Source organism: Humulus lupulus, chromosome 6 (assembly GCF_963169125.1).
Source record: "Humulus lupulus chromosome 6, drHumLupu1.1, whole genome shotgun sequence".
Classification (NCBI taxonomy): Eukaryota; Viridiplantae; Streptophyta; class Magnoliopsida; order Rosales; family Cannabaceae; genus Humulus; species Humulus lupulus.
This window is the reverse complement of record NC_084798.1, coordinates 165,861,673-165,933,761: the sequence shown is the minus strand read 5'-3', so window position 1 is coordinate 165,933,761 and position 72,089 is coordinate 165,861,673. Positions and strand designations below refer to the sequence as shown.

Genomic DNA, 72,089 nt, shown 5'->3' with positions numbered 1-72,089 from the left:
GCAAACAAAAACACATCCATACATATCTCATAACTAGAGCTCATTCAGAAACAAAATAGAAAATCTAGCTAACTTCCTTACCTGAGGTCCAAGCACAAAACCCAAACAGCACAGGACCACTTCCTCAAAAGCCAAAACATAACAATCACAATTCATACCCACACAAGCATATCACAAAGTTTGCATGAAGTTGTGTACTTTCTAAATGCCTATGCCAAAACCAAAGAATTTCGATAACCTCATAATACATGGAACACCACTTATCATGCTACCATTTGTACATAAAATCATAGATTTGACCACATAAGAGTTTTTAAACAAATCCAAACTTGAAATTCTAAACTTGGTTGAATACTACTAATATCAAATGACCAATTTTCTTTCTCATTTTAGCTTTCTAAAATCATGTTACATGTTTCACAAAAATCATGGAGAACAATTACACTTTTCAAAAATAGATTTTGGATATGAAACTCCCTAGCTATGTTGAAACCATAGTTTATTTCAAAAGAAATGTGACACTTTTATTTCCATAAAATATCAACAAAATTTCATGTCATATGTAACACCTATTGTTATCAATCATGCTTGAAAAGTTACCAAAATATTTCCTTGTTAAAATTTCTTATGCTAGGCTGAAATGTACAAAATGTGATACTTTGTTTTACAAAATATTGGCCAAAACTCATAGTAACAAACCATGATAATCATTTGGTAAATGACTCAAGAAAAATCAAATTTTATTTTCATAAATATGGGCCGAAAACTCTATAAAGAATGGGACATTTAATTCTCCATTTAAATCTTATCATAAAATCATGACTTTTCATAGCATAGCATAAACTCATCAATATTTTTAACAAATTACAAAATCCTAATCATGCTTCTATCCAAATCATCTAAACAAGAATCATAGTAAAACATGCTCATAAAAATCAATAACAATACACAAAACCTAACATGCTTTTCTATTAGTTTTAGTACATAAATATTCACCATGCCTTGAATCAATTTAAAATAGAACCCTATGCCTAAAACAATGTCATGGCCGAAACCTCAATGATAACAAACACAAGAGTTGCCTACATTTCCTTCATGAATACTTATCAAAATCACAATATTAGGCATCACAAATATATACTTAGCATGTTGCTACACAGCCACCAAAGCAAGGCAACAATTATCATCATATTATTAACAAACTTAGCATGCACCAACATGTCTCAAAACAAAAACTATGAAATATTTAACAGCCTATGTAGTAATCATTTACTCTCATAATTCATCATACAGAACATAATCACATAAAAGAGAGATACCAAAACCCATATACAATCTTCCTAACCTGGTCAGTCAGAATCAAGGTGCTTTTGTAAAAGGGAGGTCTCTAGTTCATAATATTCTCATATTTCAAGATTTGATCAAGAATTACAATAGGAAGAATACTTCTCCGAGGTGTGCTTTGAAGATAGACTTAAGCAAAGCCTATGATACAGTTGATTGGTGCTTTCTGGAGAGCCTGCTGGTCTGTCTGAGATTTCCTACCAGGTTCATTCATTGGGTCATGGTGTGTCTCCGTGGCACTTCTTATGTTCTCATGATGAATGGAAGATTGCAGGGGGTTTTCAGGGTGTTAAGGGTCTTCGCCAAGGAGACCCTATCTCCCCATTACTGTTTGTACTGGTTATGGAATACCTCACTCGATTGCTTCAGCTAGGGGCTCAACAACATGATTTCAGGTTTCATCCTTTGTGTAAAAGCCTCAAGATCATCAACCTCTGCTTTGCAGATGATCTAATTATTTTCTGTAAAGCTAACATAGGCTTTGTTCAGTGTGTTAAAAAGATATTCGATGACTTCTGCAGCAGTACAGGGTTGAAGGCTAACCTAAGCAAATCGCAAGTGTACTTTGGAGGTGTTTCGAATGCTGACAAGGTCAATTTGCTTCAGATATTGCAGTTTGAAGAGGGAACATTTCCTCTTAAATACCTTGGGGTTCCTACGAGGCCAACAAAATGGAAAGCGGCAGATTGTGGAGTGATTCTAAAAAAGATTAAGCTAAGGCTTCACACTTGGGCAAGTAGGCATCTCTCTTATGCAGGGCGGTCCCAACTCATAACTTCTGTCCTGTTGGGTTTGCAGAACTACTGGATGAATATATTCTTGCTCCCTCAAAGTATTGTCAAAGAGGTTGACAAATTATGCATGTGGTTCCTGTGGAGTAACAACGATACCAGAAGTAACTTCCATCTTACCTCCTGGTCCAAAGTTTGCTTGCCAAAAGCTTTTGGGGGTTTGGGTTTTGGTGAAGGAGCTAAGTGGAACAAGGCAATGCTTGCTAAATATGTTTGGGCCATTAGTCACCAACAGGAGACTTTGTGGCTGAAGTGGATAAATAATGTCTACTTAAAAGGCCAATGTTTTTGGCAATACCAACTTAAGTTAGATTCAAGTTGGTATTGGCGCAAACTTTGTCACATTCGAGATGTCTTTACTCAAAGGGAAATAGATGATGCTAGCAGCCATGGGAGGTTCAAAATTGGTATGCTCTATAAGTGTTTTATCCACCAAGATAAAGTCAAATACTAGCACTTTGTGTGGAATAGGATGAGTGTGCCAAAGCATCATTCTATAATTTGGCTAGCTGTGAATGACAATTTGTTAACCCGGGATCACTTGCAAAGGGTGCTTATGCATCTAGACTGCTACCTTTGCCCGGTTTGTGGAAAGACTGAAGAGAATCATGATCATTTATTTTTTAATTGTGATTTCTCTCAGCAGGTTGTGCACCAGATCCAAGCTTGGATTGGCTGCAATTGGTCTTTACGGTTCAGAGATTGGACCCGTTGGATTGAAGATATGAGCAATGGTGTTAAGGCAGCGATTGTGGCAGCAGTTTTTTCAGCAATAATTTATTACATTTGGCAAAATAGGAATACTTGTTTTTTTAATAGTTACTCTCATAGAGTGAATGTAATTGTAGATATGATAAAAAAAGATATAGTTTATAGAGTTAGTAGCTTTACTCAGAAGAAAATGAAAGAAAATGAGAGGATCTTTGTGAGGAAAGTGTGCTCCTTGTAGTGTTGTTGTTGTCCTCTCCTTGAGGGCGGTTGTTTGTTTGTATTTGTGTTTGTGATTAATGAAGTCATTCTTTCTTGATCAAAAAAAAAAAAAACCCCATATACAACCCATGACGGAAACTTATACCCCAAAATGTACTCTTTTTTCCAAATTTTAAATAAAACCTAACATGTTCCTAATCAAGATATCATAACCATACAAATTTTCATCATGGCAATAGTGCATAAACCAACACTAGAACATATAATTATCAAGACTAAAATTATCAAAACATCATCATACATTATAAACACATTTTCTCAAAACAACATGTCAAAAATCCTAAACAAAATATAACAACATCAAATCAACAAAAAGGTCAATTCAATTACCACCGACCGATCCAATTACAATCGACCACCGAAAAATTGGATATCCAATTACTATTGATTCGGATCAGATGTAATTTTTAAAAATCCAAATTGGATCGGTTGGTTGTTGGATGGGGGTCCAACATCCAATAAAAACCAACCGAACCGATCCAATAATCATCGAATTACATATATGCTTATAATTTCGATGAATTTGTGTTGTATGCTTCTAAATTATTATAACTAAATAGTATTTTCATTTGGATGAGTAATTTGTGTGTTTTATAATTGAAATATACATGAAAATTAGATTTAAAAAGACTCTAAATGAATGGATGGATCCGATCTGATCCAATAAATAACGAGGGGATACATCCAATGGATGGAACCGATCCAATCCAATTATCCATTTGATTAGATCAGATCGGATCGGTTGACTTGATTCAATTGGATTTGATCGGTTGTAAAAATCCAATATCCAATGGATAATTGGATTGGATCAGATGGACTTAAATCCATTGGATGTGATCCAATGAACACCCCTATAGTAATCATTTATCCTCATAATTTGTCATACATAACATAATCACATAAAAGAGAAATACCAAAACCCATATACAACCTATGGCCGAAACCTACACCCCAAAATGTACTCTTGTTTCCAAATTTAAATAAAACCTAACATGTTTCTAATCAAGATATCATAACCATACATATTTTCATCATGGCAATAGTGCATAAACCAACACTAGAACATATACTCATCAAGACTAAAATTATCAAAACATCATCATACATTATAAGCACATTTTCTCAAGACAACATGTTAAAAATCCTAAACAAAATATAACAACATCAAATCAACAAAAAGTTTATAAATTCCCATTACCTTTCTTGATAGTGTTCAAGAACACAAAGCAAATCAATCCTTAGGCACCTAGGGATTTTGATATACCCCACCAAAGAAAAAGACACAAACCTCTTAGAATTGAGAAAGAGATATCTAATCTTAGAGGAACAAGAAGCATAAACCAAAATCAAAATAAGAACACATACCTAGAGATCCTTGAAGCCCTTTTCTCTTATCCTCATCCTTTCTCTCTTTTCTTTCTCTTTTTCGTGCTCCCCTTTCTCTCATTCTCTCCGAGTTTCGACAGCCACACAACAAGAATTCTCAAGGCTCACATGTCTTCTATTTGTAATACTCTAGCGACTTAATCCTAAGGAAAAACCCAAGTGTGAAAAGCTCAAATCCTATCCCACAAAATAAGTTAAATCCCACTATTTCCTCTCCTTACACCTTAGCTAAACCTTATCTACATGTAAACACAACCCAAAAAATATGCCTTGTCATCTTATCCCAAAAGATGACAACCCATTTTTCTTTCCTTTTTATCTTCTTAATTTAAAAGAAATAAAAATAAAACAAATCCACACACGCACATTTAATAAAAAAATATAACTAATTCTAATCACATAATTTTTGTCACACTTAAAAAATTGTAACACTAATAATTAAACAAACCTTACACAATTATTCCAAATAATCAATTAAATCCTAATTCACACAAAGCAAACATTTCAATTATTTTCTAAAAATCAACAATGAAAATAATAAAAGAATAAAAAAAATTCGAACCACTATAGTTATTAAAATTATTGGTGAGATGTAAATTAGTTAAGTGTTTAATGTATTTTTTCGTGCTTTAATAGTAAAAATTTGATTATGATTAGGTTTAATTAATCTATTTTTTTTACTAAATTAGTGTGAAATATTATAGTGAAAGAAATTGTTTTATCAATTAGATTTAATATGTTTTATCAATTCAATAGTTTAAGAATTAATTAGTTATTTTTATACATTTTTGTTATCCTTAAAAAATCAGTTTGATGACTTGGTACTTTTATATGACAAGTGGCAAAAGGAAATTCTATACACAGTAAAGGCTGGTTGAGATTGGCGACCAGGATGAGTGAAGAATCAACTACAAAAGTATGACAAAGAATATCGTCGGTTGTTGAATATATTAATGATTATACATAGCTAGTCGAATACAAAGTTCAAAACGCATGGTTCAAGCAACTAATTACAAAAATATCTATTTTGAATATATATTTTTAATCGTTTATATGTAAAATATCGAGATAAGACTATCTAAGGCCCAAAGACCATTATGTAAGGTCAGAAAGTCTATAAATACAAAACTCATTTATTTTTCATGCACACTTTACATACAAAAATTCAAGTATTTTGTATTCTCTCTCGGGCTTAAGAAACCGAGTTGAATATTGTTCTTCTGATCTTGAATTTGAGATTTTATTCAGTAAAAGTGTTGAGTGAACATAGGTCATTACCTATTCTTGGGGTTGAACCACTAGAAATTATTGTTGTCTTTATTTTACTATTCAGCTCTTTAATTATTTGTCGTTTAATTGATTCAGTGTCATTGGTCAAATCTATGGCCAACATTTTGGTGTTTTTATTGCGAGAACGAACTCAAGAACACATCTTCATCTTTATTCATCTCAATCTACAATGGCTTGGGGAAAGAATTCCAACCAATCCACTACAAATCAATCTACACAACCAATACCCCCACAGGGTCTGATATACCCCAATACTAAGCAAATGGTGGATTTAGGAGAAGGTGCCACCCAAGAGGTTGAACAAATTTGTGAGGCTATGGGCCTTATAACATATGTTATTAACAAGCTTTCCTAATTCTTGCATCGCCCAGTATTTGAACATTGGAATGCTGCAAAGTGGCTGCTCCGATATCTATGTGGTACATTAACTCATGGATTATTTCTTCATAATGACAATTTTGATTCTCTTCATGCCTTCTCAAATGCAGATTTGGATGGCAACAAAGAAGACTATACCTCTATGAGTGCTTATATTTTCTATCTTGGTTGACATTTTATTTCTTGGTCCTCTAAGACACAACGTACAGTTGCTCGACCATCCACAGAAATTGAGTATCGATCAACTGCCGCCACTACTTCAGAAATAAATTGGATTTGCTCTCTCCTCACAGAGCTTGGTGCCACTCCTACTACACCACATGTTATCTATTGTGACAATGTTGGTGCCACCTACCTCTGCTCTAATCTAGTTTTTCATTCTTGCATGAAACATGTGGCCATTACTATCAATTTATTCGAGATCAAGTCCAATTAGGTGCTATTCTTGTTACTCATGTTTCCTCAATAGATCAACTAGCAGACACCCTTACCAAACCACTTCCACAAAATTGCTTCCAAGACTTACAGGTCAAGATTAGTATCTCATTCGAAGCTCCATCTTGAGGGAGCATATTAGTGAATTAATCACAAATTTACGTTTTGTAACTAATCTGTTAGTCATAAATTTTAAATCACTACATTTAAATTACCTACATTCTTATGATCACTCATATAGTATATTTAGCCCCTAATTAAAGATGCAATTTGTGTAAAGTGCAATAAACAATATATTTTATTATCCTAAATATCAATTTTAGAAAGTTAAAAAATTAGAAACTAATTGATAATAGTAATTAAATTTTAATTTTAAACTAAAAGTTTCTTTTTAAATAAATACCATGTTGACAATAGCTAATAATATAAGTTACATGTGAATATTATACATAAAATCATTAACTGAGCAATTTCTTGGAAGAAAATCCCTGAATACTTATACTGGGTAAGCTAGACCAAATGTTCCTTAGCAGTTAGCTCCCCAAAAAAAAAAAAACCTAACCAAATGTTCAAGGGTTTCCTAATATAGTGTTTGGATTTCTAAATCATTTTTGTTTTAATATATATGGTCCTGTTTTACTAAGTCAATCAAATTAGATAGAATTAATGGCACAAATAGTTGCTTAATTTAGCAATACACTAAGCCCCTAAACTTATTGATTAGTGGCAATTCAGTCCAAATTGAAATCCAACAATAGTTACATACTTAGTATACGTATTTCACATGAGATAAGCTAAGATTAAAAAAAAACTAAACAAATTGCCAAGTTGACTCTCCATGCAATCTTGGTTCAAAATTTAATAACCACCTTAGGCAAACTTAAACATAAAGGATACCCCAACAAAAACAAAATAAAAAATAAAGGATATAGAAATAAATAAATATATATTCCAAAGTCTTATATAACAAACTAGCTAAAGGAAACCCAAAGGCCATAATTTTATTTCAAGCATGACATAGCATAATAAAAAAAGAAAAAAAAAATAACTAAGGCAAAATTTCAACAAGCAAACAACAAAGATGCTTTTTACTTTTCGAGATCAAGAACTACTACAGTGAAAAGCACAAGCTTTGAAAAATCTTCAACAATCAAAATATGAATAGATGGTCAGCCATGTAAAAAATTTATTTGGCTAACTTAGACAATATTTTACAACTCATAAATTTATTTTTTGATGTATTAATATTTGAATATTTGGCTAACAAAAGTCAAGTATATACATATTAAATTATTAAGAGATTATTTTTTAAATTTATTATGTTTTATATGACAAATATTTGTTTGGATATTATCAAAATAGTACATTCAGTTTTGATGATTATTTTCTAGTTGTTAAGAGTAAATTTATTTTTAGAAATAATATCTTTAAATAAAATTGTATCTTTTTTTGTTTAGAAAATAAGATTTGTTTTGACTTTCTTGTGATACATTTTTATTTTATGCCTAGGACGGAAATATTCTAGGATATGAACTATTTGGGTAAGTTTTAAACCATGAATAAATTTGGTCTGTTTGACCAGATACATAATGTCTGTTAAAACAGTTAATCAATCTGTAAAAAAAAAAAAATCCTATGCTGAATCAGAAACAAACAGACGGGCAGAAAATTCCAATTAAAGAATATTTGTGAATATTTTTTTTAATTGACTTCAGATTTTTGAAGAGTTGTCCTGAACAACCATCCAGATATATATTGTTATCCAAGCTCTCAAGAAAATCAACTCTTTCATTTTTTAAAGTTTGAAAACCATTTTTTTGAGGAGCGTATTTTTATTTGCAAAGATCAAGCGTGGATTACTGTTATTATTGATTAACTACATAGTGAAATTGATTATGCACGAAGAGGTGCAAAAACCATAACGATTTCACTAAAGTCAACATGAGACAGTTGACTTTTGGTATAGACATTTATAAGGTCAAAAGTGTTTCTTTGGAATATATAAGAGTACCCAAAAAATTTGGAGGCATTTGAAGTTGTTTTAGGGCAAGTTTAGGGGTGCCAAGTCAGTTGTACCAGCGTTGTGTCGCCTGTAGGAGGCCGACACATCGCTCGGGAGTGAAACCCCCAGACAAGTGATGCATCACCTGCTTGGTGGCTATGCATCGCCTAGGCGGTCCGTATGGGACTGTAAAATTACGTATTTTTTGCTCTAAAACTTAGTTTAAAATACTCTAATTTCATTGGATGAGACTAATGAGAGTTCCTATACTATTTAAAAGGTTCATTTGAGTTTTTGATGAATTGATCACTCACCATTCTCTCTCTCTCTCTAGTTCACAAGATTACTAGTTTTCTCCAATATTTTCATCAAGAAAGCTTGATTTGCATGAAGACCCAAGGCTTGTAAATCTCAATCTCATTCCAACTTGTAGTAGCTTCAAGCAATCTCTAAGGAGAGGATAGGAATATAAATTTTTGGACAATAAATTCAATTTGTGTCAAGCATTTGTCACCTCCATTGATTCACATAAAATCATGGTCGTTTATGATTTTATGTAACTAAGGGTCTCTATCTCCACATGTCTATTCTATCACTTGTTCTTATATGTGTTGTTTTCATTGAGTTATTCCTCTATTGTAAACTTGGTTATCTTGGGTTTGTTTATTTGAATGGTAACATTCAAATTTTTGTATATAACCATATCCACAACAATAAAAAATCTCTAACCCAAACCCTAGTTCTATCTTTCAAGATTGTTTATTTCTAAGGTTTTATACTAACCAAAACTATGGAGGAAAGTTCATCAATATCAACCCTCAAGTTCATGTCCCAAGATCTAGTGAGACTAGATAGATTCGATGACTCCAACTTTGTGCGATGGCAAGACAAGATCAAGTTTCTTCTCACAATCTTGAAGGTTCATTACATACTTGACAAAGATTTTAAGACTTTGGATGCTCCAAAGGATGATGATTCTTAAAAAGTGATCAAAGAAAGAAAGAAGTGGGAAAAAGATGAGCTCATATGTTGATGCCACATTCTCAACGCTCTTTCAGATCGCCTTTATGATCTTTACACAAACACTACATCAGCAAATGGGATTTTGGGATGCACTTGAGAAGAAGTACAAAACCGAAGAAAAATGTACCAATAAATTCATCATAACTCAATATATGGAATTTAAATTATTTGATTGAAATCCCTTACTCCCCCAAGTACATGAATTGTAAGTTATTGTGAATAAGTTATCTACTCTTAAGATTTGTCGGAATCCTTCATTGTGGGTGGGATAATAGCCAAGTTGCCTCCATCTTGGAGGGGTTATAGAAAGAAGATTCTCCATAAGAATGATGAGATATATTTGGAGAAGATCCTTAAACACTTAAGGATTGAAGATGAGTCTAGTTCTAGAGACAAGTTTATGGAAGAGTCCAATGGTGGGACATCCAAGGCTAACGCCATAGAAAAAAATATCTCAATCCAAAGGAAAGTCCCATAAGAAACCCCAATAAAAAAAGGACAATTACGTAGCCCCAAGGAAGAATGAAGGGCAATTCAAGGGTGTGAAAGACCATGTGTTTTGTTTGTGGTAAGAATTGTCACTTGACTTAGGGAATGCTAGTTCTGAATGTTATAATTGGTTAAATACAAAGGATAAGTGTTGTTATACAAGCTAGGTATAAAACACTTAGTGAATTTCACATAGTGTAGATGTGAAGTTTGATTTTCAATTGTAGGCACTTAAAAATTGTGTTTTTGGGTCCACAATGATACATGGCGATATCTAAGGATTCCCAAAAAGTTTGGTAGCATTTGGAGAAATTGTAGGTACGTTGGAGGGGTCACAAGTCAGAGAAGGTGGTGATGTATTGCCTCTTAGGAGGCATTGCATCGCTTGGATGCAAAGGGCTCAAAAATCCCTAGCAAGCAACACATCACTTGGCCTGACCTGTCCGTATGGACACGTGTTTTAAGCTCCAAATGATGAGGTCTTTAGCTCTAATCCTATTGGTTAGACCTAATAACGGTGCCTACACTATAAAAGGGTCCTCATAGAGTTTCGAAAGACTTGATCACTCTCTAAAATTTGTCTATCTCTCTCTCTCTCTCTACCTTTCAAGAATCTCATATTTTATTCGAGAAACTCATAAAGAAAGTTCTTGACTTTGTGAGTTTAAGGCTTGTTGTTTAATGCCCAAACGTGACTTCCACTTAACGGTAGTCGTAGTATAGATGGGCAGTTGATTCCACAAGGAGCTAAAGAAACAAAGGACAAATAAAATGGTGAGAAGGTAAGTAATGTGAAAGCAATGAAAGAAATTATATTTTTGTGGTTTTGAAGAATTGAAATGAAAGGAAAATAAATGATAAAATGGGTTTGGTGAGGCATCGGGGTTCCACAATATATTTTGGTCACTTATTTACTTTGATAATTTGCAAATGTATTTGAGTAATAAAATCTTTTAGTTGAAGCACATGCATATATTATTGTTATGAGAAACCTAGAATGGACATATTACCATTGGCAATGTAAAAGACTACTCACAAAATAGCAAACTAACATCTAATGTCAATACTATTATTATGAGAAATTTAGAAGCGACACTATACTATCTTGGCGATAATGCATTAAAAGACTACCCACAAAATAATAAAATTAATATAAATTATTTCAGTAAAATTACATAGAAAAAGCTTGACTGGATCTATATAAAATTAATAATAAATATTAATTGCATAAATAATGATAGAAATAATAAAACTCAAATATTTGAACATTAAAACACTTTTATAAATTCAAAATAAAAATATTACAAAATACAAAGCTTCACCCCTATCCTCACCAAAAGAAAACTCTAGCCTAAGTTAAAAGTCATTCTCACATTTTCCATTGAAAACATGAGAAGACTAGGCTTAGAGATAAAATGGAGAAGAGGAAATAGAGCGAAAAGATGGTAGGGAGAGAAGTGTGTAGAAAATGTGTGTTTTACAAATGAAAACTACATCTTATTTATAGGTGTAGAATACAAATAAACTATGGTGGAAATGACATGTGGCAAGCTACCATTGGTTGAGAGGAAAGCACATGGATTGCAAAAAAAATTGTTGAAAAGAAGACACCTCTATTGGTTGAAAATGAAGCACATGGATTGCGAATGTTTGTTGGAATGAGTTGTGATTGACATCTCTTATTGGTGGAGAAGAAATTGCATGGTGACATGGCATCTTCATGAATTGGATTGGGCTTTTTCAATTTGGGCTTGACTTCTTCATGTTGGGAAACTTATACAAGATCTTTATTCATTTTCATGTAGATCTAATATTAAACAAGTTAACATGAGACAATATATTTCTAAAATTGAATTCAAAGAGAAATAATGATAAGAACACTTACATTATACGCACCAAAATGAATGAGTCATTCCTTCTGTTTCTCTAACCCTTGTATCATTTCTGTCGCAGATTATTACCAAGAAACTGAACCGTTCTTCAATTTTCTTCACAGCCTTCCAAAGTATCCTTGGAATCACCTAGACTAGGGTGGAGAATTCTCAACACATGAGATAGAGACAGAAAGAAGAAGAATAGTTCGGAAAAAATTGAGGCTTAGAAAAGGACTTATGTAGTAGAGAGAATCTAAAACCTAATAGATCTTCTGATCTTCTCAGAAACTTGTGATTCAACTTATGTTTTCAACTCTCTCTTAGCATTCCTTTGATAGACTCAATTAGGTCATTTATTTAATTAAAAAATCAATAAAATAATATCCAATTAACAACCCTAGGTCGAAATTATCATGGGTTTTAGGTCCGTGAAATCTCCCATTTGATTTTAAGCCTGTTGGACTTAAAATCAAGGCATGTATTATTTTCTATTGATTTAATTAATTAAATAATTATTCAAATCCTTTATCAAATTAATTATTTATAATTTGAACCTTGATTTAAACTTATTTATTAATTTATATACCAATTTATCTTAATTAATAAATATGCCCTAATTTCTCTTTTCTTCTCTAAATTGTATAACTCTGTGAAACTATCCAAAATTAACTTGGTCAACTTTGATAATTCTAATTGATAATTAAATCAATTAATTGAGACTATCTAGATGATTTTATCCAAGGTACAGTGGGGATCATGGGCCTATGAAATCAAGCTCCAATAAGTTATCATAAATCAAACAAATAAATTTACTAACTTATTAATTCCTCGTGACTCTACTAAAGACTCGAAATTGTACTATTGAATTCATAGAGCGCTCTATAAGTAATATAGATACGCTATTAATTATCCATTGTTACAACCATAATTGTCACTCAATCCTCTATAAATAGTCAACAATGAGATAGGACTAAAATACTATTTTACTCATCATTGTATTTTATCCTTAAAACACTTAGTTTCTTGTAAATGATATTTCAGTAAACTAATATTAATTACTAAAATGAGATCTTTATCATTTAGCACCTTGAACCAAACTAAAAGGAAACCATCGTTTCACTTCTTCATCAGAAGCTATAGATTTTCATATCTATGATTAACACTCCCACTCAATTATACTACCGAGTTCCCAAGAGTAAGTATGGGCTAGTCCGTAGGGTAAGCTGGTAACAAACAAGTCAACGGACTCAAATAATACAATCAGTTAGAATACTAACCACTCAGAATTGAGATTGAATTGACCTATGGTCAACTATATGATATGACTAGAATAGATAATAACGGTATGATTACTTATCCTATCAACTATCAATATCGGTCCAATCCGATGTAACAAATACATCCGATCTTATCTACTTTGCTAATGTTCTAGAAAGAACATAACACCACAATGTGTAAGTAGATCATATCGTAGATTGGCAAGTCAAAGTAAATCATGTGCACTGACTAATCTTAGGACTAACTTATTTTGAACATATAATCATATTTATATTCCACTGTGATTATGTCACTATAAATATGACTAGCTATATGCTCGGGATTTAATAGAAGTTTATATTAAACAAATAATCATGAAAATAAAACATGTGAGCAAAGTGATTGACCAAGTCAAAAAATGATTTCTATTATTTTTATTGATAATAAAATGAGATTACAAAGAAATTGGTTTTTAATTAGGGCATAAAACCCTAACAAACTCCCACTTGCACTAATTGAACCTAATGCCTTAATTATACTAATATCATTTCTTTGATATGCTTATCAAATGTAGCTTCTGGTAGTGTCTTTGTAAACGGATCCGCAAGATTGTCTTCAAATGCAATCTTCATAACCTTCACACCTCCCCTGGGCACATATTCTTGAATAATGTAATACTTCCTTTCTATATGCTTACTCCTCTTGTGACAACGAGGTTCTTTCGAGTTGGCAATCGCTTCTGTGTTGTCACAAAACATCACAAGTGGTTTATCCATTTCTAGAATAACACCAAGATCCTAATAGAACTTCTTTAGCCAGACTATTTCCTTAGCTTCTTTTGACGCAGCTATTTATTTAGCCTCCATGGTGGAATCTGAGATTGTAGACTTCTTTACACTTCTCCATATCATAGCTCCACCCCCAAGAGTAAACACCATTCCAGAAATAGACTTCTTATCATCGAAATCAGTCTAAAAATCTAAATCGATGTAGCCTACAGGGTTCAGAATACCACCCTTGTAGACAACATATAATCCCTAGTCTGCCTTAAATACTTCAGGATATGCTTAACTGCTATCCATTGTTCCGGTCTTGGGTTTGACTGATACCTGATCACTACTCCCACTGCATAGCACATATCTGGTCTAGTACACAGCATGACATACATCAGACTTCCAATTGCAGATGCGTAAGGAGCTTTTCTCATTGCATCTTCCTCTTCAAGAGTTTAGGGAGACTGCTTCTTTGAAAGATGAATTCCATGGCGGGACGGTAAACGTTCTTTCTTGGAATTTTTCATTAAGAAACGTTCAAGCACTTTATCAATGTAAGCTGCTTGAGATAGAGCTAAGAGTCTGTTCTTTCTATCCCTAATGATCTGGATACCTAGAACATAACTTGCTTCACCCTAATCGTTCATTTGGAATTGAGTGCTCAACCAATTCTTCACATCTGAAAATTTCTTAACATTGTTTCCAATGAGTAAGATACCATCTACATAAAGAACCAAGAATGCCACTACTTGATTTGCCTTCAGTTGGTAAACACAAGGTTCATCAATATTTTGTTAAAAGCCATAGGTTTTGATTATTTCATCAAACCTAAGGTTCTAGGAATGAGAAGCTTGCTTAAGTCCATAAATGGACCTATTCAACTTGAAAACTTTTCCTTCTTGTCCAGCTACTTTAAAATCTTCTGGTTGATCCATATAAATGACTTCATCAAGCTTTCCATTAAGAAAAGTTGTCTTGACGTCCATTTGCGAAATCTCATAGTTAAGAGTGGCTGCTATGGATAAGAGGATGCGAATGGACTTGAGCATGGCTACCAGACTAAAAGTTTCCTCATAGTCCACGCCTTCTCTTTGGGTATAACCCTTTGCCACTAATCAAGCTTTATAAGTTTCGATATTTCCATCAACACCTTGTTTCTTCTTGTAGATCCACTTGCACCCAATGGTCCTAAAGTCACTAGGTGCTTCCACAAGATCCCAGATCGAATTTGAGTATATGAACTCCATTTCCTGTTTCATGGCTTCGAGCCATAGTTCCTTTTCAGGGCTAGCCATTGCCTATTTAAAAGACAACGGATCATCATCACTAGTGTCACCAACAACCATATTGGTTTCACCATCCAAACCATAACGAATTGGGTTCCTAGAAACCCTCCCACTACGACGAGGCTATGTGACTGTTTGCTCAGGAATAGTGGTACTTTCTTCATTTAAATCGACTTGCGCCAGTTGGACATGAAGAGTGGGAATTTCATCATCAACTCGCATTGATGACGATGGAACATTGGTTGGAGTCAATTCTTCAACCATCTCCTCTAAAACTACTTTGTTGCGTGGTTGAAGTTTTGGACATAGTCATTTTCCATAATAGTAGCATTTGTAGAAGTAAACACAATTTATTTTTTGAATGACTATAGAAAAGTCCACCCCAAGTACCTTTAGCATAGCCAACAAACATGCAAACTTCAGTTCGCAGTTCTAGCTTTCCCTCCTTTTTCCTCAGGACGTGGGCAGGACATCCCCAGATTCTATAATGGCATAAACTAGGTTCACAACCATTCCAGCGTTCTAAAGGTGTTTTGGGGATTGATTGTAATGACCCAACTACTCTAGACTTTGGACCATTAACGAAAACTATATATAGACCCTAATCTTTAATAGAACTTACAAGTGAAAAAGATCATACTTTATTAAAAACTTGTAAAAACCAATGTTTAAACTTATATAACTCAAAGCAGGATATGGGATCCCATTGTTTTAAAAAGAAAACATATCTTAATTGAAATGAAAAGAGATTACATAAATAGGTGCGGAAAAATACACATAAACCATAAATAATGACTACATCCTCGAAATCGAACTCTCGACTCCTTGAATCCATTCATCACCGATACACATTCCCCACGCATCCACAAACCTTACCCATTCCCCAAGCATCCACAAACCTTACCCGCCACTATAGCTATTTTCCTGCACATATAAACAAAAAGGAATGAGCCTAATGCCCAGCAAGGAAAATCTACCACATAGTTCATATACATAAATTTCATAAGAAACATAAAAACTTAACATAACACTTATATCATACACATACTATAATGGCCATTATTACTTGGGGTCCCATAGACTAAACAAGTCATATGCCCATTAGATTAGTGGGGTCCTACTAGCTAAGCAGGTCATATGCCCATAATCTATTTGGGGCTTGTTAGTCAAATGGGTCATATGCCCAAGCATACAAACATACATAACATAACATATTTCATAACATAAGATAACATATAAAAGCATATAACATATAAATTCTATCCTATTTTCCTTACCAAAATTACCGAGATAAGAGGACAGAGTTAGGACTTTGGAACACTCCTAAGAACCATTTGAAAAAGAGTGAGTATAGTGAAGAAGAGAAATGAAAGGAATGGAAGGACTAAACCATTGAGAAAATACTTACCAAAAACTTATGTGCAAGTTCTTAGATTTCCTAACCAAAATAAAGATTAAGGTTAGAAGGCTGAGTAGAAGACTATGATAACTTAAAATAAAATAATACCAATGAACTAAAGTGTGGAAATACCTTGAAGACTTGTAAGACGAATCTAAACCTCGAACCGAAATACAATAAAACCTTACTTCCCCAAGTGTTTGATAAGCTTATGATGATCAAGATTATGATTCCCAACCCAAGTGTTTACACTCTCACACTCACCTAGCAACTTGCAGCCTCTGAACTTAGTGCAAAAGATGAATAATGGCTAGGTACTAGGTCCTATTTATAGAGTTTAGGAATGAAAGGGTCTTAATTTTACTTGAATAAAAATAATGGTTTTTTAGGTGAAAATAATTTGAATTGTTGTTCAGCAGAGGCTGAAGACTCGTTCAGAAAGGTGCTGGACTTATCAAGAGGTTGAAGGGTTGAATGGAAAATGATTTCAAACATATTCAAAATATGTTGAAGGAGGCGATATATCGCCCCCCTATAGGCGATATATCGCCTGGACCATTATGCCCGAGGCAAATGTGCATCGTTTCGTGTTTTCCGTATTTACGTGCTACGATATATCGCCCCCTATAGCTGCGATATATCGGCATACGCTGATTATTTAAACACAAAATTACACATTTTTAGCTTAATTCAAATTGAGTAAACAGCCTTGACTAAGCCCTCAAACGTATTCAAAGCTGCTGACTGACCTTAGAGCATTAAAATTATACCCTTATTAAATTTAATCCTCTAAATACTTAATCCTTAATCACCCATACATAACATGTGCTTAAAATCCTATTGGTTCTTATCTAAACCTTATAGTATAATAAATATTATCCTCAATATCAGCCATATTAATCAAACCTTAGGTTAACATCAATATTCTTAAACTATAGGTTAAACTTAGAAAATCTACAAGTACTACTATGAGTGTCCAAATAAATCCCGGTCTGAACCAAAAATCCACAGTTATAAAGATAATACTATTAATACTATAACACTACTATCTAACTAGCTAAGTAAAGTTCTTGGACTCTACAATTCTCCCCTACTAAAAAGAATTTTGTCCTCGAAATTTACTTACCAAATAATTTCGGATACCGGCCTTGCATGTCCTCCTCCAACTCCCACGTTGCCTCTCGTTCAGAACTATTACTCCATAGGAATTTGACTATAGGAAAGCTCTTGGACCGTAACTGCTTCATCCCCCTATCTAGGATGCTAACCGGTCGTTCCTCGTAACTTAAGTCTTTCTGGAGTGCTATTGTATCGTACTTGAGGACGTGAGATGGGTCTGACACATATTTGCGTAACATCGAGATGTGGAACACGTTGTGACTATCGGCTAGTGCAGGCGGTAGGGCTAGTCTATACGCAACTGGTCCCACTTTGTCCAATATCTCAAAAGGACCTATGAATCGGGGACTAAGCTTGCCTTTCTTCCCGAACCGCTTGACACCTTTCATAGGGGATATCTTCAGGAAGACTTGATCTCCAACTTGGAATTCCACATCGCGTCGCTTGGCATCCGCATAGCTTTTCTGACGGCTTTGAGCAGCAAGCATACTATGTCTAATAAGCGCTACTGCTTCTTGAGCTTGTCTAACAGCTTCGGGGCCTAGAAGCTTCCTTTCTCCTACCTCGTCCCAGTGCAACGGTGATCGGCACCTTCTTCCATAAAGCAACTCATAAGGTGTCATCCCGATCGTTGACTGGTAGCTGTTGTTGTACGAGAACTCGATCAGTGGCAAGTACTTATTCCATGATCCTCCGAAATCAAGTACACACGCACGTAGCATATCTTCTAAAATCTGAATCGTACGCTCGGACTGCCCATCTGTCTGAGGATGAAAAGCTGTACTAAGGCTTAACTTAGTACCCATAGCTTGCTGTAAACTCCCCCAAAATCTCGATGTAAGCACCGATCCTCTATCTGACACTATTGTCTTGGGGATTCCATGCAACCGTACTATCTCTTGGATGTAGATGTCTACATATTGGTCTACCGTGTATGAAGTCTTAACAGGCAGGAAATGAGCCGACTTGGTTAGTCTATCTATTACTATCCAAGTGGAATCATGCTGCTTATTCGTTTTTGGCAGACCTGTCACGAAGTCCATAGCTATATCGTCCCACTTCCATTCTGGTACGCTAAGCGGTTGCAATAAACCTGCAGGCCGCTGATGCTTTGCTTTCACTTGCTGGCATATAAGACACTTAGATACATACTCTGCTATGTCCTTCTTCATCCCTGGCCACCAGTAGATTGCCTTGATGCCATGAGTCATTTTGGTAGACCCTGGGTGAACTGAGTACGGGGTACTGTGCGCTTCTTCTAAAATCGTCTTCTTAATACTTTGATCATTTGGCACGCATACTCGATCCTTATATCTCAATAAACCTTGGCTAGATATTGAGAAATCTGTAGCCTTGCCTTCTTTGACTGCATCCATATGTGCTGCTAGTGTGTCATCATGTCTCTGTTTAATTCGTATGTCCTCTAGCAGATTCGATTGGATAGACAAGTTAGCCAGCTTGCCTATAACTACTTCTATTCCAGCACTGATCAGCTCTTGCTGTAGCGACTTTTCTATCCCGGATAAGGCTGCTAAATTTCCATAACTTTTCCTGCTAAGTGCATCGGCAACTACGATCGCCTTCCCCGGGTGGTATAAGATTTCGCAGTCGTAATCCTTTATTAACTCCAACCACCTGCGCTGCCTCATGTTGAGCTCCTTCTGAGTAAAGAAGTACTTTAAACTCTTGTGGTCCGTATAAATCTCGCACCGTTCTCCGTAAAGATAATGGCGCCAAATTTTTAACGCAAAGACCACCGCTGCCAACTCCATATCGTGAGTTGGATAGCGCTGCTCGTACTCCTTCAATTGTCGTGAGGCATAGGCTATCACCTTGTCATTTTGCATTGGCACACAACCCAATCCTTGTTTTGATGCATCGCAGTAGACAACGAACTTATCGTTGGGTGTCGGTACACTGAGTACTGGTGCTGAGCAAAGCTTATCCTTAAGCAACTGGAAGCTTTCTTCACACTTATCATTCCAGTTAAATTTTTGTTGTTTCCGGGTCAGGTTGGTGAGCGGAGTGGCTATCTTAGAAAAGCCCTCTACAAAATTCCTATAATAACCTGCTAACCCTAGGAAGCTTCTTACTTCAGATGCGTTCTTTGGTCTGGACCAATCCTTCACGGCCTCTACCTTTGATGGGTCTACTGCAACTCTGTCTTTCGATATAATGTGCCCGAGGAACGCCACTTGCGGAAGCCAAAACTCGCATTTCTTGAACTTTGCGTAGAGTTGATGCTCCTTCAATCCCGTCAAAATCAACCTCAAATGTTCCTCGTGCTCTACTTCATCCTTGGAGTATATCAAAATGTCGTCGATGAACACAACGACGAATTTATCCAAGTAGTCTTTGAAGACCCTATTCATTAAGTCCATAAACGCGGCTGGTGCGTTAGTAAGACCAAAGGACATAACCAAGAACTCGTAATGTCCATAACGAGTCCTAAAGGCTGTCTTGGGAATATCTTCTCCCTTTACCTTGAGCTGATGATACCCGGACCGTAAATCGATCTTTGAAAATACAGTCGCGCCTCGGAGTTGATCAAACAAATCGTCAATCTGAGGTAGCGGGTACTTGTTCTTAATCATTACTTTGTTTAGCTCACGATAGTCTATGCACATCTGCATACTTCCGTCCTTCTTCTTCGCGAATAGCACTGAAGCTCCCCATGGTGAATGGCTTGGCCTAATAAAACCCAAGTCTAGGAGTTCTTGTAGCTGCGTCTTTAACTCCTTGAGTTCCGTAGGTGCCATCCGGTATGGTGCCTTAGAGATAGGCTCGGTGCCTGGTACTAATTCTATCATGAAGTCTATTTCTTGAGTTGGTGGCAATCCTGGCAAGTCATAGGGAAATACCTCTGGAAATTCTTGTATAACACGTACATCTCCAACCTTAAGTGGTGTCTCCCTTTCCACATTCGTGATGCTGGCTAAGAACGCTTGACATCCTTTCTCCATCATTCTATGAGCTTTGAGAGATGATACTAACGGGGTGCACAATCCTGAAGCTTGTCCCATGAAGCATAATTTCTGACCGTCAGGAGTCTCGAACATCACCTTCTTGCGTTTGCAGTCGATGGTTGCGCCATGCTGTGCTAGCCAGTCCATGCCTAGTATTACGTCGAAGTCCTTGATCACCAGTTCTATCAGGTCTCCTTCTAGTTCTATGTCCTCAATCTTGATCGGTACGCCTCGTACTATCTGTGATGATAGAACTACTTTGCCCGAAGGCAACTCGGTTACAAACCTAGTTCTGAATCTTTCACAAGGTTTGTCTAGTTTTTCTATCATTCCTAATGAGATATACGAATGAGTGGCTCCCGAATCAAATAATACATAGCATAAGTTATTGAGGATAGAAACCTAACCTGTGACCACCTTATTGCTAGCATCCACCTCTCCTTGGGTTAAGGCAAAAACCCTAGCAGGAACCATCTTTTCGTCCTTCTTCCCTTTTGGCTTTTGCTGAGGACAATCTCTTTTACGATGCCCTTCCTGACCACAGTTAAAACATTCCTTGGTGTTTGCGCGGCATTCTCCAGGATGCTTCTTCTGACACTTAGAACATGGCGGGTATTCCACATAGCCCGGCCTATTTCCCCCATTATTCGTACGTGCCCTCTTATCGTTGTCGAATTTCTTGTTATCCGGATGCCGTCTTTTCTGGCCGTTACCGTTGTCTGGACTGATTGCTGCCATTATGGTTGTTGTTCCGACTGGTCTGAGGTTGACTCTGCTGTCTAGGTTCAGGCTTACTGGCTTCCTCTTTGCTTACATTAGCCTGCAACCTCTCTACTTCGATTGCCGTCTCAAGAACGTCAGCATATGTAGTGTTTCCCGGGTTTGCTAACTTAACCCCCATCTCGATCTTCGGTCGAAGTCCTCTAACAAATTTGTTCACCCTCAGAAAATCAGTTGGAACCATCTCCAATGCGAAATTTGCTAAGCGGTCGAACTGACGAGCATACTCCGCCACTGATAAAGTACCCTGCTTCAAGTTAGCGAACTCCTCAACTCTCGTAGCGAGTACGGCCGAATTGTAGTACTTTTTGTGGAACAGCTCCACAAATCGGGTCCATGTCATGGTGGCAACATCATGCGATTGCTGGACCAAGTCCCACCATATCCTGGCATCCTTCTTAAGCAAGGCTGTGACGCAGGATATGCGGTCCGCATTACTGAGATTCATGTGCGTCAGAATCGGCTCCACATTCCTTAGCCACTCTTCTGCCTCAAAGGGGTCTGTAGTCCCTTCGAAGTTTGGAGCGTGCTGCTTGCGGAACCTCTCATATACTGGCTCCATGTTCGGTACTGGATATGGCGCGTAGTTCGTCATTGGCCATCCCCCATATGGACCAACTTGTTGGGGTGCTGGGGCCATTTGCTATGGCTGCAGCTGCGGCTGTGGCAGAGGCTGAGGCTGAGTTTGAGCCTGTTGGCGTTGTTGCTGCAAAAGTTCCTCGACTTGCTGTCGCAGTCTGGCGATCTCCGCAGTGTTGTCAGCTGGCAGTGCCGGCGCGTTGCGGCGGGCAGTAGCACGCACTCCCCTTCTGCGAACTAGAGGGGCTTCATTGGTTGCTGGGACGACGTTGGAGGCGTTTCCGTTAGTGTGTGCAGATCTTCTGAGCGACATCGTAGCAGAGTTCTAATAGTTGAAAGAAACATGTTAGAACTTTACCTAATAGGCTCTACGGCAAAAACTTATTCTAAGACAAACATATCTCGGACCTATTTATTATGACTTCTTATGAAAAAAATTATATAGGTCTTTATTTATTATTAGAGTGGGTTTCTATACTTAGAAAAACAAGTCATCTTTATTTTCTAAGTGTGTTTCTAATCATCCTATATGACTTAATTCTCAGGCTCGAAACTTATCTTTGTTCCAAAGTTAACCATATTGAGGGAGGGCTGGGATCAGTAAAATCGTTCCCACTACTATGGCCCCCTAACTCTCAATAAGGAAACTTGGTTCATTGATTTGTATCCACCCTCACCGAACTTAGCCATTATTCATTTTATTTATTACTTATTATGATTGCGAAAATAAAATCAAACTCATACATGATAATAAAATAGCATGTTATTCATTTGGAAAAAAGTTTTCACTTATTACAATCATAAAATAAAGAAAGAAATAAAACAAACAATGAAAACTACTATTCTAAAAATCGGGATCTTCTACATCCGATCCTTCATCTAGCATATCGTCATCTATCTCCTCATAATCATCATTGTCATGTGCATCAAAATGTCCTCTAGGAAGGTTTGTGAGAATCCTATGTTTTTGCTCATTTGTGAACTGAAATTCAAATTTTGCAGTGAACCTAACTAAGAGGAAATAATATCGCATCGCTAATGGCAGTTCATCCTCATCATTCATGGTTTCCCATATTTCTTCTAAGGCTACTATTACAGGATGGAAGTCTTTAAATAGTCTAATTATTAATACATATTGTTCCGTTGATCTCAACATTATTTGCTTAGACTCTTGAAGATGACCTATCTCTTTGTGGAACAAGAGCAATCTTCGAGTGATTCTTTCTAGTGCTCCTATGGTGTTTCTTGGCTCCCTTATTCTTTTTAAAGCCTTAATGGCTCGAATATCCTGATAGGTTAAAGCTCTGTTCATACTTAACTGAAAATATAAACACTAAGGTTGTTAGCTATACATATAAGCAAAATAACCATAACTTAAATACTTACTTGGCAGTCAGATTCAGAGCTTTTGAGTGTGTGTATCGAGGAGAACTTCATGCGAAGGAACCGTTGCTCTGATACCAACTGTAATGACCCAACTACTCTAGACTTTGGACCATTAACGAAAACTATATATAGACCCTAATCTTTAATAGAACTTACAAGTGAAAAAGATCATACTTTATTAAAAACTTGTAAAAACCAATGTTTAAACTTATATAACTCAAAGCAGGATATGGGATCCCATTGTTTTAAAAAGAAAACATATCTTAATTGAAATGAAAAGAGATTACATAAATAGGTGCGGAAAAATACACATAAACCATAAATAATGACTACATCCTCGAAATCGAACTCTCGACTCCTTGAATCCATTCATCACCGATACACATTCCCCAAGCATCCACAAACCTTACCCGCCACTATAGCTATTTTCCTGCACATATAAACAAAAAGGAATGAGCCTAATGCCCAGCAAGGAAAATCTACCACATAGTTCATATACATAAATTTCATAAGAAACATAAAAACTTAACATAACACTTATATCATACACATACTATAATGGCCATTATTACTTGGGGTCCCATAGACTAAACAAGTCATATGCCCATTAGATTAGTGAGGTCCTACTAGCTAAGCAGGCCATATGCCCATAATCTATTTGGGGCTTGTTAGTCAAATGGGTCATATGCCCAAGCATACAAACATACATAACATAACATATTTCATAACATAAGAAAACATAAGATAACATATAAAAGCATATAACATATAAATTCTATCCTATTTTCCTTACCAAAATTACCGGGATAAGAGGACAGAGTTAGGACTTTGGAAGACTCCTAAGAACCATTTGAAAAAGAGTGAGTATAGTGAAGAAGAGAAATGGAAGGAATGGAAGGACTAAACCATTGAGAAAATACTTACCAAAAACTTATGTGCAAGTTCTTAGATTTCCTAACCAAAATAAAGATTAAGGTTAGAAGGCTGAGTAGAAGACTATGATAACTTAAAATAAAATAATACCAATGAACTAAAGTGTGGAAATACCTTGAAGACTTGTAAGACCAATCTAAACCTCGAACCGAAATACAATAAAACCTTACTTCCCCAAGTGTTTGATAAGCTTATGATGATCAAGCTTATGATTCCCAACCCAAGTGTTTACACTCTCACACTCACCTAGCAACTTGCAGCCTCTGAACTTAGAGCAAAAGATGAATAATGGCTAAGTACTAGGTTCTATTTATAGAGTTTAGGAATGAAAGGGTCTTAATTTTACTTGAATAAAAATAATGGTTTTTTAGGTGAAAATAATTTGAATTGTTGTTCAGCAGAGGCTGAAGACTCGTTCAGAAAGGTGCTGGACTTATCAAGAGGTTGAAGGGTTGAATGGAAAATGATTTCAAACATATTCAAAATATGCTGAAGGAGGCGATATATCGCCCCCTATAGGCGATATATCGCCTGGACCATTATGCCCGAGGCAAACGTGCATCGTTTCGTGTTTTCCGTATCTAAGTGCTGCGATATATCGCCCCCTATAGCTGCGATATATCGGCATACGCTGATTATTTAAACACGAAATTACACATTTTTAGCTTAATTCAAATTGAGTAAACAGCCTTGACTAAGCCCTCAAACGTATTCAAAGCTGCTGACTGACCTTAGAGCATTCAAATTTTACCCTTATTAAATTTAATCCTCTAAATACTTAATCCTTAATCACCCATACATAACATGTGCTTAAAATCCTATTGGTTCTTATCTAAACCTTATAGTATAATAAATATTATCCTCAATATCAGCCATATTAATCAAACCTTAGGTTAACATCAATATTCTTAAACTATAGGTTAAACTTAGAAAATCTACAAGTATTACTATGAGTGTCCAAATAAATCCCGGTCTGAACCAAAAATCCACAGTTATAAAGATAATACTATTAATACTATAATACTACTATCTAACTAGCTAAGTAAAGTTCTTGAAGTCTACATTGATTTAGATGGCACGACATTGAGAATGTCGTTTGCAGTTTCAATTGCATGTCCCCCGAACGAATTTGGTAGAGTTAAGTAACTAAGCGTGCATCTAACCATTTCCAATAAAATTATGTTCCGGCGTTCCTCTACACCATTTTGTTGCGGAGTACCTGGGGCTGTAAGTTGTGATAAAATCCCAAGTTCAGTTAAATGATCTTGGAACTGCATATCCAAATATTCTCCACCCCTATTAGATCGCAAGATCTTTAATGTTTTACCTAATTGGTCATGATCCATCGCTAGGAATTCCTGAAACATTGAAAATGTTTCTGATTTCCTATGCATTAGGTAAATACATGAGTATCTAGAGTAATCGTCAATGAAAGTGATGAAATACTCAAAACAACTCGTGGCTTGTACATTCAAAGGTCCAAAGATATCTGAATACACAAGTCCAAGTGGTTCTTTGGCTCTATCACCCTTTGCAGAGAATGGACACTTGGTCAGTTTGCCTTCTAGACAAGATTCACAGATAGGTAATTCACCTAAGGTGAGTTACCTCAAAGGCCCGTCCTTTGTAAGTCTTTGAATCCTATCATAGTCAATGTGACCTAGTCTTAAGTTCCATAGATACGACATATTATTGTTATCGGTCTTTTGACGTTTATTGGTCCTAGGTTTAGCTACTTTGAATAAATCATTGTTAAGAGCGAGGGGTTCGTTAGGTAGCAAAATATAAAGCCCATTTTCCAAACATGTAATACACAATTATGATCCATTGAAGGAAATAGATATATTAGAACTTGTGAAAGTCATAACAAATTGTTCTAATTGCAACATGGAAACTGAAATTAAATTTCTACTAAAATCCGGAATAAAAAATACATCATTTAAAATTAAGTGTTTGTTTCCGAACTTCAGACGAGTTCTTCCTCTAGCTTGGACCGCGACGAACACTCTGTTCCCAACTCTAAGCTTTAAGCCGCCTTCGTTCACTTCCTCCCACGATTCAAGAAGCTGTAAAGAGTTGCAAACATGGTTGGTAGATCCAGAATTAATAATCCAAATGGATTTATCATTATCTAAAATACATGTTTCTAATATAAATGAACTATAATCATTACCTTTGTTTTTCGCTGCTAGAAACTTAGGGCAGTCTTGTTTCTAATGCCCCTTCTGTTTGCAGTGAAAGCACTTATCTTTACCTTTCTTGTTTTTCTTGTTTTTCACCTTAGGCGTCTGTGCACTCGTCTTTGCAGCCTTTGCAAGCTTGGGGTTGTTATTTTGTCCACCTTTCCTCTTGTTTCCAGCTTTCGAAGATGAAGCTTGGTTAGCTTCAGCCTTAGTTGGATCAGCAACAACATCAGTAGTCTTATTTTCTCCTTCTTTACTAGGTCCACCCATGATAGGCTCAATAATCTAAAGCTCATTCATGAGCTGCGTCAGACCATAGTTGAGTTTATCACGAACGTGCGGACACGGTGTCATTCGAGCATTCACAGTGTCATCACGTATGTGCGGATACGGTGCTATCCAAGCATTTACAGTGCCATCACGAGCGTTGACGGTGCCATCATGAACGTGCAGATACGGTGCTCGTTCTGGGAATTCCTCAGTCATGACGAATTCAGAGTTGTCATCAATCAACTCTATGTTGATATTCTACTTCGAATTAAGGAAGTTTTCGCCAGTGAGTTTCTCCATCGAAAGTTGAGAAATGATGGGAGTAGACACAAACACTACTTAACTTAAAACTACAAATTATCACTAAAATAGAAATCAATCACATTTGCTCATTAAAACTCCTATCCACACAAATTTCAAGAAATAGCACAAAATATATCGAAAATATGTAAGATATGAGAAAAAAATACCAAAATAATCATATCTCTATTTCTTAGGTATTTAACAATTCTATAATATCCTTGTCCTGGTTGGCGAGAGTCAAAAATACTACTAGTTAAATAAAGTTGTGAACTTATTTAATAATGGTCACCATTATTAACAACCTACTATTTGATCAAAATAAGAAAACAAAATCTCTTATTTTATGAGCTAGACTCACGGTTTTGATAATCATAGATTTAGTCCTAGTATTCACCGTAGGGGTAAGTCTAGTAGAATTTGACCTATAATTATCTATCTTTCGAAATCTAACATTGTCAAAATAACTAATGAACACCTTCCGTAGAGGGACAAATCAAAGCGTCTTGAGGCCCCATTAAGTTATAGACTGTGTTAAACCAACGGTGGAGATCGAATATAATTCTTAAAATAAGCTCATTATTAAATTAAAAAAATAGTATTTTTATTATTAATTTTCAAAAACTAATGACTATGGTTCTCATAAAATTGTAAGATTAGATTTTTTAAAACCAAAATCCTATAATTTCTAATATTTTAAAAAAAGTTAAATGAAGTTGTTAGTCTATTTCAAATTTGAATTTGAATCTTTGTAGAAAATATCTAATTATTTAAATCTCAACTAACAAAAATATCTTACTTTAAAAAACAATTTTAAATAATAAAACAAATCTGGTGGCTGGTGTGTGCGGGGCGCGCATGGGCGTGCGCACGCAATGGCAGCCAGACAAAAATTTTCAGAAATTTTTTTTTGTTCAATTTTTCAAACCAAAAATGTTTTCTAATTAATTTTTACCATGTTTTACACAAAATAAAGCATATATAAAAATTAATAGCATAGAAAACACAACAAAATAACCTAAAAATTGCTAATAATCACATAAAATCAATATGCTTCATAAAAACATGAAAATCCATCCAATTATTCAAATACATCAAATAATCCAATTTTTAACATATTCATGCATGAAAATAAAGATTACCAAAGGCTGTGAGGCCAGTTGTTGGGAAACTCATACAGAATCTTTATTTATTTTCATGTAGATCTAATATTAAATAAATTAATATGAGATAACTTAGAACATGTTTCTAAAATTGAATTAAAAGAGAAATAATGATAAAAATACTTACAGTATACGCAGCGGAATGAATGAGTCATTCCTTCAGTTTCTCTAACCCTTGTATCATTTCTGTCACAAAGTATTACCAAGAAACTGAACTGATCTTCTATAATCTTCACAGTCTTCCAAAGTATTCTTAGAATCACCTAGACTAGAGTAGGCAATTCTCATCACATGAGATAGATACAGAGAGAAGAAGAGAAAATAACAAAGAGGCTTAGAAAATGACTTGTGTTTAGAGAGAATCTAAAAACTATCAGAAAACCAGTGTCTGTCGTCTTGTGGCTTATGAACTTCTCTCACTTATCACTCCTTTTATAGACTCAATTAGGCCATTTAATTTAATTAAAAAAATCAATTAAATAATAGCCAATTATCAACCCTTGTTCGAAATTATTATGGGCTTTAGGCCCGTGAAATTTCCCATTTGATTATAAGCTCATTGGACTTAAAATCAAAGTCTATATTCAAAGTCTATTTTCTATTGATTTAATTAATTAAATAATTATTCAAATCCTTTATCAAATTAATTATTTATAATTTGAACCTTGATTTAAACTTATTTATTAATTTAGATATCAATCTATCTTAATTAATAAATCTGTCCTAATTTCTCTTTTCTTCTCTAAATTGTATAACTCTGTGAAACTATCCAAAATTAACTTGGTCAACTTTGATAATTCTAATTGATAATTAAATCAATTAATTGAGACTATCTAGATGATTTTATCCAAGGTACAGTGGGGACCATGGGCCTATGAAATCAAGCTCCAATAAGTTATCATAAATCTAACAAATAAATTTACTAACTTATTAATTCCTCGTGACTCTACTAAAGATTTGGAATTGCACTCTTGAATTCATAGAGCGCTCTATAAGCAATATAGATACGCTATTAATTATCCATTGTTACAACCATAATTGTCACTCAATCCTCTATAAACAGTTTACAATGAGATAGGACTAAAATACTGTTTTACCCCTCATTGTATTTTATTCTTAAAACACTTAGTTCCTTATAAATGATATTTTAGTAAACTAATATTAATTACTGAAATGAGATCTCAATCATTTAGCACCTTGAACCAAACTAAAAGGAAACCATCATTTCACTTCTTCATCAAAAGCTATAGATGTTTATATCTATGATTAGCAGTCCCACTCAATTATACTACCGAGTTCTCAAGATGTAAGTATGGACTAGTTCGTAGGTAAGCTGGTAACGAACAAGTCAAATAACTCAAATAATACAATCTGGTAGAATACTAACCACTCATAAATGAGATTGAATACTAACTATATGATATGACTAGAATAGATAATAACGATATGTTTACTTATCCTATCAACTGTCAATATCGGTCCAGTCCAATGTAACAAATACATCCAATCTTGTCTACTTTGCTAATGTTCTGGAAAGAACATAACACCACAATGTGTAAGTAGATCATATCGTAGATTGGTAAGTCAGTGTAAATCATGTGCACTGACTAATCTTAGGACTAACTTATTTTGAACATATAATCGTATTTATATTCCACTGTGATTACGTCACTATAAATATGTGATGGACCCAAAACGGGTATGTTTTAAATATTTATACTCGCAAGCGCACGAATCGTATATGGAATATAGTGTTCGTGTAAGCACGAGATCGAACCCAAAGGAATTGTCTAAAATCGAAAATAAAACTATTTTAAACCAAAATTAATAAATTCTAACCTAGTTCTAAAGATTGAAGAGATTTTTGAATAATGAAAATAAAAATAAAAGACAATAATATAGAAATTAAAGACAATATATATTACTAAATTAATAATTGTAAACAAGTTGGTAAAATAAGATTTTTAAGGATTAGAATCCACAAAATATAATTTCAATAATATTTATAAGTACATTGATTCCCAAGTTTTAGTGATAGTTGAAATAAATCAAACTATCATTTTCCAAATAGATTTATAATTTTAAGCACAAATTACTTCTAAAAAGATAAAAAATTTCTTCACTTTTCAAAATTATAATTTCAAAGCATTTAGTGTAAATCAATCTGATGAAATAACAAATAAATCAATGAACATTATTTATAAGGCAAAACATAATATCTTTGTTCTAAGCATGGATGTGTACAATTTAATGACACATCTTACACAAAGAATATTATGTTTTTGCACTAATGAAGAACAAAGTGTAAATATGTGCTAACAATCCAAAATACATGATATTTAAGATGAAAGAAGATATTTGAAGAAGAAAATTCCATAAACTTTGTTGCACAAAATGGGAAATCAACATACAAAATAAATACTATCTAGTTACAAATTGTTTCATCATCACCTTAATAATCTTAAAAAGATTAGAAACTCATAACTAGAATGGAAAATACAAACAAAAAATTACAAACATAAATAGGAAAATTTGGAGGTTGAACCCCCAAATTGTTCATCTAAAAATACATAAAAAAATAACCAAAAAGAAGAAAAAGATGAAGAGAATAGAGAGGTTTTGAAATGTGTAGAATTTGTAGTATGATGACCTCCCCCCAAAATTGAATACCAAATTCCCTTATTTATAGCAAAAAAAAGGGTATTAAACTAATCAATTTAAATTAATTAAATTGATTAAATTAATTGGATTAATTATAATATGGCAAATAGGGGTAAAGTATAGGGTGTAATAATGATGTTTTGGGGTAAAATGTGTAGAAAATGGGGTAAAAAGTGGCATTTTTGAACATAGGGGACAAGAGTACATTGTGGCATTTGTTAGGCTCAAGACAAATAAAGGGGCTGGTTTGGGTGGCTGGGTCAGGCTGCACGGCTTCAGGAGGGGTAGCTTGCTGGGTTGAGGAAATGCTGGAGCAGAGAAGAGGATTGGGCCTAGCTGAAGGGTGTGGGCCCGAGTGGCTTCAGGAGTTGGGAAGCTGCTGGCCGAAGGTGGACTTCGGTGGGCCTGGGGGCTGGTAGGTGAAGCTGCTGGGAGGCTGCTGAACGTGAGCTTCAGCTGGGCAGAATTGAAGGACGTTTGGCCAAGGGTGCAGCTGGATGATGTTTCGGTGGGCAGGCTGAAGATGGTGGCTGCTTGGAGACGTGGGCTTGGGCCATGGAACTCCTTTGGTATTTCAATAATACCATTTTGTTCCTTTCTTTCCCTTGAAAATGCCACTTTTCTCTTTATTTTTCTTGTTTCTCTTGTATTTCCTCTTCTTTCCAAATAAACAAAATGCAACATTGTTTTCTACAAAATAATCATAAACTAAATTAAAATTAAATATTTTCATTAATAAAATATACCATATAACTTCCATGAAAATATTAATTAAAATTTAATTTACATAACATTTAATTTCAATAAAATCATATTCAAACTAACAATACTAATTTTAAATAATTAAATTACAACATAAACAATAAAATATCTATTGACCCAGTTGGGGCGAGCCCTTCACCAGTAAAACCATAGATGGTTTGGTTGCATGTCTCCAAGTCTTTGACGGACAACTTCATTCTTTCCAACAAGGACTTGTATAGGATGTTGACTGAGCTTCCTGTGTCAACCAACACCCTCTTAACCATCATGTTGGCAATTTGAATGTCGACGACCAGCGGATCGGAGTGTGGGAATCGTACGTGCTGGGCATTGTCCTCAAAGAAGGTTATTAATTCCTCCTCTGTTTGAGCCTTCTTTGGTGCTCGATCCTCCACACTCATCATCTCGATGTCCTAGTCGTGGCGTAGGGTTCGAGCGTATCGTTCCCTTGCCTTCCCACTGTCCCTTGCAAGGTCACAGATGGTGAGTAACGTGCCTGCCACAGGAGCTGGCTGTAAAGGTGGCGAGCGTTGGCGTGTAGACACCTACTCGTTGCCACCTTGAGCCTCTCACTGAGACCCTCCTGCGGCTCGCACATATCTCCTTAGATGTCCCTGCCTGATTAGGAACTCAATTTCGTCCTTCAATTGGTTACACTCATTAGTGTCATGTCCGTAGTCGTTATGAAAACAACAGAATTTTGTGGTGTCTCTCTTGGAGATATCCATCCTTATAGGTGCATGTCGCTTATAAGGAACACTAGTGCTGGTCGCCTGATAGACCTCTGCTCGACTTTCGACAAGGGCCGTGTAGTTGGTGAATCTCGGCTCGTATCTGTTGCTTTTGGGGCGTTTATTCTCAGAGGCTGACGGCTCATTGTTCGCCTGTTTTCCACCATTTCTGACATTTCCGTTCCCGTTGTCGTTGCCATTGGGTTTCTCCGACCCATTGGTGGCCTTGGCGGGTTCTTCCTTTGGCCCCTTGTCTTTCGTTGGCGATTTCCCCTCATTGGCAATCGCGTCCTCGAGCTTAATATATCGATCAACTCGATCCAAAAACTCTTGCGTACTTCTTGCCCTATTCTTTCTTAGGCTACTCCATAGGGGAGAATGGCGTCTAACCCCAGCAATTAGGGCCATCATTTTTCCCTCGTCCCCACTGTCTTGGCTCCAGCTGCTGCTCGTATGAAGCGCTGGACATACTCCTTCAAGGGTTCTCCTTCCTTCTGGCGTATCTCGACCAGCTGGTTGGCCTCAGTGGGGTGTACGCAACCCGCATAGAATTGTCCATAGAATTCCTTCACGAACATCTTCCAGGATACTATACTAGCAGGAGGGAACTTAAAGAACCACTCTTGGGCAGTGTCAGATAGTGTTGCGGGGAAGATCCTACAGCGGGCATCTTCTAACACTTTCTGTATATCCATTTGTATCTCAAATTTGTTTACATGAGATACTGGGTCTCCGTACCCATCAAAGTTCGGCAGTACTGGCATTTTGAATTAGTTGGGGGTTTCTGCCACAACAATCATTTGCACAAACGGAGTGCCCCTCCTCCGATCGTACTCTATGTGGGATGTTCGACTCCCAACTAGTTGTTGCACTGCTTGGTTCAGGGCATCAATCTGTGCCTGAACTGCTTCTGGGATCGCTGGGGCGACCAGTGTCTGAGGAGCGTACTCATTGTGCCTCTCATGACAGTCGTTGAGTACGTCTCTCAAATCATCATCCCTTCGCCTCTGCTCGCTAACTCCTAGCCGATCAAAGACATTATGCTGCTTAGGTTCCCCCCCAACGTTATGGCTTGCTGGCCTATTTTCTCTAGGTGGGGGGCTTCTGTCTCCACCTCTTTCCTCATTCCTCCGACCAGCATTTCCTCTGCCAGAATCAGGTTCATTATAGTCATGGCCATCTCTAAACTGTGGCCGACTACGGTGTGACCGACTGTTCACGCTATTTCCTCCTCAGGCTGGAATTTCCTGAGCGTCAGGGGGAGGCCTGCACTGGTCATTGGGTCCCCGTGCATTATTACGCCGTGGGGGGCCTCTGACCACAGAGCCTGACTCGTTGTTCCTTCTGTTGGTAGAAGGACGCTGCCCCCTGCTCGGTGGATTTGACTCTTCGTCCCCTGGGCGTCCAGGGCTGCGGGGCGGTTGCCCGACCCTATTCTGCCTCTGGCGCTGGGGATTCCCACGACCAGCTTGAGATGGAGGCTGCTGCTCAGGATCCCAAATTAGGACATCATCCTAAGCCACAGGTGGCTGCTCCGGCCTTTGGGGGCTTACTGGTTGGAGCAGAGGACTTAGATTGGGAGCCCGCTGTGGTGGCGCGCTTGGTGGCTGATCCGGCTGAGAGGCCGGCGTAGCCTGTCCTCGAGCCAATTGAATGACTGCTTCGAGAGCAGCCATGGCATCCCTCTGACGATGGTCCATGTCCGCCTGCCGCTCACTCAGCTCATGGCGCTGACATTCAATTTCTCTCTACTGTAGCACCATTGTCTCCGCTGCGTTCTCCTGATTGGCCCTCAGATTGGCCAACTCATCCTGCAACACCCCCAGTGTTGCCCTCAGTGTTTCCGTATCCAACTCCTCGTCTTCAAACTCTAAATGTGGTTCATTCTCCGCCACATCTGGAGGAGGAGGTTGAGATGGTTCAGTGCCAGCGGCCAGTCCAACTTTCTTAGATGTCTTTGCCATTATATTTTCTTACAGCTTCTTGAGTTCAGCTCTCAATGAAAGCACCAGAATGTTGACCCTCGATTTGGCCAACGACACGGAGTCAGAAATACGACAAGAAATGAGATGATAATCAAGAATGGAATCCAATGGTAAAGAAATGACACAGATGATTTATAGTGGTTCGACCCCAATGAATGGTACTAACCTACGTCCACTTAGTGCTATTATTGATATTGAATCTAAATGTCGTGATCAAAGAACTAGGGTTCTTGAGTTTCACAAGCCTTAAGAGAAAATACAACTTTTGGAGGATAATCACACTATATGCTCTTTCCCTCAGTATTCAGAAAAAGATTCAAAAGTCAAAAGTCCCCTCCTTGAGCTCTCTCATGCATATTTATAGGCTCAAGGGAGGTTACATGGGCCAATGGGCCTTAACTATCCTTAATATCCGTGTATCAAGGCAATAAAGAGGAAATAATCAACGTAGTTATTATAAGATTACAATCTTTTAAGGAAATAAACCGAAGCATACGACCAATCTGGTCGCATATAATCGTGAGGTTTGATAAAGCATCAGGGAGCTGGTCGATAAGCGAACATCACCTCTTCATTTCAACTCTGCCACGTGTGAGAAATTCTTGCCACGTCATTAGCAGCCATTTTTTGGTAAACAATAAAAAAGAAAATTCCATAAATATGAACTTCCAAATCATGAAACAATAAAAAATGAAAAAAAAAAATTAAATATCCATATATTTTTTTATAACAACCTTAAAATTCCCATAAATATGAGAAAATTCCAAAATTAAATTAAAAGTAATTTATGTTATGACTCCCTAAGTCCACGTGTCATTTAGCCATTCGAAGAGCCACGTTTGACAAAAAATAGTTTTTTTTTTAAACAAAAAAAATTTAATCCAAACTGTTCTTACTTTCCTTAGTTTTCTCACTTCGTCTAACGTTGGAAAATCATTTGCATTGCAAGTTTTTGCTTCACAAAACGGCATCAATTTCCTCATCGAGAAATGGGTTGGTTTTCACTTTCAGAGACCCTTAACTCCATCAAGTCCATCCAGATCAGACAAACTATCTCTCAGGTCATCACTCTAGGTCTGTAAAATCCAAATCCAAAACTCTAAATTTTGTTTTTGGGTCTAATTGTACCAGCGAAATTGCAGATACCCTTTTGTTAAAAATGGGCTTTTTTCCTTGTTTGAATATGATTTTACCCATTTCTAGGCTTGATTGTGTCGTCGGCATTGTTAATCTGGAAGGGGTTAATGTGTATCACTGGCAGTGAATCTCCTGTGGTGGTTGTTCTCTCTGAAAGTATGGAACCTGGTTTTGCAAGGGTAAGTTTCTATTACTTGTTAAACTTTTAGCTTTTCTCTGATTAATTGCACCCAAAGATTGAATTTTGTTTTTGGGGGATCCGAGTTAAAGATGATCCAAGGCACTGTGAGCTTGGTTCAGTTTTTGCTGAATAATGAAAGTTTATACTTGGTGTTTTTTTTCCACTTTAAGGATTGGGTTTCAACAACTTGTATGCAAGGGGAAAATAATAATAAAATAAAAAAGAAGTTAGATGATTCTGGAGCTCTACATTCTAAACATCCCATCGTTATAGTTGCAAATCTTAAGTAAAGAAGTTAACTATTAGACTTTTATTAGAAGTATGCAGGTTGAAACACCTCATTGTTTCAGTATAACTCCCTTTGCTGTTTGTTTCACCTGTGTGACATATGATGATACTTTAATATGTAGACAGAAATTGTTTTCTCGTACTTTTTGGTTTGGTGTACATGACCCATTTTTAATTCTCATGCAGGGTGACATTCTGTTCTTGAGTATGAGCAAAGATCCAATTCGCGCAGGAGAAATTGTTGTCTTTAATATAGATGTGAGTGACTCTTTATGCTGTTTTATCCACTGACTTGATTGTTGTACTCATCAGTTTCTTAAATTGTTTTTAAATGTCTTATTACTTTAACTTTCTGTGAACTTGACAATTTTCTTTTATCTCAACTCTGAAAGTGAATACTTTTCATTCTTTAAGGCGATCTGTTTCTATTATTATTTTCCCATTGGTTCGTCAGCTTCCTCTGTATACAGTGGACCTTTCATTATGGAGAGGATATATGTGTGGAAATGTTTGAGAGATTTGTTAAGGGACACTCTTCCCCATTACTAGTATAAAACACGCCTAACTGTATTAATTGCAATTGCATCTTGATTAATAATAGTATATGTCGTTGTTTCTTTTGCATGTTTGCTAATATATTTTCTTCATGTTTTGTAGGGACGTGCTATTCCAATTGTTCATCGAGTAATTAAGGTAAGAATTCTAAGGGTCTCTAGACCTTTCAATCTCAGTTTTTGCTTTAGTCCTCTACTTTATGAATGATATGTACAGTCTCCAAGTCTGTAATCTTCTTGTCAATAATGTGTAAACTCTCCTAACTTATGGAGTAAGTGAGCTTTTGAAAAGTATAGACTCCACTAAATTTGAGCAATAGGAGTTAATTTCTTTAGTGGGAAAGGGTACAATTCCAATAATTTCCGGTTCTAATTTCTGTTTAGCTTTATGACTGCAATTCGAATGCTTCATTTTCATCTGCGCAAATTGTTTGTGATAATTCAGTAATATTGCAGTAATGTGCCAATCTGCTAAAATACAAATGAAATCTCAAAATTGAAGGGTTTTATAAACTATTTAGTACTTACTGTTTTCATGTATTTCCTTTTGCAGTAAATACATCTTCCACCTACCAACCATGTTGTTAGCCAACTTTGTGTTTAACGACTAATCAAATGCCTTTCTTATCCTCTTTGGCAGGTTCATGAACGAACAGACACCGGTGAAGTTAATGTCCTTACAAAAGGTATTGCCTCCTCCATCTCTACAGACGCAAGTATCTTTTGGGGGTATCATTTCTCTGGTTGGAGTAATACAGTTACTGTAAAACAACAAATGGGAGAATATATGTATCTGTTCAACAGTCATAGGTTTTTCTTGTTTTAGAAATTAGTCAACAGTAACAACTCAATTTTCTTTGGTATCCTCGTCTCATGTCTGCTAATTTTTGCAGGAGACAATAACGACATAGATGACAGGATGTTGTATGCTCGGGGTCAGAAATGGTTGCAAAGGCACCATATCATGGGAAGAGCAGTTGGGTAAGCCCCTAAATTTTGATATAACGTTATAATCACATATGATGTATAGACGTACATATTTTAATTTGTCTGTGTACAAGGTGAATTTTATAGATTTAGGCACTGAAATCCACAAGTAAACTTGTGAATAAGGAAATGCATGCATTATCATTGGGTAATGCATTGGGTAGTTTATAAGGGTCCTTGCCTTTTTTGCAAAATGGTTTTTCATAATTTAGACAGCTAGTCGAATTCAAACAGCCGGTCGAAAAATTTAAACAACTGGTCGAATTTTAGACAGAACTCATTTTGCAAAAAATTATCAAAAGTAGGCCAGAATGCAAAATCAAAAGTCAAGCTTTTCCATATTGATTGATCCATTGTGAATTTTTACTTCTTATCACAAGTCATAACATCAGTTACACTTGGCAGATTTTTACCTTATGTTGGCTGGATGACAATAATTATGACAGAAAAACCTATACTGAAGGTAAGTTTTCAATCAAACTCGCGACTTTTATTTATTTTTTAATTATTTTTCTCAACTCAGTATTCAATAGTACTTAGTTGAAGCTCTAATTGTTTTTTTTTTCTTGTTGCAGTACATAATTATGGGCGCTCTTGGATTGTTGGTCATTACCTCCAAGGATTAGGAATACCTCCTCTTTTATTGGAACAGTTAAAGAGGCTAACGATACCAGATAAATGTTGTATTAGCTCACAATTTTTTATGAACTTAGAATTTGAATTTGGGGCTTATAATTCATGTAACAAGGAAATTAGAAATTGCCAATTGCGAGGAATGTGAATCTTATTTAAAATACATTTACGGAAATTTATATCCAAGTAGATGAAGTTTTTATAATTCCTTTGCTATATATATATATATATGTATAAGAAAATTTTCTGTATTGAGAGGCTAATCTATTAATAAGAACTAATATCTTATTTTAGCAGATCTTGGTAATTAAAACAAAACATTATAATTACTAAATTTTGACAAATAAGTTATCTTAATAAATTAAGTTTTTTACTTAGGTCTCAAAAGTTAATTTTGTATTAATTAAGTCTTCAATCTATTCAAATCGTATTATTTAAGTTCTTATGATATACTATATTAATGTTATAAATTAAATTAATGTTTTATTAAAAAAAATATTATTATCTACATTATTGTTTTATAATTTATATTAATAGGGAAATTTGATTATTTATACCTCTTAAATAAAAAAGGGAAATTTGATAAATCATGCTTATATTAGCTTAATAATTAAAATTTGAACAAAAGTTAACCACCATATGATACCAATGCTCATCTTTCATTTAATACTAAAAATACCCCTCTCATAACACCTTTCCTCTCTATTCTCCCTCTTCCTCTCTACCTCTCTTCACCATACGTTTTACACACAAGATTTTCATACTAAAATCTTGCAAGAAAGATACACATTCGGACATTGTGGATTGTTTGAGGAGAAACACCAAGTTTGTGTTATTTTTGCTCATAGTGAAGAGATTAAATGGGTAAGTGATTTTCTTTGATTCTTGTTGTTGTTGGTTGTTTTTATGATTTAGAATGCTGTTTAGATGTTGGATCTGTAGTTTGTTGGTATTTTTTGCTGTTTTTTTTTGTGAAAATCGTGTTCTGTAAAAATCTGCGTTTTTTTTTTTTCCCTGAGTTTTTTCTAAATGCCCGATAGTGTCCGATAGAGGCTCGATTCGGGCACGATAGTTGTTGAGTTTCAAGGTTAGGGATGAAGTTCCGATGGCAACCCGATGGTTGCCCGGTAGTTTTGGTTATCCGATGGTCATAAAGGTCCGATGGCTACCCGATGGTTGCCTGATTATTATTTTGAATCTATACACTCTTTAAGTACGATAATGGATCGATAATAGTCCGATATATGCCCGATTTTTGTTTTTAAGCTACTGCGGACCTAATAGTACGATGGTACACGATGGTACCCGATACTTGCCCGATATTAGTGTTTTAAGTCATCAAAAACATAAATAAAACTTTGCCCGATACCGCCCTATATGGCCCGATACTGGTACGATGTTAAAAAATGCCGAACTAAATTTCGACATTTTGTTGCCATTTACTGATTTTTTTTTCTTTGTACATGATAGGGTCAACTTTGTTCGCGTACTTGATGTATAATGGTGTTTGGGAGCATGAAGGTAGAGATTGGGTTTTTAATGGAGTCGAAAATTTAACATTCGAGTTGGAGAAGGACATAACTTACTCACAACTTGTTGAACTTTTGTACTCAGAGTTGGAGGTTGACAAAGTGCAGTATGACCTGAAATTAGAAGTGAATTAAAAGTACATGAAAGAGTTAATGTATCGGCCTGAACTTATAAGGAATGACAAGGGTGTAAGCTTATATTTGTCAATGCTTTTGAAGAAGCCAGATGAATTTGTTCCCCTTTTTGTGACTTTGGTGGAGAAGAATATCATTGTTGATCGTAATCCTCCACCAAGTACTGTTAAGGATACTCGTAGTGAGGTTGGGACTTATGTTCCAGAAACAAATCCGGAGGTGCTGGTAGCCACTGCTGTACCTAAATCAAACCCTTTCATACCGACAGTTGATCATGTAACACAGATGCCATTTCATGATGATTTTCCTGATTGTCCTGACCTTGAAGATGATTTTGAGGGCAATGACGATTTTCCTGATTATCCTGAACCTGATGCTGATTTTGATTGCAATGATGATGTAAGAGACAACCAAGAAACAGAGGTCCGTTCTCAAGCTTTGAGCCTGAGTCCACTGCCGTACCAAATACCGAGGCAAACAACATGTAAAAGTAGACCCCGTAGAGAAGATCGCCAAACACCTGGTACTAGTAGTAGTCATCCAGACGAAACAAATGATGCTAGAGAATTTAGTGATCCACTCTCTTCTTCGACATATTATAGTAAATTCAAAGCTCAGATGTTTACAAGAGAAGACATTGAGGATAATAGTCACTATATATCTATGGGTGGCACATCAGGCGGGGAGATTCATTTAGGAAAGTTTTTCAGACAAGGAACATTTAAAGAAGGTTGTTGCCTTGTTTGCAATGAAGAAAGGATTTGACTTTATAGTTAAGAAGTCTGGTACTGGTGTTTGGTACATTACATGCAAGGATCCTGATTGTGGGTGGAGGTTAAGAGGGAAGAAGAAGCAACTTTCTAACATGTTTGAGGTGACAGCATTTGAAAATGTACACGCATGTTCCCTCGATGTTCGAAAAAAAGATAACCGTCAAGCATCACCTTTGGTAGTTTCCGAACTGATCAAGGATAAATTCTCAGTTAACGGTTCAGATTATTTAGCCTCCAAAATAAGAGAAGATATGAAGAATTCTTTCAGGATCGAAATGAGTTATGAGAAGGCTTGGAGATGTAGAGAGAAGGCACTCCACATAGTTAGGGGTATGCCTGAAGCTTCATATTCGAAGTTACCTGGGTACTTGCACATGCTGCAGTTGAACAATCCTGATTCCATTACTGATTTCAAGGTAGACGAGGGTCGCTTCAAGTATTGCTTTTTTTCTCTGGGTGCTTGTAGGCGGGGATTCAAGTTTTGTCGACCTGTTATATGTATTGATGGGTCCTTCTTGAAAACTAGGTATGGTGGCCAAATGTTGTGTGCCGTGGCATTGGATTCAGACAGCCACATATTTCCGATTGCTTTCGCAATAGTTGACAGTGAGAACCACGACTCTTGGACCTATTTCATGAGGAAGTTGAAACAAGCGATTGGTGATGTTGAGAACTTAGCATTCGTATCGGATAGGCATCAAAGCATTGTTCATGCTTTGGAACTTGTCTTCCCTGATGCACCCCACGGCGCATGCTACCACCACATTATTATGAACGTGGCTAGCAAGTTCAAGACTGATTGCTTCACGGATCATATTTACAGTTGTGCATACTCGTATAAGAAGACATATTTTGAAAGAGAATTTGAGAAGATAAAAACAATGGATGTTCGAGTTGCACTATATCTTGAGGGCATTGGATTTGAAAGATGGGTTCATGCGTACTTTCCAGGGGACCGTTACAATGTAATGACAAGTAATTGGGCTGAAAGTTTCAACAGCAAAACTAAGGACGCAAGAGCCTTCCCGATCACTGCTTTTGTTGAATTCATCAGGTTTACTATTCAAACATGGTTTGCTACTCGAAAGGAAAACGCTGAAAAGTGTAGCACGTCTCTATCACCAGTTATGGAGGGGGACTTGTCATGTCAATTTGAGAAATCTCGGTTCTTAAGCGTCGATAGAGCTGAACCTTATACATTTAATGTCCACCCCAGAGGAACAGTTCAGAGCGGTGGTATAGTTGATTTGGAGGCACGAACATGCAGTTGCGGCCTATTCCAAATCATGAAGATTCCTTGTCCACATGCATGTGCTGCTGCTCAAGAACGAAATATTAGCATGTACGCATTGTGCTCTCAGTATTACACAAGAGAGTGTTGGAAGAGCACATATGAGGGGACAATTATGCCAGTTGGTGATGAGGATGATTGGGAATTGCCTAAAGACATTAAGAACATCCAAGTTGGAGTACCGATTGAGAAGAAACCTATAGGCCGACCGAAGAAGCAAAAGGTCAGACGAATTAGGAAAAATCGATATCCTTCTAATGGAGACAAGGTTGTGATACAACGATGTTGTAGCAAGTGTGGTGGTAAATGGCACAACAAAGCGTCTTGCAAGTACCGAGGTTAAATTGTTTTGTTTGTATTCTAGTTGACCTATTATGTTTTATTTCTGCTTGAACTAGTAATATTTGTTATGTGCTGGATTTTGCAGGTTTTTTTCTGTTTTTTTCTCCATTATGAAACTCTTTGTTATCCCAAAAATTTGAAAAGAATGATGTGGCAATAAAATTAACACATGGCATGAGTTAGTTGGGTGATCTGGCCTAGCAATAGCCCAATACATCAGTTAAGAAGTTGGACTGCTTGAGGGATACATAGTCAAGTCAAATACACTCGACCGGGGAGAATATTTGGTCTAAGGAGTGCTTGGCTCAGACCCCAATTTGAAGACCCAATTGATTGGTTTAAATCCAAGTCCAAGGAGCTCAAAGGAGGGGTTTGGATTTAAACTCAAGGGATAGAGGTCCGATCGGACCTTAGCTTGGGAGCTTCTCAAGTATTTGGCTCGGATGTGTCCGAGGTGAGCCTCCCAAATGCTTGGATCGAACGTGTCTGAGGTAGGTTTCCTGGGTGATTGGCTCGGATCCATCCGAGGTAAGAAGGCTAAGGGAAAGAGGTCCCATGCAAGCCAAGGATTGGGACTTAGGTTTCAGTCAAGGGAAAACCACATCATGTCTGATCGGGCATAGGTGAAGATGGAAAGGAGAGAGATGCCTCGGACTTGTCCGAGGTGAAGTGCCATGGGAGAGATGCCTCGGACTTGTCCGAGGAGAAGGCATGAAAAGGATGGCTCGGACCACCTTGGTCCGAGGAGAAGACTACAAGGTCCGATCGGACCTTGATGGAAGGAAATAGGCTCGGACTTAACCGAGGTGAAATGCTAAAGAGGATGGTTTGGAACACCTTAGACCGAAGAGAAGGCCGTCATGTCCGATCGGACATGACATGGAGGAGGTTACCTCGGACTTATTCGAGGTAAGGTGCAAAAGAAGTTGGCTCGGACCGCCTTGGTCCGAGGAGAGCCAGACTTGCATGGCTTTTGGTCCGAGAAGAGCCATGCGTATACCACCTTTGGCCCACGGAAAGCTCGAAGGAGTAATCAACATGCATGTGAGACTACGTCAAACTCCCCGAAACGACTTCAGTGAGAATTGGTCTAGGCACCCGGGAATCTCTCACTCCTCACTCGAATTTAGGGATCAGTTGTATTTTAAACATTTATTGTAATATAAATATAAGGTGAATAATAAAATATCCCTATCTAAAGGGGATGTCAGTTGAGAATCCCAGGCCTATGAATAGAGGGTTGGGAGAATCGTAAAAGGACTTTTGGCAAATTAAGAGTAAATATGTGTTCTAGAGAGAGAAAGTGTGTTTTTCTGGAGAGAACCCCTTTTTGTATTCTGGAATATTTGCACTGAAGAAACTCAGTTGACACTGGTTCATCTGATCTTAAGTGTGAATACAATAATAAAATCTCTAAGTGGATTAGGCTATTACTGACTATCGGGGCTGAACCACTATAAAAATCTCGTGTTATTTATTTTCATTGATTAAACTGTCTGTTGTCGTTTATATTCTCTTGAAGGCTTGTCGTATTTGACGTTCTCACGTCGTTGGCTAAAATCACAGTCAACACTCTTTAATATGTAATAATCCAGTGTTGGTCCGATAGTGCACGATGTCGGTACGACAATGCACGATATCGTTTGTTGTATGATTATTTAAATGTATCTTACAATATGGTACGACGTTGTTCGATGTAGTACGATAGTTAATGTACGACATTAGGGTACGATAATGTACGATATTGGTCCGATAATGGTACGATGGTATGATTTCAGTACAGTTTCGTGAAATTTGTGAGACATGTGAGGGTACGATAGAGTACGATAGTGATCGATGATAGTACGATTACAAAGATTAAACACATTAAAATGTAGTAATTACAAAAAGAGCAATCAAAAAAATTATACAATTCAAAAAAATTAAGATCGTTCAACATAAGTTTTGGTAGAATAAGTCTACACACCACCTTTGCCTAAAAAATTTCATATTATTGTCAGTTACATTATCAAATGGTAGTTGTAGAAGCTTAAATATGCTCAATTACGTAACATCTGCAATCGCCACTGCATTAGAAAATAAACAATAATTTAATAAAGTTTTGTAATTAAGAAATAATAATTAATATGTGATATTTAATAAAGTTCACCTGGATTTTGTTTGCGGTACGAATTCATGTGGAGTGAGTTTCCAATCGAAGGGTCTGACCTGGCTCTCTGATGCTGTCAACTGAGGCACGAGTATAACGTCATGGTTCTCAAATAAACCGGACTGTCGCAAGACCGACGGGAAAATGGTACACCAGTTAACCATCAAACTAATCAAATCGTTTTCGGAAATTGATCCAATACTGGAGTCAAAGATGTTGAACATCCACCCATTCAGGTCTGCCTCTACAGCTACCCAATGCAATTGGTCTTTCAAGAAGAGGGCAAAATAAATGAACTCCTTGTTCTGCCAACTCGGTAAGAACTGGACTGTATCACCCCTAACCAGGTCCAATATACTGTCATCCCAACTAAAGCTAGAGTAGTCAGAACCTGGAAAAGCATCCCCCCGAGCCTTCAATGATTCGGGAAAAATTGTAGGCATAACAACACAGTTCTGAGGGTACACGTCAGGATAAAATTGTAGACGCCTCCTCATGAGATGGAATGCTGCATCTAAATGCTACATTAAAGGAAAATTAAGTCAGTAACCACATTATCGTACCAAAATAAATAAACAAAAATCTATCAGACATGAATATAGTAACTATCGTACCCCAATCGTACCATAATCGTACCCTAATCGTACATGAATATAGTAACTAAATAACAACAATAAAACCTTCTATCGTACCCATATCGTGCTAATGTCGTACCATCATCGTACCTTTATGGCAAAAACTACAGTATTATACACCATCGTACCCACTAGCGTCCCACTGTCGTACCATCATCGTACCATTGACAAAGTAAGTTAACAATTTAAAACTAACTATTATCGTACTACCATCGTACCTATATCGTCCCACTACAAATTCTAAAATTATGATGATAATAGTAACTACTTAACAAATTATATCGTACCCCTATCGTGCTAATGTCGTACCACCATCGTACCATTGACAATATAAACAGTTTATAATTTGACACTTATAATTATCGTACTACCATCGTACACCAATCGTACCTATATCGTACCACTACATATAGAAACATTTAAATAAATTTTCAACATTCTTTAATTATGAAGTTATAGAAAACTTACAGAGTCAGAAAGCCATGTCCTCGGAGTATGCAGTTTCAGGAACCAAGCAGCATCGTGTGTCTCTGAGAAGCATTCCCTCGGATATTTATTCCCAATGGTGCCAAGCAACCACTTGTGAAAGGTCATAAGTAATTTACCATCAACAACCCTCAATGGATCCACATTCACTGCTGTCTTCGATTTCTTATTCCTTTTCTTCATTGCAGTGTACTCATCGAACCACCTAGGCCTCTTTCTTTCTCTCCTCTTCTCCGATGCTGGTGGAGCTATGTCTAAGAATTGTACTTCAGAATCTTCAGTATCTCCGATTACAGTAATTTGCCTATCCTCTGGTGTGCGAAAAATGTGATCATCTACATCATCAGGTTTGTAATCGTTAGGGAGAATGTCTTCATCTACAGGAGACCGAGGGCCTTCTTCAGTGGACTGAGGGTGTGGATCTGGAGCTGGCCTACTAAGATCTTCCATCATTGTCATCAGCTTCTGCAATTGACCCAAGATCTCGGACTGACCTTTAATAAGGGCACTTCGTTGCCCTTCAACATTTTCCAACTTGGCTAAAATCATAGAGTAGCCTGGTTGCTCAGCTTGGGAGGAGGTGCTGGCATGAGATGCTGATGGGGGAACCTCAGGTGCCTCAGGTGCTGGAGGTGGTGAAACCTCCTTAAAAATATTTGCTGCTTCTGCTTGCTCAACTAACTTTTCAGCAAGCTTTTCAGCCTGGCTCTGTAAGGCTTCCTGTGTAGGCTGTCCATCGGCACCCACCTCTAGTTCCTCTAACCCCATGTCCACATACAATGAGGCTTCATTGTCTGTAAGGGTCCTCACATACTATTCTTCAGCAGGTCGGGCACACAGGTAGGGGTATACTGTCAACTGCCACCAAAAACAATGAATATTTAGATTGGAAAGTAAAACAATATAAAAAATAAGTAATTGTCATCGGTGAACAATGGTAACCTATCGTACCCCAATCGTACCACAATCGTACCTCAATCGTACCATATCGTATCCATATCATGCAATTATCGTACCATATCGTACCCATATCATGCAATTATCTTACCCATATCGTACCCATAACATAACAATATCGTACCCATAAGTGAGAATTACTTGCTAACTATTGTACCATCATCGTACAACATCGTACCAATATCGTACCTCTACAACTACATTAATAAAGAATACATATCGTACCCCAATCGGACAATCATCGTACCAAATCGTACCCCTTAGCTAGTTTTCAAACAGTTGACAAAAAACCACAAAATAACCCCACAATCGTACTCAAATCATACCCTATCATATTCCTATCGTGCAGTACCCATAGAATTGCATATCTAGAAAAAAATATAGAACATTCAAAATATTTAAAAAGTAAAGTAAAAGCTCACCTTTTTGGCAAACAAGTTAATAAGTTGCTCTTTGTGTATCTCTACTTTCTCCTTGCTCTGCCAGTTGATCATTCTTGGAATGCCTTGGCCCAATCTCATAGCATAATCCTGACCCAACTCAATGATGGACTCAAAAGCCCAATACTGCAATGTTGCAGCATACCCATAAATAGAGTACTTGGCCTCCTTCTGAGTCTTTCCTTTCTCAATCTTCTTCTGTAAATGCTTCTTCATTTCTACAAAATCTTTTTGACAAGTTTATAACAACTTCTGCTATGATATCTTCCCCCACGGGTACTGGAAAAAGAAGTCAACGTCATCTATCATCTTCAGCATGTCAGTCCAAACCATCAACTTCTCCTCACGACCTTTCAAAACACCCTCTACTAATAAACACAAACCCATCTTGTACACATCATCAACTATTTGACAACTCTCAAAAGTTCTGCGCAGTTGCCCTATGCTCACTGGGGAATGACCATTGAAGTACTCAAGAATCAACCGATCCGAAGTGGTCTTCGCTTTAATCTCAGCTTCAGACGGTCCGGCCTCGAAATTTAAACCAGTAACTAAAGCGAACTCCAATTGGCTAAATCTACATCATTTTTTCCCAATATAAAACTGGACTTCGTCAGTTTTCTCCCCTCTGAATTTGTGCAACAACAGCTGATGGACTAAGGCATCAGAAAAATTTAATGGTTCTGCCATGAAGAACTGTTTGAAAGGGGATTCCTTCACCCTATCCAATAAACCACACTATATAAATTTTGCTTTAATTTTTGGAAAGTACCAACTGCCGCGCCAAGTGATACGTCCTGTAAAATGTTCTTCTACTGGAACTATCAGTTGTGGAGGTCTTAAATTCTGCATAAAACAAATAAATACCCAATTAAATAGAATAACACAAAAAATCATCAAACTTTATATTCTGCAATCTACTATCGAGCAACTATCGGACACTATCGCACCATATCAGACACCACTGAAAAAAAAAACAGGAACTATAACATTATCGTGCACCATCGTACCTCACATCGTACACCATCGGAATATAACAACACAACAATTTGTTCCCAATATCGGGCACACATCGTACCCAATATCGTACCCTATCGTACCTTCATCTTCAACCTCAAGTTATCAGAAAACACAAACTATCGTACCAACGTCGAACCACTATCGTACCCCTATCGTACAATCATCTTCAACCTGAAGTTATGAGAAAACACAAACACTATCGTACCCCTATCGACCCACTATCGTACCTCTCAAAAAACCCAAAAAAATATTCAATATTTTACGGTTGATTAGATTTCACACAGTCAAATTCAACAATACATACTATAACATTTTGCAATGGAAAGAAATTGAAAAAAAACACATACCCTAGACATTTTTGCGTAATGGGGTGTCGGTTTTTCTTCGGGGTCTGAGTTTTTCTTCGTCTCCGGTGGTGGTTGGGGTTTGGGTGAGTGTCGGGGTTTGGGTGAGGCTTGGTCTCCGGTGGTCTGGGTTTTCCTTCGTCGGGTGGTGGGGGTTTTTCTGACCGTCGGGTGAGGGAGAGAGATGCGTCGGGTGAGGGTAGTTATGCGTTGCTCGATGGTTTTGTGGGAGTGAAGCAGAGAGAGGGAACGGGAAATGGAAGGTGAAAAGTTACGGTTTTTATTTATGTTTTTTATCACTATCGTGTACCATCGTACTATCGGGCAAGTATCGGGTACCATCGTACTATTAGGTCCGCAGTAACTTAATAACAACAATCGGGCATATATCGGACTATTATCGATCCATTATCGTACTTAAAGGGTGTATAGATTCAAAATAATAATCGGGCAACAATCGGGTAGCTATCGAACCTTTATGACCATCGGGTAACCAAAACTATCGGGCAACCATCGGGTTGCCATCGGACCTTCATCCCTAACATTGAAACTCAACAACTATCGTGCCCGATCGGGCCTCTATCGGACACTATCGGACATTTAGAAAAAAACTCAAGGAACCCAAAAAAAACGCAGATTTTCACAGAACACGATTTTCATCCAAAAAACAACAAAAAATACCAACAAACTACAGATCCAACAACTAAACAGCATTCTAAATCATAAAAACAACCAACAACAACAAGAATCAAAGAAAATCACTTACCCATGTGTATCTTTCTTGCAAGATTTTAGAGAGGAAATGTATGAGATTTTGTTATGAGAGGGGTATTTTTGGTATTAAATGAAAGATGAGCATTTGTATCATATGGTGGTTAACTTTGGTTCAAATTTTAATTATTAAGCTAATGTAAGCATGATTTATCAAATTTCCCATAAAAAATATCCTATGCTATATACACATGACTATTTATGTCATTATTCCCCTTGTTTCTAAAAATATTCCTAACATAATTTGTCTTTTACTATTCTCTATATTTCTCACATTTTCTCCTCCCCCATGGCCGACACCTCCATCACCAGCCACTCACCTCCATTATTTTATTAGTTTTTCCCTCTATCTCTCTTTTCCCCTCCATTTCCCCCTCCTCATTTCTTTTCTTTCTTAAGTTATCCATGGATACTAAAAAAAATATCCATGATAGTTTTTTATGATTTTGAACTCAAACTTACTAAAAGTTCAATTAAGACACCAATATATGCATTTCAAACAGATTTTGGTATGATTTTTTGGTTCTTTTGGAATTTTTCTCACAATTTTTTAGATATGAAACATAAAAATTTACAGAAAACACGATATCCCTCGATGTACCTCGATGCCTGGCTTGATGGGCCCTTAAAAATCATGATTTTCATGAAGAAAAAAAATCATCTGTCTCGACACACCTCGATAGAACTCGATGCAATTCATAGAAAGTGCATAACTTTTCACTCAGGTGTCCATTTGAGGTGATTTTTTTTAATTTGGGTAGTTTTTTTGAGATCTACACGTCTGAGATATGTACACAAACATTTGGGAAGTTGAAAGCTTGAAAAAACCCCAAAGTCCAAAACAATACCCCTATATTTTCAAAGTTGAGTATGTTTTTAAACTTTGAACCTCTCAAATGTGTGTACACATCTCAAACGTGTAGATCACAAAAAAAATACCCTATTAATAAAATCACCTCAAATAGACACCTGAGTGAAAAGTTATGCACTTTTTATGAATTGCATCGAGTTCCAATGATGTGTGTCGAGGTGGTATCGAGGTGTGTCATGGCAGATAGTTTTTTTTCATGAAAATCATGATATACATCTATATACCTCGATGTACACCAATGCCCAGCTCGATGAGCCCTTAAAAATCATGATTTTCATGAAAAAAAATCATCTCCCTCAACACACCTCGATTCCACCTCAACACACATCGATGCAATTCATAGAAAGTGCATAACTTTTCACTCCGGTGTCTGTTTGAGGTGATTTTTTTTAATTTGCGTATTTTTTTTGTGATCTATACGTCTGAGATATGTACACACACATTTGGGAAGTTGAAGTTTGAAAGCACTCCAAAGTTCAAAACAATACCCCTATATTTTCAAAGTTTGGTATGTTTTTATACTTTGAACTTCTCAATGGTGCGCGTACATATCTCAGACGTGTAGATCACAAAAATATACCCAAATTAAAAAAAAAATCACCTCAAACGGACACCCGAGTGAAAAATTATGCACTTTCTATGAATTGCGTTGAGCTCCATCGAAGTGTGTCGAGGTGACATCGAGATGTGTCGAGGAAGATGATTTTTTTTTCATGATTTTTAAGGGCCTATTGAGCTGGGCATCGAGATACATCGAGATATATCGTGTTTTCTACAAATTTTTATGTTTTAGATCTAAAAAGTTGTGAAAAAAACCAAAAAAATCATGCACATATCTGTTCGAAATGCATATATTGGTTTCTTAATTGAACTTTTAGTAAGTTTAAGTTCAAAATCATCAAAAACTACCATGGATATTTTTTTTTTAGTCTCCGTGTACTTTAATAGAGAAGAAGAAAGATAGAAGAAAAAAACGTAGAAAGATGCCAAAGTTGTGGACGTTTTTTTCAAAGAAATTTGGTGGTGATGATGGTTTGGTTGTGACTGTCATGGCTCTCCAAAGATTCAAATGGTGAACCAAGAGAGAGAGGGAGAAGAGAGAGAGGACAGATGGAGACTAAAAAAAAATGAAAGGAGTATATTTGGAAACAAAACAAATAATAGCATTATTTTGTAATGTTAATATAGAGTGACATTTTTTTGGATATATGAACCCACAAAATGGATAAATACCCAAAATTCCCTATTAATAACTATATTATCTCGATTATCTTGATATTATCAATTTTTAGGGTTTTTTTTTTTCAGCTGCAGTCATTATTCTTTACACTTTGTAATATTTAGGTCTCAAAAGTTGATTTTGTATCAGTTAGGTCCCTAATCTTTTCAAAACGTATCATTTAGGTCCTTAAATGCTATTTTTATTTCTTTTTTCTTTCAAAATACATAAATAAAATATAAAAAAAAATGGTGAATCAATCTTATAAAAAATTGGACCACTTAATTTATGACAATACCAAACATGACATTGAAAAAAATATATTTTCAAGACATTTAAAAAAATATTTTATAGTTTTATAAATTAAATTAATTTTTCATTACAAACATTCTGTAAATTTTTAATATTAATAACTGAACTATTACGAGATTATCAATATTTATAATGTACATATTTATTTTTTATTTTAAAATTTTTTTCTATAATGCATCTTATAACTAATCATATATATATATATACATATATGCACATAAATAACTTTATATACACTATTATTAAGTTTTAAAAAAATGTATGAAATAAAAAATTATAAACATAATAAAAATTGATAATATCAAGATAATTGAGATAATATAATTATTAATATTAATTATAAAACAACAATGGGTAAGAATGTTTTTTTAATAAAACATTAATTTAATTTATAAACATATTAAATATTTTTAAAAATACCACAATTTCATTTTCTTATGTCATATTTTAAGAATGATTCACTATTTATTTTATATTTTTTTATGTATTTTAAAAGAAAAAAGAAACAAAAATAACATTTAAAGACCTAAATGGTACAATTTGAAAATGTTAGGGACCAAACTCATATTAAATCAACTTTTAAGACCTAAGTGTTACAAAATATATATATAAAAAAAAGTTTATTATGCTTATGCTTTTTTATTTCATATAAAATTATTTATGTGTGTATATATATATGATTAGTTATAAATTGCTTAATACAAAAAATTTACAAAATAAATATGTACATCATAAATATTGATAATCTCATAATAGTTAAAATATAAATAAAAATTCTTTTAATGAAAAATTAATTTAATTTATAAAACTATTAAATATTTTTAAAAATGTCATGAAAATATTTTATATATATTTTGATAGTTATGTTTGGTATTGCTTTTTTATATTTTATTTATGTATTTTGAAAGAAATAATAAATAAAAATAACATATGATATGATTTAAAAATGTTTGACACATACAAAATCAACTTTCGACCTAAGTGTGGGAATGCAGCTAGAAAAAACCCTAATAAATTTAGTAAAAATTTGTTTTCATACTTTTACTATCGTTAGAAACATTAACATTGCACCTACCAAGCTGTAGTTAGTTTACCACGAAACCAACTGGAGCTCTCAATCCATACATTACAAACTTCGAACAAATGAAGTATATTTCATGAAACAACAAATGAAATTGAGGCTAAAACTACAAATTGTAGCCAACAGAACCTGTACTCCATTATAGATTTTTAAGTACTTAATGAAATCATGATTATTGAATACATGTATAGCAGCACGCATTAGCTAAAATGCTAAATCATAATTTTACACAAAAATTGAGGTTCCATACGTAAGAGGCAAGAATAGATGATGAGACAGAAGATACGGTCAAGTTTTGACAAATCTAGCTACTATACGTTCCTTAGCTTAGATAATGAAAAAGAAACAAAGGAAACAAAAAAAGACCACTAGTATTACATTTCTTCTCTAATGGGAACCCCCATATGCTTTCCTTGTGTACTCTTCAGAATAGGAAAAGAAATACTGAAGAACTTTCAGTCTTTAACCAAACAGGCAATCTGCAAGAGACAACAAAATACTACTCTGAACACAACATTTACTCATTTAAAGATAACTGAAACGATAATGAGAAGAATCACACTGTAAAAGTTTCACAAAGGCTTACCTAAGATTCAAAACTAACAAGGTAAGATTAAACAAACTGCTATGTGAGAATAGATGCATATGACACTCAAAGTGAAACTTTTGCTTAAGTATGACCTTCCAAGTATGGTTGGCTACATAAAAAGAAGGGGAAATGTAGAGAAAAAAAAAAATATTCCTCCTATACGTGTGTATTTAAATAAAAATTCACAGTAAACAAACTAAGAATGAAAAAAATAACCATTGCTTCAAAACAAAACCTCATCCTCAACGCAGCAATGCTAAGTGAATCTTTCTAATCAAACCTACAATCTTAAACTAGTAACAATTCAACAAACAAGTTATATACCTAAATCACACGATAAAATTAACTTCAGAAAATATATTTAACAGAACCTTTTAATGTCTGGAAGAAAAAAAAAACAAAGAGCAAAAGGTAATAGAAAGTAACAAGAAATGTTTTACAATCAGTATTGCCGTGTTCATATTATCTGTTGAGACTGAGAGAAAGAGCAAAATCACTTATTAATTGCTTTACTAAAATTCTCCTATTGCAAGCAGAACTTTACATCAATCATTTAGAAATGAAAATAAAACAGTAATAATATGACCTTCATTGAAGTCAGTTAGCCTGTGTCTCAAACCGCTGCAACATGTCACAGTGCGGTGTTTCACGAATAAAGCCCCACTGACGACGCTGAATTTCAAGCCGACAATTCTGAGCAAGAATACCAAAGTAGTCTCTCTCAACCTGGTGCTCAAAAGAAGCACGTTCCCGGCTGTCTAAAGGATAATCCTGCTCGAACTTCGTCGACTTAACATAATAATTGACACCCTTTTCGGTAGTGAACTTGTACTCGTAAGGATAAGATCGAGAGAGAGAATAGATTGGCTCAGAAGATGGCAAAAAATTCAGAACAAGAATAAGCAGAACTGGCAGAATCTGAATCAGTGCACGAACATTGAACCCACCGGAACCATTGTGATCTGGTTGTTGCCTATGCCCCATTCCAGTTCCAAAACTAAACCCACGAAACTGCGTCGCCGGAGCCATTCCACCAAAGAAAAAGTTCCTGAAAATCTCCTCTGCGTCAACATCAGCATCATAGAAGCCATTGAACCCATGAGCAGCATGTCTTGTCGTTCGTCGCTCATAAACGGGCTCATCAGATCCAACAAGGTCGTACTTTCTCCTACTCTCTTCACTGCTAAGACATTGAAAAGCTTTAGATACAGACTTGAAAGCTTCTTCAGCACCTGGTGCCTTGTTCTTATCAGGATGAACCTTCAATGAGAGCTTTCTATAAGCCTTTCGAACATCCTCAACGCTACAACTCTTCTCCACCCCCAAAATCTCATAGTAATCCTTCTTCTTCTTAATCTCTCTCACTATCGCTATCTGCTCAGGTGTATGAGCGGCCGCAGCCGATGAGGGAGATGAGGATGACCCAGTGGATGGGACCCTCTGACGAAGAGAGGGTTGATCGGACGGTTTAGAAGAAGTTGAATCAGACGGACCATTAGACGATGCATCCGCATCAGACGGCGATCGTTCGCCACCGGAATCCTTCTTAACCGCCGATAAGAGATCATCAACAGATAAAGTTGGATCGAGACGCTGAGCTTTCGTAAAGAATTTCCGGGCACGATTACGATCGTCAACTTCCATGGCTTCTTTCCCAATTCTTAAGCATTTCAAAGCGTCTTCTTTGTTCCCATCCATCTCCCCCCCCAAAAAAAATGAAAAGCCCTAGAGCTGTAGGGCAAAAGGAGATGGAAAACCACTGTAATTTAAGAGTAAAGCTAAATCAAAATTTTGATCCAAGAAATCGAAAAAAAAATGAGTACTTTCTAATAAAAAAAAATTCTAAAAACGTTGGATTTATCGATTGAGAATTCGATGATAATTTGGGCGAAAATCTAAACTTACGGCTGAGTTCGATCCGATGGAGATGAGTAGTGGTAAGATTTCGCCTGAAAATATAAAATTTGATTGATCAAATTAGGGTTTCATTTTTTGGGGTAATTTGGGGATGAAGACGGGATTGTGGGTGGTTTCGAAGTTCTATAGTTTGAGTTGTAACAGTTTTTCGTTTTTTATAATTTTTTTACTAGATGAGTTAATCTGGGCTTTCTACCTTTATTTTTAAGATCGTGTTTGGTTGGTGGAGTTTGTAACGTCGACTAATGCTGTTTCCTTTGTTCATTTTAGTTGCAGGACAAACAGATTTTCCAAAATTAAACTAAGTAAATAATTTTTTTTTGACAAAACTAAGTAAATAAAATTATATCTAAGAAATAGGATAAATAAATGAAAAACTCAGCTAATTGATACAAAAGTCAACCAGGATGAGAAGCATAGAAAATTATATATTAAAAAATAACTAAGAGAGAAATAAATAACTCTGAATTCAATAGTCAAATTTAAAAGAAATATGTTTATAGGATAATTCTATGGTACGGTAAATTATTTAGAATTTTCTGAAAATTTGCAAGATACTCTAAATAACTACAATATACATGGTCATAAAAAAAAATCGCGCCGAAAACTGTTCAAAGGTTGAGAATACAAAAAAGCCATACGGTAGGGCTCTTTTTGAAGGCTGTTGAATGATATACCATACCACAAAATTTATAAAATTATTACTAAAAATATATATATATATTATGCTAACAAAATTATATACTACCATTAAAATGTATATACCATAATATAAAGTCATATACTACCATTATGTATAATAAGATAGAAACTCAATATCATAAAAAAATGATATACTGTACCACAAAAATCATATACACTAATTGAAAAATAATATACTAACAACCAATAAATAACTTAAAAAATCAATATAACTTCAAAATAAAAACTAATTAAACAAAACTAATATACATATACCACTATATTAAAGTCATACGCTCCTAAATAAATACAAAAATTTATAAAAAATGACAATTTAAGTAATCAATAATGTAAAATAGTCATTTCTCTACAATTTAAAAAATAAAGACATTAACTTCTTGATGTTATTGTTTTACGTCATTTACTATAATTTTTCAAAGAATTCTTAAAAATCTTAGGAGTAGGAGATATTTATCCTAATTTTGGTTATTTGATTTGATTTGATTATGACAAAATTTTAGGGTTATTTATTTATTTTATTTTTTGACAAAAGGGCTTTTTTTTAACATCTTGCTATTTATATTTTAGAATGATTCTATTTCTGACCCGTGAATAATTTTTTGAGCGATTTTTTTTATGATCGTGTATATTGTATTTATTTAGAGCATCCTACAAATTTTTAGAAAATTCTGAATAATTTACAGTGCTGAAAACTAGGTTCAAACATGCTATTTTCCACCCGCATAAAAAAATTAGTCATGCGTGCAACAACCTGTTTTTAAACTAGTTTTCGGTACTGTAAATTATTCGAAATTTTCTGAAAATTTGCGAGATGCTCTAAATAACAACAATATACACGGTCATAAAAAAAATCGTGTTGAAAACTGTTCACAGGTTAATAACAAAAACAAACTCTACCGGTAGGACTCTTTTTGAAGTCACTACTGTACGCCCTGATTTTCCCACGTGCTATTAGCGAGCTGAGATACGGCCTAAACTGTATCAGCCACGTGGACATCCCCCACACACCGGAGCTGCCATCGAAGGATCCTACCTCCTTAGCTCGAGGTAACCTAAGGGTTCGCCAAGATTACTTAAGGACCGAGTCTGGACTCTGAAGGCCACAGGTCGAGGGAAGCATCCAGCTCGTGGTTCGAGCTAGAGTTTGTTATACTCAGATTTCGAGCCATAGTAAATATGATCTCGAAAGCTGAGTTCGCAACAAATGGTCTCGTGAGGATTAGAGTGATCTAGGATTGTAAGTCGAGCCTGCAAAGTATGATGTATGATCTCGAATGCGGTGATCTCGAAATGACCTCCATCTCGAAAGGTAGCTCCGAGAACACCTTCATCTTCGGGAACTTCGGAGCATGGTTCTTGAGCTCGATATCCCATCTCGGAAGAAACGTTAGCTCGGGAGATGTCAGTGGCTCGCACAATGACATGAGACCAGAAACGCTGGAGCCTTGAAGATACGCTATAACCACCTTGAATATCTACAAGTATTATAACTATGAGATGTAGCCCTCATTAATTGATGTAAATCCCCAAGAATTGTGGGATATTATTTAATACAGTTATACGCCCCCTGATCTTTGGGGGACGTTTCCTTTTATATCTGATTATTGGCATTTAAAGCCATTTATTTTTATTCACAAAAGAGTAACTACCCAAAATATGTGGGATAGTATTCTGCATCCTTCTCTATAAATAGAGAAGTCATGCACCATTGTAAAGGACCGAAATTCTGATCCTTGAGAGAAAACTCTGTAGAATTCATGCTAAAGAATTGTTCAGAGATAATCTTGAGGTTAATAACAGAGACTCGTGGACTAGGCAGATTTAACTGCTGAACCACGTAAAAAACCGTGTGTTTGATTCGTTTGTTTCTTTTGGCCATTGTCTTTAATTGTTTACGTGCTCTCTTCTTTTATCTGTTGACGAAAAACGACGTCAACAGTTTGGTGCTTTCATTGAGAGCCTCAAGCATCCATCCCTGAGAGATTCATGGCTGCAAACAATCAGAACACTCCTGAAGAAAATTACCCAAGGCGTCCTGGAAAACAGCCAATGGAGAACCCGGACGCTGATGAAAGGAGTGGGTCCTCTGATTCCCGGGGACCACCTCCACAACCAAGGGATGAGGACATGTACTATAACCCTGAGCGTTATGTCCCTATTGTAGAATTGGAGAATCGGCAGCTGAAACAGCTGTTGGCAGAAGCCAACAAACGTAATGAGGAGTTGACTAGGATAGCCGCAGAGGCGCAGGTGGCTCAGCCCCCGCCTCCACGCGAAGACCAAGTCCCTCCTCCAAGGGACGTGCACGTTCCTCCCCGGAGGCCCCGTGGACGTCCACGAAAAAATGCTGCCACAAGGAGGCCAGCACAACCTCCAGCACCAACAGAGCCATCTGCTCCTTCTAGGCCTCAGAGGAGCACCCGAGCTCGGGTCCCGCCTAATCCACCTGTGGAAGTGCCTGCAGGAACTGAGAACAACCGAGCTCCTGCCGAGGCTCGGACTCAGGTTCTTGGTAGTGCACCGAACGCAACTGGCCCATCTAGGGCAAATTCTGGACCCTCCAGGCCGAGGCAAGGACGACAACCACCATCACCTATACGGTTCCCTCCGTCTCCCATAAGATATCCTTCACCTCCCCGCAGAAACGCTCAACTTGGTCGAGATCAGGATCAAGGGCGTACAGGGGAAAGACAAGGAAACAGAGAGACGTTCCAGGGGCGGAGAGGCGCGCCATCTGAGAGGAGTCAGACGTCCCGATCTCGCACTGCGGAGACAAGGCGACGTAGAAAGGATCCACCACGAAATGACCGATCAATGAGTTTCACCAGTGATGAGTCCAGAGAAACTAGGTCCGTCAGTAAACACGACCGGGGTCGTAAAAATACTGGAAATCACAAGAGCCATCCTGACCTGCGAAATCATCTGAATTAGAGCAGGGGGAAAGGAGATCAGACAAATCCGGATCTAAGGAATCATCTGAACGGGCATAGAGATCCCTCACGGAGATGCGAGCCTGGGATCGCGATTAATGACTATCAATTCCAGACACCCCCTAAGGACCCAGTCCAAGAAAGGATTGATCAGCTCGAAAAAGCCTTTAGGCTTTTGAAGAATGAGCGAGGGAGTGGTCGATACGAGGACTCTGATGAGGAGCTCGAGCCGTTTGCTCCCAATATTTCTAACACTCAGTTTCCTCAAGGGTTCCGGATTCCTCACGTCCCAGCGTTTGAAGGAAAAACCGACCCATGTAGCCACCTGAGTACATTCAACACTATTATGAGAGCCAGTAACGTAGGTTACGAGCTCAAATGCATGTTGTTTCCGACATCATTGGCCGGACCTGCCAAGAGTTGGTTCGAGAAGTACAAGAGACATTCTATAACTTCGTGGGATCAATTGTCTAGAGACTTCAAGAAGCAGTTCCGGGCTATGATGGGAGTCAGACCCGAAGCATCCACTTTGACTAACGTCCGACAACAACCGGGCGAAACACTGAAAGCTACCTGACAAGATTTAATCTAGAGGTCGCCCGAGCTCGAGACGTGGATGACAGTGGGCACTTGATGGCCATCCGAGCTGGTGTGTTACCTGGAAGTGCCCTTTGGGATGACATGCAAGGGAAACCGGTGAGGTCAATAACCGAGTTTAACAAGCGGGCGCAGAGATTTGTCAATGTAGAGGAGGCGAGATCAACGCTAAAAGCAACCTCGCAAACCGAAACTACAACGATAAACATTAACTCCGCCTCAACCTCGGCTGACCCAGCGGCTTCACAGCCTACCTCAGAGAATCCCTCTAAGAGGAAAAAGAGCGAGGGAAATAACCCCGAGGCTGAAGGAGGAAAGAAAAAGAAAGGAGAAAGGTATTACTCCGTATATAAAGTACACACCGAGCTCAACGAGTCTCGGGAAAATATATACCTGGCTAATGAAAACCAGGTCCCCTTCAAGCGTCCGGACCCAATGAGGAATCAAAAGTCCAAGAGGGATTCCAGCAAGTATTGCCGGTTTCATAGAGACACCGGACACACAACTGATGAGTGCCGACAGCTGAAGGACGAGATCGAAGGGTTGATCTCGAGAGGTTATTTCCGGCAGTATGTCAAAAACCAGAGTACTGGACAGACTACTGCAAGCCAGAGAGTAGCCGCACTTCCGGCAGCACAGAATAATAACTCCCGATCTCGGGAAGAAGACAGGCCTCCGCCGATAGATGGAGAGGACGTAATAACCATCTCGGGAGGTCCTCATCTCGCAGGAGGGGGTAGAAATGCTCAAAAGCGATATGTGAATGAGCTGAAGACAGGGGACGGGTCTCCTTATGAACCCGAACCAAGGGCACCAAAAAGCCAAAGGGTTGAAACTCAGCCTATAACCTTCACCGAAGAAGATGCCTCCCATGTCCAGTTCCCTCATCATGATCCACTTGTCATCACCCTGCAGCTTGCCAACAAAAGAGTGCGCCGAGTTCTCATAGACAATGGGAGCTCAGTTAACATTCTCTATAAAGCAACACTAGAAAAAATGGGACTCTCCCTTCGCGACCTGAAGGCTTGTGCAACCACGTTGTACGGCTTTTCTAGAGAAGGAACCGCCTGTATGGGGTCCATCGAACTCCCTGTGACCTTGGGAGACTATCCAGTCTCGGTGACCAAGATGATGGAGTTCGTGGTAGTAGAGTTACCATCTGCCTACAATGTATTGCTCGGGAGACCCGCCCTGGTCGGGCTGGGGGCAGTTTCATCTGTAAGGCATCTAGCCCTTAAGTTCCCAACTCCGAGCGGAGTCGGAACATTGAAAGGAGATCAATTGGCAGGAAGGGAGTGCTACAACATTTCCTTGAGGGGAAAGAAACAAACGAGCGCTCAAGCACTCGTTGTCATACAGAATAAAGATGGGACAGTTTTAGAAATTGATGAGGAGATTGATCCGAGGATTGAGGAAAAGGTTGACCTCCAACCTTTGGAAGAGCTCGAAGAGGTTCAGCTCGAGGAAGCTGATCCCTCAAAGAAGGTGAAGGTCGGGAAACACCTCCAAGACGAATCAAAATAGCAATTAATTTGCTTTCTGAAGAAAAACCAGGATGTCTTCGCGTGGTCACACTCTGACATGGTGGGAATAAGCCCTAATGTAGCGAGCCACACATTGAATATAGACAAAAGCTTTCCCCCGAAGCAGCAAAAGCGAAGGCAGCTGGATGAAGACAGAAAGAAAGCACTAAAGGAGGAGGTGGACAGGCTGAAATCAAATAATTTCATAAGGGACGCTTTTTACCCGGACTGGGTGGCCAATCCAGTGTTGGTCCCGAAGCCCAATGGGACGTGGAGAACGTGTATTGACTACTCGGACCTCAACAAGGCTTGCCCGAAAGATTGTTTTCCCCTGCCGAGAATTGACCAGCTCGTAGACGCCACGGCGGGGCATGGTCTGATGTCGTTCATGGATGCCTATTCTGGATATAACCAGATTCCCATGCATGCCCCCGACCAAGAGCATACGAGCTTCATCACAGATAAAGGGCTCTACTGCTACAATGTCATGCCATTCGGACTCAAGAATGCCGGAGCCACGTACCAGCGGCTCGTAAACATGATGTTCTCAGAGCAAATAGGGAACAACATGGAAGTTTATGTTGACGACATGCTTGTAAAGTCTCAACTTAACAAGAACCATGTTGATGACCTCGAAGAGTGCTTTGGCGTGCTCAGAAGATACAACATGAAGTTGAATCCTCAGAAGTGCACTTTTGGGGTGTCTTCAGGAAAATTTCTGGGTTTCATTGTCAATTCTCGTGGGATCGAGGCTAATCCCGACAAAATAAAGGCCCTGATCGATATGCCTTCGCCTCGGAAACATAAAGATGTTCAAAGCTTGACCGGCAGGATGGCAGCTTTGAGCAGGTTCATCTCGAAGTCAACGGACCGCGGTCTCCCATTCTTCAACTTATTAAAAGGAAGTAAGAAGTTCGAATGGACAGATGAGTGCGAGCTAGCCTTTCAGGAGCTCAAAAAGCACTTAGCCGAACCGCCCATCCTATCGAAGCCTGAGACGGGGGAAATACTGTTCCTATACCTCTCAACTACCGAACACGCGATAAGCGCGGTGCTCGTACGAGAAGAAGAGAAATTACAGAAACCCGTCTACTATGTCAGTAAAAGATTATTGGGGGCAGAATCAAGATATCCACTGATGGAGAAGCTCGCCCTCAGTCTAATCCACTCATCTCGCAAGCTCCGCCCTTACTTTCAGGCACATCCTATCCATGTACTGACAGATCAACCATTAAGGCAAGTCTTGTCTAAACCAGAGGCGTCTGGTCGACTCCTAAAGTGGGCTGTTGAGCTCGGACAATTCGAGATCACCTACCATCCGAGAACGACCGTTAAGGCACAAGCGTTGGCGGATTTCATAGTGGAGTGCACCGGTATAGCCGACGACGAGGTAACAACCACGGCCCACGAGCTGTGGAAACTTTACGTCGACGGGTCATCAAATGAAAATGGAGCGGGGGCAGGAGTTATTCTGATCACCCCTGCAGGGAGCAAATTTCACTCTGCGTTAAGGTTCGGCTTTAAAGCATCTAATAATGAAGCTGAGTACGAGGCTTTACTTGCGGGACTACGAATAGCAAAAGAGCTCAAGGCCAAAGCTATACATTGCTACAGCGACTCCCAGCTCGTGGTTAATCAAATCTTGGGAGAGTACCAGGCTCGTGGTACAAAAATGGCAGCTTATCTGGAGAAGGAAAAGTCCGCATTAGAGTTTTTTGAGTTTTATGCAATCGAACAGGTTCCCCGAGAACAAAACTCAAATGCAGATGCCTTAGCTCGGCTCGCCACCTCCGTCGAAAATGAGGAGCTGAATGTTGTACCCGTAGAACACCTGTCAGCACCCAGCATTACTGAGCCTGACGAGGAAGATGTGTGTATGATCGAGACAGAGCCGACCTGGATGAGCCCGATAGTTGAGTACCTCGAAAATGGAATTCTTCCAAAAGATTGAAATCAGGCTCGGAAACTAATGTATCAACTTCCTCGTTACACCATCCTGGACGGAAGGCTATACAGAAGAGGGTATTCCATGCCATTGCTCAGATGTGTAACTCCTCCCGAGGCAAAGAAGATTATTGAAGAAATTCATGAAGGGTTCTGCGGAGACCATACCGGGGGGCATAGCCTGTCCAAGAAGGTTATACGCCAAGGATATTTCTGGCCAACCATTAAAACGGACTCTTTCGAGTACGTGAAAAAGTGCGACAAATGCCAGAGATTCGCCACGATACCCCGAGCTCCACCTTCCGAACTAACCATGTTGACATCCCCATGGCCTTTTGCGGTGTGGGGCATCGACCTCATAGACTCGCTCCCAACTGGCAAAGGAGGAGTAAAGTATGCTGTGGTCGCGGTTGATTACTTCACAAAATGGACGGAGGCTGAACCATTGGCGACCATAACTTCGAAGAAGATCCTAGATTTCGTGGTAAAGAACATCGTATGCCGATATGGAGTGCCAAGAAAGATTGTGTCTGACAACGGAACCCAGTTTGATTGCGACTTATTTACCAACTTTTGTAACAAGAACGGTATAATAAAGAGCTTTTCGTCAGTGGCTCACCCTCAGGCGAATGGTCAGGTCGAAGCCGTTAATAAAACTCTCAAAAGTTCTTTGAAGAAAAAGTTGGAAGAAGCAAAGGGACGATGGCCTGAGGAATTACCTCAAGTCCTTTGGGGATATAGAACTACAGCTCGGACATCAACTGGACATACCCCATTTTCTCTAGCATACGGCTGCGAGGCAATGTTGCCCATTGAGGTCGAAATTCCAACGATTCGAACTCAGATTTACGACCAAAGTTCCAATCATACTCAGCTCGAAGAAACCCTAGACTTGATCGAAGAAAAAAGGGAGGAGGCTCAGCTGAGAAACGCTGCTTACCAGCAACGAACCACAAGATATTTCAATAAAAGGGTTTGAGATCGAAAGTTCGGAGTAGGAGACCTGGTATTGAGACGCGTATTCTTAGCAACCCGAGATCCAGTAGCAGGAGTACTCGGGCCAAACTGGGAAGGACCATACCATATAGAATCAGTCATCCGCCCTGGCGTATACAAACTTGCGAGATTAGATGGGAGCCTCATACCACGAGCATGGAATGGCGAACACCTTAGACCTTATTATCAATAGTATAGGAAAATTGTTGCCTGTAACCATGATTTTCTATCTATGTTAGTTTGTTTTTGAATTTCCATCAAATAAAATGTCAACTTTGTTTCACATGTAATTTATTTTTATTTTTGCAAACTCTCTTAATTTAATAACCTATGGTCACACTCATAAGATATTAAGGGGGGCATCATTGGTATACATACCTCCAGCTTAAAAAATAAAAAATATATAAAGTATTTGGATATAACCAAGTACGCGATCTTAGGTAGTTCGGACACAACCGAATTGTCAAACATGAAGTATTTGGAGATGACCAAATACGCGAGCTCAGGTTGTTCGGACACAACCGAATTATTAAACATGAAGTATTTGGATATAACCAAATACGCCAGCTTAGATAGTTCGGATATAACCGAACTACCAAAAACCTAAAACGTTTGGAGTTAACCAGATGTGCAAGCTTAACAGGTTTGGAACAAACCAGCCAAATTATCGATCGATGATAAATGGGAACCTAAACCTATTGCGAAATATGTCGAGATCGAGGCTGGAATATCTTAAAAAGAAAAATAGTTTCGAACTCGTAACCTCGGAGCCAAAATACTGAGGAAGAGGAAAAGTGACTAAAAAGATAACCAAATCATTCATATTACATACCATATAAGTACTTTCAAGTTCATGGTTGAAGTAATATCCGACCTTGATAAATAACGAGGTCGGAAACGGATAATTCGAATAAACTATGCATGAATGCATCGAATTTTGAGCCTAAATCCAAACTATGTTTGTATGCACAAATAAACATAACCGGTTCATCAATTATAAAAATGTGCAAAATATTTCGAGCCAAGAAATGTAAAGCATGAAAAAGAATTAGTTAAAAGAAATTGTATCAGCCCCATGGGCATAAATTACAATAATCACGTAAGGGGACGCAGCCCCGATAACTCATCTCCCCGAGGTCAGATTCAGTGAAGAGGAGTCTCCTTGGCCTTCTCAGCATCAGTGGCACCGGACCCCTCAGGACGAATAGCATGACTATCCTCCTGAGCTTCCTCCGAAACGGTCCCCGGAGCAGCCTTTTCCTTCTCGAGCTGCTCAGCCTTCTCCTTCTCAAGCCGTTCAGCCTCTTCCTTCTCGAGCCGAGCATTCCATCGTTCAAGAAACGGCGCCTCGAGGGGACCCAAAAAGCTGGTGTCCAGCTCTTCGTTATAAGCCCACATCCGGTACATGGCTGAGTCGACCGCCGTCTCCTTCTTTTCTTTGTACTCGGAAGTAAGGCGAGCTTTGACATCCTCTATAAGGTCGAAGGTGGCGGTCTTCTCTTCCTCGAGCTTCTTATTGGTCTCTCGAAGCTGGGTGTTATCTTTCTTTTCCTCCTCGAGTTCAGTTTTCAGCTTTCCGAGCTCCTTGGCCATTTCCTCACGCTCCTTAACCACTGCCTCGAGCTTAGTATTCCCCGCCTTCAGATCATCATTCGCTCTAAGGTGGAGGTCCCTCTCCTCTTGGGCGAGAGTCCTACTCGAATGGATTTCGTTGTTCAGCTCGTAATTGAGCTGGGCAGTGAAAGCAAGAGCCTCAAAAAAGGAAGAAACTACCATTAGCCTCGAGTCAGTATGAATGTAAGCGAAAGGAATATAGAAGGATACTTACCGCGGCAGTGTGCTCGATACTCTTCTCGTACAGGACAGTGCGGTCTCGGGTGCCAGTTAGGCACTGCCACTGAGGAGCCTCGAAACTGCCGTAGCTCTGGCCGATCCGGGACATGACGTCCGAAATCAGCGTAGATCCGTGAGGTCCGGCAGCATTATTCACCACATATGAGTCCATATGGGTGGAAATGGTTAGCTTCTGAGCTCAAGAAGCAGAAGGTCTTTTGGCGAGCTGAGCAGAAGACGTTTGACCCGCCACAGGAGGTTGGGATTCGACCACGGCAGGGACACCAGCCTGCGAGGCTGGTGCCACCGCAGAGACGACGGCCTGCGAGGATGGCATCGTCGTGGGGTCTTTAGTTTGGCCAGTCGACGCAGCAGCAGAGCTCGAAGCCGGCGGGGGAGGAGGAGGCGTTTTCCTAGATCTCTTGGAGCCTTTCCCAGGCTGGCTGGTTTTCAGTCCCCCTGACCTGGGGCGTTTGCTCCTCTTGGCACCCGCATTGTCGATAAGGGCGTCGAGGTCGGAGTCCATATCGCCTGCACAAGTCAACGCAGTGAGTCAGTAAAAGAGGTGTACAAGTTACTTCAGTATCACAGACGTATAGAATGATGGTAGAAAAAACCTAACTGGAACTTTCCCCCGAGCTTGAGCTTGGGGACCATGAAATTCCCCCGTCTTCAGAAGAGGCGGGGGGAGTGCCTTCCCTATAAGTTGGTGATAACCTCGAGAGGTCCCTATAGTCATTGGTCCCATACTACACCGCTATCCCATTCCACACCTCGTCCGTGGTGTACATGATATCATATTTCCCGAGCCCACTATCAAACCTATGGACACAGTCATCTACCCAACTCCATATGTAGAAGTGGTATCTATCCTGTGGGCACGAGACTAGTCTATTGGGCCTGTGTTTTAACAAAGTGGGGGACCACATTCGCGAAGTAGGAAGGGTTTTACCTCCACCGGAGTCCGAACTCGAGGCTTCGTCATTGGCCTCATTTCCCGACCGCGGACTTCTCGAGCGAATTGGGAGAGATGCTTTCCTTTCTCTCCTCGGAGGAAGGATGCCTGTGGGCACTGGCACTTCCTCCCAGCGTTCATATTTTTTACTGGACCAGTCAGAGGTTGACTGGCCCTGTCCCAACAACCCACAAGCTCGTAGCTTGTCCTCATGTAATAGAAATGAGAGAGACCTCTTGCCGTAGGGAAGTCGGAGCAGGGCCTCTCTGTGCTCCTTCATTGTTTCGTCAGGGGTGGGACGCTGAAAGTTAGCTGAAAGACGAGGTACACTTCAACTAAATATGGATTTTAGGGCTAAAATTCTGAGCTTAAAAATATATAGTAACAAGAGAACTTACGAATTCGCCTGAAAGAATGATGTCGAGACGGGGACAGACCGTCTGTCCAGAAAAAAGCCTTCTTGGAATCAGGAGGATGGTTTGGAAGATCTTCAAAGATCTTTGTCTCTTTGGGGTAGCTCGAAAGATAGTAAAAACCATCTCCTCCCCGAGCTCGGGAGGGATTGCTCTTCAAACAAAAGAGATATAAAATCTCTTGGGGAGAAGGCCCTGTCCACCCCAGCTCGTGGAACAAGGACCTCAGGGCAGACAACACCCTGTATGAATTGGTGTTGAGTTGGAATGGAGCCAACCCAACGAAATCAGTGAAGTCTCTGAAAAAGGACTTCAGGGGCAGCAAAGCTCTTGCCCTTATATGTTCCTGGCTCCAGGCCGCGTATTTCACACTGGAATCGCGACCCCCAGGGGCGAAACAACTCCGTTCATGCCTTGTCGGAGCTCGACACTTCAGTGTGTCCAACGAACTAAGGCCATGGAGGGCCAAGATATCAGTTATTTGGTCAGTGGTGGTAACCGAGCTCTGGTAGAATTCGGCTTCAAACATCTCCCTCCTAGGCTGTAAAGACGAAGGCTCCGTCATTAAGGAAAACTGGAGTTCCCCTGGGTGGTATGCAATCGTGACTTTTAACGCTGGGTCGAGGGGAATTGGCCTAGGTCCTGGGTTGGGCTCCGGATAGATGGCTTCCCGAAGGACTTTTCTCCTCTTTTCAATGACCTCGTCTATCTGACGACGATAGTGGGCTCGAATGTCCTCCTGCTCGCGCGCAAGCTCGTATTCTTTTATCCGACGTTGGTTCCGGGCAAAGACCGATTCCGGGCTCGGAGATTTGGGCTCGTAAGGGATTGCTCGTAATGACCCCCACCGTCTTTCCGAATTCTGTGACATCTAACGAGAAAGAAAAAATGGTGAGGGCCATGCATGCAAGGATCACGAGCTCGATGGGATGAGCTCGGATATCTAAGGACAAGAAACTAAGTATTAAGACCCTCACTAAAGAGTCAGAGCGCATGTTCCACAGGGAAGAAAAAGAACGTGGATGATTTTTTGAAAATCCCGAAATTCAAGGGAAAGAAAGGTGGCGGTTAGTCAGGAAAGGGCATTTTTGGGTTTTGTGTAATTGTCAAGAACAAGGGTTTTTACCCGAAAACTTAGTGTACAAGAAACATGGCCTAAAATTTTCAAAACCCAGAAAGTTGAAACTCCGTTCAAAGGACAAAACTGGGCATAAACCAGAGGCGGACATCCAGAAAGAAAATCCAGAAAACATAAAAGCCTATTGATTCAAAACCTCCTATCGTATCATTCTAGTATACGCAACAAGTACGACATAAAAAAAAAGGAGCTAAAAACAAAAATGGCATACTTACACAGTGATGGTGATTGCAGCAAAATCGTCGTTTGGAGAAGAGGTTGCAAGAAAGAACTCACTGACTCGAACAGACCAGGATTCCTTTGTTTTTTGGGTCGAGAAAACATGCACGGGACGGAAGCTTCTTAAGAAAGTTTCTGGCTTTCTTGTTTTTCTTTTCTTTCTGGTTTACGATGAACAAACGTAAAGAAGAAGACGAAGAGGAGGTCTTATATATATAGGTGGGAAAACTAAATTGATCAGGAGCGTTGGTTAAAATCCTCAACAGATCGAATGGATGGGAATCGGTGACAAGATGGCGCCGAAAAGTTGTCAGACGAACGATCGTGGGCGTGTTCCCAAGGTACTCAAGTACCTAAAGTGAGCAATACCCATCTGGCACGTGTCCATTTTCAAGAGTGTGACGGTATGGTTCCCAGAAAGAGTAGTTCAAAAGTTTCCTTCTCTTAGGATTCGAACAAATACTTTTGAGGGGGCAAAATGTTATACCCAGATTTCGAGCCATAGTAAATATGATCTCGAAAGCTGAGTTCGCAACAAATGGTCTCGTGAGGATTAGAGTGATCTAGGATTGTAAGTCGAGCCTGCAAAGTATGATGTATGATCTCGAATGCGGTGATCTCGAAATGACCTCCATCTCGAAAGGTAGCTCCGAGAACACCTTCATCTTCGGGAACTTCGGAGCATGGCTCTTGAGCTCGATATCCCATCTCGGAAGAAACGTTAGCTCGGGAGATGTCAGTGGCTCGCACAATGACATGAGACCAGAAACGCTGGAGCCTTGAAGATACGCTATAACCACCTTGAATATCTACAAGTATTATAACTATGAGATGTAGCCCTCATTAATTGATGTAAATCCCCAAGAATTGTGAGATATTATTTAATACAGTTATACGCCCCCTGATCTTTGGGGGACGTTTCCTTTTATATCTGATTATTGGCATTTAAAGCCATTTATTTTTATTCACAAAAGAGTAACTACCCAAAATATGTGGGATAGTATTCTGCATCCTTCTCTATAAATAGAGAAGTCATGCACCATTGTAAAGGACCGAAATTCTGATCCTTGAGAGAAAACTCTGTAGAATTCATGCTAAAGAATTGTTCAGAGATAATCTTGAGGTTAATAACAGAGACTCGTGGACTAGGCAGATTTAACTGCTGAACCACGTAAAAAACTGTGTGTTAGATTCGTTTGTTTCTTTTGGCCATTGTCTTTAATTGTTTACGTGCTCTCTTCTTTTATCTGTTGACGAAAAACGGCGTCAACAGAGTTGGAGGCTATGACCTTTTATAAAGTCAACCACGCAAGGTAAACGTGCACATATCAGACATCACGTGTCTGATATATCCCTGACTTCTCGGACACGCAGCATGAACGTGCGTATTCAGACACCCACGACTGGGTTGGGCCGTGCGGCCCATTATCCCCCTTACCTATTGATTAGACCACACTTATGTGTCAGGTTTTAGGAATTAATCATGAATGTCGCAGAGTTGACATGATGGGTAAGAAGGTCACGGGATGACCTTCTTACCAACTCCCAAGTGCCCTCTCCTATAAATATGGAGACCCTGGGAGTCGCAAAGGGTTGGATTCGATTGTGTAAGAAATACCCTGTAAAAGAATACCAAACATATAGCAATAATATTGACTGGTGGAGTAGAAGGATTTTAACCTTTGAACCACCTAAAAACATATTTGTGTCACCAACCCATTCTCAAAAGATCATTCATCTATTTCGGTTCAACATAAGCACTAATCCCTTCCTCTTATTTTCTTAATTACCTGTTGGCGAAGAACCGCGTCAACAACTACCATAGAAATTTCCTATATTTTAATATTTATAATTCTTACTTCTTTTTTAAAAAATTAATATGATTGTTTACCGAGTTTTTCGGAAACGAATAACTAACAGAATAATAAAAAGATGGGAACTGTAGAAATGCTGAAATGTAACTAAACAAACAGTGTTTTTACGTGGTTCAGGCGTTAACGAGCCCTAGTCCACGAGTCGATGTTATTATACTTGGAAAAGGTTACAGTAAGATGGCTGGTGCACAAGAACTTCACACACTCACAGTGTTTCTCTCGGGTTCTCTTGAAGAAGATGAAGCTAGAGAGATTTTAGTAGAGTTTTTGCTATATGATTTGTTCGTCCCTCTTCTTGTAAAAGGAAGGGGTCTTTATAGCTAGGGTTTCGGATTAGGGTTTTTCTCTACGTACATGAGTCTTAATTACACCAGCCATAAATAGGGGATACAATTACTGTAGTAGCATGGCTACCAGACTCTATGTGGGTATATTTACGTGAAAGTATGGGGAACACACAAAGTCAGCCGTCTTTTCCAAGTTGTCAGCGGAACAGTAGGCGAAAAGGTACCCTTAGGCGTGCTGGGATGTGTGCGGCTTTGACCTGACGGGCGTGTCAGGCGGGATCCTGTGTCAGACGGATATCATTCCAAATATGCCTTCTCCCGGACTCGATCGTTCGGTTTTGTTCTGTGCGAGGCACGGAACTGTTTCCGCGGAGACCACTCGAAGAGCCTCTCCTGGAAGGGGCCTCCCCGAGGGGTATCCTTCGGGAGTCCGGGAGAGTCGACGAGTTTCCGTGTTGTGCTTGCTTGGAAGAGTAATCCGGATACTAGACAGGAGAGGCGAAGCCTTTCTGTCCATCCGCGAGCTCTGGTCACCCTCCGTGAAAGACATCGATAATTCTGCTTCCCCGAGGTCATCAATCTAAACGCTATCCGGAAATCAGGATAACATTTACCCCCCAAGGTCGCGGAGCTTTGAGAGATCCGGGAGCTTGTTCAATCGATTTCTTAGACTAGGCGAGGGGGCACCTTCTGTGTTCCCGGAAGGGTTCCTTTTTCCCGCCTGAGTATTAGTATGAAAGAGAAAAGGAATTTCTTCTGTTTGAGATCAAGTACTCAAGTGCGGCAAGGATCACGTGTCATTCTGGGAATGGTTCTGCGACCAAGACGTGTGCGTGAGGCGACTGGTTGAGGATGCGTGCGTCAGTCATCTGACTAATGATTTGACGGTTTTTAATGGTACTCAGGGCCCGAGGTGGTGTAATGATGGGAAATAAATACTTTATTCCCATCCGAGGAGTCATAAATAGGATCGTCGCTTCCTCTCCAGCCGCTGGATCTGACGCACATGGAATGGGAAGATCGGGACCGTCCACTTGAGGAATTCGAAACGGCTTCTTCCCTGCTATAAAAACGAGGGAAAGGACCTTTCTTCCTCTTTACGCTTTCAGATTCTCCATCTTTAGGATTTTCAGATTTCCAAACCTTCGAACTCTCAGGCTTCCCAGCTTACGTTCCCCTGAACTTGCCATTTCTTTTGGTAAGTATCTGGAAACTTTTCTTTTTGATTTGGCAGTGGGTTTATTCCCCGAAGTTCCTGGTTTGAATCGTCGTTCGTCTTTGCAGCTTTTACTTCTCGCGATCGTGCTGTGCATTGATCCAGTTATTTCTTCAACCTCCAACTACCCGAATATCAGTAAGTATTTCTACTTTGCTCTTTCCTTTTAGACCTTAGGTTGTTGGTAGTTGTTAGAGTAGAGGTTTCTGCCATTATTGCTTATGTGCATGCGTGAATAGGGCTTTGGTAGACATGTGATCGATTGTGAGTCGATAAGTAGCCTTTT

The 72,089-nt window shown here is 38.2% G+C and overlaps 3 protein-coding genes and 1 long non-coding RNA gene across 5 annotated transcripts in view; 1 reads left to right on the top strand and 3 right to left on the bottom strand.

Moving 5' to 3' along the window:
• LOC133784286 (uncharacterized) overlaps nucleotides 1-4,629 on the bottom strand; it is a 5,138-nt gene extending 509 nt beyond the window's left edge. Inside the window, exons 1-2 of the long non-coding RNA XR_009871249.1 lie at nucleotides 4,491-4,629; nucleotides 4,324-4,371 (exon numbers count right to left, since the gene is read on the bottom strand). This is a non-coding gene — a long non-coding RNA (uncharacterized LOC133784286). The remainder of the gene's footprint in view (nucleotides 1-4,323; nucleotides 4,372-4,490) is intronic.
• Nucleotides 4,630-35,427: 30,798 nt separating this feature from the next.
• Nucleotides 35,428-38,520, top strand: LOC133782690 (uncharacterized). Its single transcript, XM_062222044.1, has 8 exons — nucleotides 35,428-35,609; nucleotides 35,739-35,851; nucleotides 36,328-36,399; nucleotides 36,799-36,834; nucleotides 37,336-37,381; nucleotides 37,589-37,676; nucleotides 38,088-38,145; nucleotides 38,258-38,520. Exons 1-8 carry the CDS (start codon nucleotides 35,525-35,527, stop codon nucleotides 38,306-38,308), a joined length of 549 nt encoding a protein of 182 aa, XP_062078028.1. The 5' UTR covers nucleotides 35,428-35,524; the 3' UTR covers nucleotides 38,309-38,520.
• A 6,010-nt stretch (nucleotides 38,521-44,530) lies between these two features.
• LOC133785643 (uncharacterized) lies at nucleotides 44,531-46,601 on the bottom strand. Its single transcript, XM_062224864.1, has 2 exons — nucleotides 45,638-46,601; nucleotides 44,531-45,055 (listed from the first exon to the last, which is right to left on the bottom strand). Exons 1-2 carry the CDS (start codon nucleotides 46,421-46,423, stop codon nucleotides 44,531-44,533), a joined length of 1,311 nt encoding a protein of 436 aa, XP_062080848.1. The 5' UTR covers nucleotides 46,424-46,601.
• Nucleotides 46,602-52,783: 6,182 nt separating this feature from the next.
• Nucleotides 52,784-55,372, bottom strand: LOC133782689 (chaperone protein dnaJ 49-like). 2 transcript variants are annotated; one of them, XM_062222043.1, is made up of 3 exons: nucleotides 55,165-55,372; nucleotides 53,846-54,990; nucleotides 52,784-53,149 (listed from the first exon to the last, which is right to left on the bottom strand). In XM_062222043.1, exon 2 carries the CDS (start codon nucleotides 54,955-54,957, stop codon nucleotides 53,857-53,859), a length of 1,101 nt encoding a protein of 366 aa, XP_062078027.1. In that variant the 5' UTR covers nucleotides 54,958-54,990; nucleotides 55,165-55,372; the 3' UTR covers nucleotides 52,784-53,149; nucleotides 53,846-53,856. The 2 variants fall into 2 exon arrangements, with proteins under 2 accessions (XP_062078027.1, XP_062078026.1); XM_062222042.1 differs by having other exon boundaries at nucleotides 53,846-55,018; nucleotides 55,165-55,362.
• Between the last annotated feature and the right edge of the window lie 16,717 nt (nucleotides 55,373-72,089).

Bases quoted from the DNA above. Each gene is read 5' to 3' on its own strand.
- LOC133782689 (XM_062222043.1), bottom strand. From the start codon at position 54,957: ATGGATGGGAACAAAGAAGACGCTTTGAAATGCTTAAGAATTGGGAAA.
- LOC133782690 (XM_062222044.1), top strand. From the start codon at position 35,525: ATGGGTTGGTTTTCACTTTCAGAGACCCTTAACTCCATCAAGTCCATC. The intron at 35,610-35,738 runs GTCTGTAAAATC...ACCCATTTCTAG, and splicing joins CTCTCAGGTCATCACTCTAG to GCTTGATTGTGTCGTCGGCA. The intron at 36,400-36,798 runs GTGAGTGACTCT...CATGTTTTGTAG, and splicing joins TTGTTGTCTTTAATATAGAT to GGACGTGCTATTCCAATTGT.
- LOC133785643 (XM_062224864.1), bottom strand. From the start codon at position 46,423: ATGGGGTTAGAGGAACTAGAGGTGGGTGCCGATGGACAGCCTACACAG. The intron at 45,056-45,637 runs GTAAGTTTTCTA...CCTTTAATGTAG, and splicing joins GGACATGGCTTTCTGACTCT to CATTTAGATGCAGCATTCCA.